Source organism: Mchenga conophoros, linkage group LG17, assembly GCF_057382185.1.
Source record: "Mchenga conophoros isolate Kocher_MC1m ecotype Shallow Benthic linkage group LG17, M_conophoros_male_GT1.1, whole genome shotgun sequence".
In the NCBI taxonomy this organism is placed as follows: domain Eukaryota; kingdom Metazoa; phylum Chordata; class Actinopteri; order Cichliformes; family Cichlidae; genus Mchenga; species Mchenga conophoros.
Window position 1 is genome coordinate 7,196,711 of NC_140542.1, and position 72,089 is coordinate 7,268,799.

Below are 72,089 nucleotides of genomic sequence, written 5' to 3' on the forward strand. Positions count from 1 at the left end.
TAGATTTAATTTAACTTAAAATGCTTTGGTCAAAAAATAGTCTGTCACCACAGCACAGAGAAATAAAGCTGGCCCCTGAAACTGTAGGGTTTTTGTAGCCTGTAACAGCTCTTATTTGATTTCTCTAAGTTTAGCCTCAGCCAGTGTAATTGCATTTCCTTTACTTCTTGGACAGTTTTATAACTGTCCAATAAATTGGGTCTTGAATTTATTAATGCATTATTGTAACATGCTACTGATCTACAAACACAACAGGTTGCCCATCATTTGAGATGATAATGATCCGCCACAGCAGCTCACCTCTCAGATGTTATGCTGCTAAGATAATTAGATTGTACTGGAGTTGTGCTTGGACTGCAGCAGTAGCATATAGAGGAATTCCTGTCAGATGACTTAAGTTTCCAACAAACACAATTTAAGGTAACTGGAAGCGTCTTTGAAATAAATCAGATGTTTACAGAGCAATTCACCTGCTAAATTGAGGGAATCTTGGGACAATAACAAAGGGTCATGTAAGTGTTAGCACACTGGGTTCGCTGTGAGCAGCACAGCGAAGGTTTTTGATTTAGTCTGGTGATGTTTTATACCACTATTTTCATTTGGACAGATAAATTAACAACATTGAAGTCTTGCACTTTTACTGGTTGTCTGAGGAATATGGGGTGTTATCTGTGCACCATCTACATCAATTTGTTTTAGAAACTTAGCGATTAGGCAAGATTTACGCCAACACTTGATGAGTACATGCAAATGTGTGTCTATACACTGTAAGAACTGGATATTTGACCTCTAAATTGCCAACTGAACTAACAAAGTGCACCCTGTAGTACAATAATGGTACTCCAAGTTCTGCAAAGCTCTGATTTGTCAGCCACACATACATGTTGTCAAAAATATGTGGAACAACTTGCAATGTTGACTATTGTTGTTCATGTTTGCACAATTCTCCATTGGCCTACGCATAGCACCATTGCTGTCGAGGGATGACTTCTTAGTTGAATTCCCATAAATCTTCTCCTTGTGTAGCCAAAAGGTTACTCCGACAGACACAAATTTAGGATCGTGAATCTGGCTTTAGCCAAACACATGTTTGTGTTCCACTCCACATATACAATAGTGTTTTTCCTGCTGCCAACAACCGCCCCTTACCTGACAGCCTGTAGGTTGTACAGTATGATAGCGATGACATGCAAATAAAAGTCAGTATGGAAAAGTAAATAATCAAAAATGATGTTACACTTAAGAGATCCTGTCATATTTTATATCATATTTTTATATTACCAGTGTGAAGAAAAATTGGTTTTAGAGTTTTAGAGATCTTGATTTTTTGTTTTTTGGTATATTGGTTTGTTTATTTTTGCAGTACCGTGTGGATCCAATGGAGCATACAGGCAGCAAAGCTCAGTGCCAATGCTATATCTACCTGTGGTAATACATATACACACACACGAGTTGCTAGGACAGTTGTGTGTGTAATCCACACGCATTTCATGACTCACACCAGCACGGTCCATGCATTATATGCTTTGTGGATTACTATTTTAGTGATCCAGTATCGAAGTTAAAACGGGGTGAAAATACAGACTCCTTCCTTTATTATTTAGATCTAAGGAAAGTCTGTATGTTCCATCTATCACGAGTGACTTTCTACATGGAGGATCTAAGAGGAGGGGACGAAGACAATAATATGGAGGACAGAAAGAGGTTTAAATGAGCCTGCTACGATTTTTCAGAAAGTGAAAATAAAAGTACTACACAAAGTGATATGGGAAGGAACTACACTGATGAGTGTTGGGTGATGTTTCCAGCAGATCTCACCTTTCCTGTGCGCCATGTCACATTCTACTCTGAAGATTGCCAGTTAATTACCATCCAAGAAAACCTCAATGAGAAAACAACAAAAACAGCCAGCCAGCATAACCTGTGATTCCAACTACTAATCAGTCTAGTTAGGCAGAGAACAAAGGTCTTTCCCAGAAAGACGCTTTAACAAAGTTTGAGTCTGTTCCTGATTAACCTTGAGATGGGAAACTGGTTTGCTCCACCCCCACCCCCACCCCCAGTTGAGTTAAGCACGTGCAATGGGCTCCAGCTCCAAAATTCACCAGTGTAACCAAAAAGTAAGGATCAGAACCTCAGTTTTAAGTCTGTCTGACGATTTGCAGCCTTTGTTTTGTTTTTTAATAAGTTTTAAACTATATTTTGTCTGATTTAACATTCTTAAAATTGTTTCAGCTGCACCACAATCACTCTTACTTGGTTACAACATTGATGAGAATCTTCTAAATCTTCACTCTTGTGTGTTTTATTTAAACAGTGATCACTACAGTAATACACAGTTGTGTTCAGAAGTTTACCTAACCTCAATATGGGCAAGAATATCATGATAATTTGGTGAGTTTAATTATTTCTTTGAACTCTTCTTTTCTCAGGGTGGAATGATTGTACAGAATACATCTTTAATGACAGAAATAGAATATATGGTATTTAATGTATATATAATATATACATTTTCAATTCTTAGAACACTGTATCAGCTGCCAAGCATGGAGGTGGTAGCATCATGCTCTGCAGCAGTTTTGCTACCAGTGGTACTGGTACTTTACAAAGTAGATCTAATAATAAAGAAGGAGGACTACCTCCAAATTCTTTGAGTTACCAGGTTGTGGAAGAGATAAAGCAGGCTGACATCAAGTTTCTGCAGTGATCTTTCCTGAACGCAACCCCATTGAAAACTTGTGGAGCCGATCCCTGCCAGGAAATCAACCAATTCTGATGAATTCTACAAGTGCTGAAAAGAAGCGTGGTCAAATATCCAGCCAGAATTATGCCAGGAGATTTTTTTTTATGGCTAACAAAACCATCTGGTTGATTTTTAATTTGCTAAGGAACATTCACAGAAAAGAACCCAAAAATGAGATTACCAGTCATCTGAATTGGCCCCAATATAATAACGCAGTCACTCAGATCACCTGCAGAACACCCACTGAGTTTATACTACATCAGATTAATGTCTCTCAAGATAGGCATTAAAAGCTGCACATACAGGGAGTGCAGAATTATTAGGCAAGTTGTATTTTTGAGGAATAATGTTATTATTGAACAACAACCATGTTCTCAATGAACCCAAAAAACTCATTAATATCAAAGCTGAATGTTTGTGGAAGTAGTTTTTAGTTTGTTTTTAGTTTTAGCTATTTTAGGGGGATATCTGTGTGTGCAGGTGACTATTACTGTGCATAATTATTAGGCAACTTAACAAAAAACAAATATATACCCATTTCAATTATTTATTTTTACCAGTGAAACCAATATAACATCTCCACATTCACAAATATACATTTCTGACATTCAAAAACAAAACAAAAACAAATCAGCGACCAATATAGCCACCTTTCTTTGCAAGGACACTCAAAAGCCTGCCATCCATGGATTCTGTCAGTGTTTTGATCTGTTCACCATCAACATTGCGTGCAGCAGCAACCACAGCCTCCCAGACACTGTTCAGAGAGGTGTACTGTTTTCCCTCCTTGTAAATCTCACATTTGATGATGGACCACAGGTTCTCAATGGGGTTCAGATCAGGTGAACAAGGTGGCCATGTCATTAGTTTTTCTTCTTTTATACCCTTTCTTGCCAGCCACGCTGTGGAGTACTTGGACGCGTGTGATGGAGCATTGTCCTGCATGAAAATCATGTTTTTCTTGAAGGATGCAGACTTCTTCCTGTGCCACTGCTTGAAGAAGGTGTCTTCCAGAAACTGGCAGTAGGACTGGGAGTTGAGCTTGACTCCATCCTCAACCCAAAAAGGCCCCACAAGCTCATCTTTGATGATACAAGCCCAAACCAGTACTCCACCTCCACCTTGCTGGCGTCTGAGTCGGACTGGAGCTCTCTGCCCTTTACCAATCCAGCCACGGGCCCATCCATCTGGCCCATCAAGACTCACTCTCATTTCATCAGTCCATAAAACCTTAGAAAAATCAGTCTTGAGATATTTCTTGGCCCAGTCTTGACGTTTCAGCTTGTGTGTCTTGTTCAGTGGTGGTCGTCTTTCAGCCTTTCTTACCTTGGCCATGTCTCTGAGTATTGCACACCTTGTGCTTTTGGGCACTCCAGTGATGTTGCAGCTCTGAAATATGGCCAAACTGGTGGCAAGTGGCATCTTGGCAGCTGCACGCTTGACTTTTCTCAGTTCATGGGCAGTTATTTTGTGCCTTGGTTTTTCCACACGCTTCTTGCGACCCTGTTGACTATTTTGAATGAAACGCTTGATTGGTCGATGATCACGCTTCAGAAGCTTTGCAATTTTGAGACTGCTGCATCCCTCTGCAAGATATCTCACTATTTTTGACTTTTCTGAGCCTGTCAAGTCCTTCTTTTGACCCATTTTGCCAAAGGAAAGGAAGTTGCCTAATAATTATGCACACCTGATATAGGGTGTTGATGTTATTAGACCACACCCCTTCTCATTACAGAGATGCACATCACCTAATATGCCTAATTGGTAGTAGGCTTTCGAGCCTATACAGCTTGGAGTAAGACAACATGCATGAAGAGGATGATGTGGACAAAATACTCATTTGCCTAATAATTCTGCACTCCCTGTACACAGAGATTAATGGTTGATCCAGAATTGAACCATTGTTGGTTTGTGTGCACGGAAAAACAAAAAGAGACTTTCTTGTTCTGCTTTTTTTCTCTTTTAAACAGAGTAATACAGAGTAATGTCCCGTAAGACCACAAAATCATAAAACTGAAATCCACTACATATCAGGCTCTTAGATCCATATCTTATCACCATCACAAGTTTGTTTGCTTTCTGTGTTTTTACCGAGACAGACTTTCCATTTTGTCCTTGATAACATTGCGTTTTTCATGACTAATAAATCTATACTCGTGATTATGTTAACGATAAGCAGTCCAAAATAAATCATTAATGTGGTCATAAAGTATTAAGCTAATACTTGCTGTGCTGCTCTGGAGATGACGCTACAAATATGGAATCTGCAACTTCTCAACACAAATGAGAAAGAAAAGGCGGGATACGTTCATGTATGGTTCCAAAACAGAGTGGATAATTTATCCACAGTGCAACTGGTCGCGTTGAATCAGATTTCCTTCTCTTTATTATTCATTGTGAATTGTTAGCTGTGCATAGAGAGCTCTCTTAGCGTCTTTCTTTTTCTATTCAGTTGACATTCCTGATGGGGGGAAAATCCAGAATTCATAATGAAGTTCAAAACATTACATATGCAAGGAGAAATTTTGGATCGCTCGCAGCTACAGCTTTGCAGTGTTCCCGTTGCATGGATCTGCACCAACCGCTCTAATGCCAAAAGAGCATGAAACAGAAATGACATATGCTGCAAAACTTGAAATGTATGTAGCTTCCTCAATATTATCCTTGACTGGCTCGCTTTGTTTCAAATGTGTGTCCAAACCATGTACACAGATAGATGACCCAGCAAAGGAATTCCTGCAGCAGCTCAATGAAATGGCTTATGCAGGGCAAATTTAATATGTGGTTTTGCCCAGACAATACAGGGGTTTGAGCAGCTCTGCCATGCCCTGGAGCTGGGTGATGAAGAAGAGCAACACAGAGGAGAATGGGGCCTTTGTGAGAAAGTTTGAAAGCCCCTTGCAGGATGCAGCAAAACCTGACCCAAGACGACAAGTCCCTGTAGGGGAAATAAAATGGGTAATCATTACATAAGTGCCACAAACTGTTAATATCTAGGGAACAAAAGAAGTGCAAACTAAAGTGTGACTGGTAGAATGTACATACGCTCGAGCTCTGAGTGACTCGGGTCACTTTCTCAGCAAGGTGATTCTTATCGGAACACATGTGTTTGGGATTTTACATATATATCATCATTATTATTTAATGTCCATGATATTATCTTTTACAGCTGAATAGAGAAATGAAGGTCATTTGTCATTTCTGCTGTAGCAGCACAATGAAGTCTGCTGCAGAGATTCCATCTGGGTGAAATAAAACAAAGAAATGTTTCATGATCTTCCATCTAATCAAACATCTGGGATGGAGAAGCAATTTTTTTAAGCACAAAGCATCCTCTTTGGAGCCCATAATTTCAAGTAACTTTGCAAAACACTGTTTTAGCAATGTTTCAGCATGCACGCTGCAGAATCATTTAGTCCTGGTGGTTAAGTTTCAAGTCCAGCTGGGGACTGCTCATTTCTCTCGGTCCCCAGTCCTAACTGACATGCTTGCTCTCCAATAAACATAAAAGGACACTGCTGGATCCCTAAAAATCTGTTTAATATTTCATTTATATTTCTCGTGTTTCTGTGGGGCTTTAACTCAATGTTTGTTACCCATAATGCATCACTAAACCATCTTAGGAAGTGACTGCTCAAACTGAATGCCTACACTGAATAACCAGACCATTTTCTGATCGCATTTTAGCACATTATACTCATTTGTAAACATTTAATAACATTCAAAGAAGGTGTAAGGCGCTTTCAAATGACATTAGCCACACTAACAGGAGTCATCTGACTGGAATACCTCTAATTTCTAGTATAGACTGTTTTCATGCAGAATCCTAACATGATAATTGGATTTTCTGTTCTGAGTTGCTTTCTCAAGTCCAGTCACATGGCCCCATTAGCCATTTAGCTTCTCCTTTGGTTCTTGAGTTGTAACATTGCAGGCCAGGAAGAAGCCAGCCAAATCACTATTAACTGCAGATCTTTGATGATTCTGTAACATGTTTAAATGAACTGGTTGATCTGATTTTCCAAAAGTTCCTGAACCAGAAACGGCTTGAGGGGGAATAAAGAATAGTGAGAAACCAGATGGTTTTGTTTAGAATTAGAGGAAAAACATAAAAATGAATGCCTGGATTATTAACAAGCAGATTAAGAGGTACAAAAGCTTCACTCGGCTGTTTTTTTCTCTTTTTGAAGCAACTTAAGGGTGAGCTCTAAGGGCTTGTTACACAGCTTATCACATCCGTTAAGTTAGTGGGTAGAATACAGTTTACACCAAGGCACACATCCTGTGCATAAACTCACAACTGCTCTTATTACCTGTTCTAGCCAACAGATGGCATGAAACTGTGCCCTCAACAGGACGATGGTATGTGCACAGAGTAACAGGCATAAAGTTGTTTTCTTCAGAGGCTGCCATTGCATATGGTCCCAACTGAATAAAAGGACTATGTAAAGTCATATTTAGAGCAAAAGCTGCCTCTCAAAGAGAATCATATAATGTGCTGAATCTTAGGTCCTTCTTCACTGTTTTTTAAATCATCCTTTCAATTTCAAAAGCGCACAGATTTTGGTTTCACATGACACAAAAACATCAAATCTCAGCATTATTCACTGTAAGGAAGAGGACTCCCTTACTGCATTTATTTATATTATCTGTATAGCACTTTAGAGCACACCTTTCACTTTGTTAAAAGCACCTTATCAAGCACTTTATTTAGCATTGCACTTTAAGCATTGATTTCCACACAAGTTTAAATATTTATTGACCATTTATTGGGAATTTTAAAATCAGTTGGTAGCCTTATTTCAGATCCTGCACAGCTGCTCCTCGTCAAGGAATGTGGTGGTTGTCTGTCAGGAGAGAAGAATGGTGATTGAGATTGTGATTAAGGTTTACCAGTAAGGAAAACTAATGCAAATGTGTGTGTGAAATCTAGGGATGAAAGTGGTGCAAATAAGTGTAAGATAATGATTACTCAGCTTTCTTGCCTGTGTCCTCTTCAAGGTGTTTGGGCAAATGTTTCACTGGGGGTCCAGACACCATTTAAAGGTTCCGGGAGAGACCATTGGTAAAGAGAGTGTGGTGAATCTTTTTGTGCTTGGGTTTCTGGGTTTTTATAATATTGGGTTTGGTGTAACATTAAAGTGTGAAATATTTATTAATATGTAAATGTGAAAATGTATTTATGTATTTATTTATTCTTATTGATATATTGTATACTGTGGTGGAAGGTTGGGATTTAAGAATTTACCTGAGAGTGGAATAATGGTTAAGTCTGTGACAGCTGAACATATTTAAGGCTGCCAGTTGTCATTAGAGGATGGATTTTTGTGCTGTGAAGAAGCTCGACAAATTAATTGTTGTAAGGCGAGCTGTATAGCAAATAATTACTTTGTTCCACTACAATTGCCTTGGTCCATCTCACTGTGTTTCCAGCCGCTAAGGGCCGCCCTGTTACATGCACAAATTGCACAAACACTCAAACACTACGTACATCATTTATCATTATGGTAATACCACCAATACTACACAAGTACTGATCAAAAGGTTTAAAATCTTGAATCTGGACTCTCAATGTGTCAAAAAGAAATGTAAAAAAAAAGCAGTTTTGACCCATGCACATCTCCTGAACGTTGTCGGAATTTTTCACATTTTCTGTTACATTCTGTCACTTTTTATATTGGCTCAAGAACAAAACTGTGTCCATTGATCTTTTTATGTAAACAACTGTAGCTGCCCAGCAACACTCAATCATCCCCAATGCTTCCAGATATTAACATTGCAAATTTATCATCATGCCCTAGCTCATTCGTTGAGATTTGCCACACTGGTATTCTATTTGTTCAGTGCATTAGAAAACTCCACACCAAAAATGCATTTTTCAGAACCATCAGGAGGATGAATCACGAGTCCTGCACGTACACTTGATCTCGACTACATAAAAGAACTATGCAAGGTTATCACTTAACACATGTTAACACCTTTTTACAAGGAAAATCTACTCTAACTGCTGCCTGCAGCTGTGTTCTACTCTCAAAGTGTGTGCAATTCGCCAACATTGAGTTGACCAAGTGACCAGAAAAATGATATTCAGTGTGAGCCTGCTGCCAGGTGTCATTACATTTCCCCCTATCCAGCAGAGAAAAGCAGCCACACACACAGACATCTGTTTCTAAGATACCCTCCCAAGCTCATAACAGTGTCCTTTTTGCCTTATTTTGTGATCATATTGAGAAGCTGTGGTGTGTGCGTGTAAAAATTGAGCCTCTATCAATCTTTGAGTGTACTCATGCAACAAAGCCTGACTGGACCGAGACATTTCCTCAGAAATTTGTTATTTTCCAAAAGCCAACCAACAAACACAAGTCTCACATTTGGCCTAATGCATTCAGAAGTATAAAAAAGGCTGTATTTGACTACATCAGGACACAACAACTCACAGTTGTTCATGCAGAGGGCTGATGGTACATTTTGACACGAATTCATATGCAAAGGGCGCATGGATTTTATTTTAAAATCCCATAACACTGAGCATTGTGAAACATATTCCAAACAGCCGCCTCCATCACTTTTCATGCCAACTCTGACATCCAAGCAACAATCCCCCCCCCCCCCCCCGCCACTTCCTGTGACAACAGTATCTGCTTATGATCTCGCTGGTGGACAAGCACACAGTCCTCAAGGCTGGCTCAGTGTGTGGCGGTGGGTGAAATCCCCCCTTTTGTGCAGCAGAGTGTTGGACCAGGCCGGGTGTCCTCTTAGTCAAATCAAAGGCGCTTCCTCCGGCACTGTGGCAGAGCCCACTGCCTCTGGAGCTACTCATTATTACATGCGAAGGGGGACTTGTGATCTTTTTAATTATTCTGCACTTCATTTCTATCCCACCATTCAAAACGCAACATGAGAATTGATTGCCTTAAAGATCCATCTTTATAATCTCCCTCAGGCCCATAAATTATCCAACTTTTGGGCAGGGTGGACGAGCCATGCAGGCACAAGCAGATCCCTTTCAGAGCTAGGCGGAGGCACATCGCTGCAGTGTGTTGGGGGGAGCCAAACTGAATGGGGCTGCTCTTTTGCTCGCTGAAAAACGACAGGGAGAAAAAAAAGTACACTTGTTATCTTGTGAACCCTCAAACATGTAAGATAGGAATCTCTTGAATGTCAGCGACAGAAATGGAATTAACAAGAGATCTTTTTATTGTCACAGAAGGTCATTAGGCTGCCAATCGGGGTAATTATGGAAATGATCTCCCCAGCTCTTTGGAATGTTTTCCTGCTTCCATAAGGACTTGAAAGTGTTCAATCAGCCTCTCTCGTGGGAAAGTTCAGCCATAACTGCAAGTGTACCAGCAAAATCAAATTAAGCAAAGAGATTTCATTAGTATTTATAGCCCCGAGGCATTTGTAAAAGTATGGAGCTGCAGAGTAATGTGGGACTGTGGCGAAGAGAATTATTGCTTAATGACAAAGGCCATACCTAGAAGACATACACATGGATAATGAATAGGAGGCATTGATTACATCTTTGAAGAGGATTCTGGAGGGATTGTAAAATATTGATGCTTACTTTGGACTCCCTGCATGGATGCAAGGGAGATAACCTTGTTGTTAACCCCGCTATGCTGTTTGCTTTATTATCTGCAGACGTTCTACCTAAAAGCAAATATTGTAATGCAACACTGTTGCAATAATTTTAGATGGTTTTATCTTGTGTTTTATATAAAGGTTTTGTGTATTTTTACTGCTGTAGTTCTGTTGCTGCATTTAGTGTGAAAGAGAACTGAAGCATAGCTTAAAGGCTGCAACATCTACTCAGGCACTCTTTAGGTGTTCATGACCAGTTTAAATGTATTTAAATGGATACTGGAAGGGGAGTAAAAATAGGTTTGCTGAAACGAAGTAAGTTTATGTTTTCTTTGTGTGTGAAATGCACTTCGCCATCTGGGGTAAAAATGAAATGAAGTCAGATAGCAATGTGCGATCAGGTGGAACACCTGATTTGAATCACTGGGTCTATTCAGTCCACTTAACCTCAGAGTAATTGACAATTTAAAGGTGCAGTCCTTAATTTCAACGGACAGAACCAGGACTTTGATTAGGATGTGTGATATGCACTTCCCCGCAGGAATAACAGGCAAGGACATTTTTTTAAATAACGCAAATAGGGGAAGCCATACATTAAATGTAAAATATTATGTTTGGAGATTAAAGGAATAATATTAGGCCTGCAAGAGAACAAGCACGTTATAGACAAGTGATACTAATGTGATCTTAGACCTTTTTATACATCATTTATACATCATTTTAAGCTTCTTTGTAAGTCATACGTTTTAAACACAAACACACATTTCGGTCAATCATACAATGAAAACACCATTCCTCTCCGACCGAAAGCTTTTGTCTCATTATCTCATTTTTTTTCTCCCACAATAATTGGGTTCGTGAAGAGGTAAAGTGTCTCTGTGAAGAACTTGACAGATTATGTGAAGGTGTATTATTACGTGTAGGGCAGGCGGGATGTAGGAGGTAATTTACTGTGATGTTACATTTATTTATATATATGCATCAATAAGCAGGAGGATATTGAGTTCAGGGGTCGAGCTGAATGAGAGTTCTCTTCCATGCTTATGGGGAAAAGGTGCTTTGGATGCAAACATTAATACTGGCGCGTGAAGATTTTCATTGTGAAATCAAAAAAATGTGAGATAAGGGTTTTTTTTTATTGTTCTGCATTTCAAGAATTTTTGCAATGGCAAATAACCTCAAATCAAGTGTACTCCTGAAAACAAAGGGCCAATACAATCAAAATCCAGTGAAACGTTTATTAAATGCACTGATTTCCTCACTTTTTATTCTGAAACTTACACACTGGTTAAAAACGTGGAGATGAACCTGTGAGCGCTATTATAGGTATTTCTGAGATGCTTTCTTTATCATTTGACATCTTTGGCTGTGACTATTAGCACATCGTTTACTGTTCTTTCAGTGATTCAGTTCAAAGACGAGGTGCGCGTGTTTTGGCACCGCGCTAAATGCCCGCAATTGGGCCAATTTGCACTGTTTACGGCTTGAATCGCAACACAGTGATATTCCGATTCAGTCCTTAATCTGAATGACAATGAACCTACAAATAGGGTGACACCGCGCGTATTTAACAAGCACACAATGGCATGGTAATCCGGCTGCATTTAACTGAAGGTGTCACTTTCCCACCAGCACCTGCGAGTTTCCACGCAACCAGCCTTCTCCTGGGGGCTTCTCACTCACGGGCAGCCGTAGGGGGGGACAGGGGCGAAGGCCGGCGTGTTTACGAGTTAAAATATTTGATATTAGATTGTAATACAAATTTATGTAAAAACAAATGAAAAAATGTGGTTTGTGTACATTAAAGGACGTGAAAATGATCAGTCAATATTAATTCAAAGCGACAATAAAGTAACGTGTCCTTCTTTGTAACCAGATACATCTCTTACGGGAATAAAATCTTTTGATTTTTTCCCCGAATTTTCATATATTACGTTCTCTTATTTTATTGTTGTTTCTCATGTTTGCTTGATTTATTTCAAATTATCTTTTATGTCACAACACGAAAATCTTCAGGCTAGAAAAAAAGGTCTTCGACTTATTCTAGTGACAGACAGCTGTTTAAGCTGTGCATGAGTTTATTTCTGCTCGCCGCTTGACCCAGATATCGCCAGTGTCCACTAAGAGTGCAATCCCCCCAATTTTTTTTCAAATAATGAAAGAAATTAGTTGATTTTTTTTTCTTTTCCTACCTGAAACACAAGCATGCTGATCTGGGGGGAAACTATTAAAGGGAAGATGGAAAACAGTGGCTGTAAGTAGGAGACCTAAACTTGAGACTGGGAAATCAATAGAAAGGCGTGGGGTGTGTCCCCTTAAACGTGATATTATCGCTCAATCGATCCCCATTAAAAATATAAAACCGCATTAGCATCCAAAAACGGCCCGTGAATGAGCTGTAAATGGTAAAGTGAGTAAAGGCACGACATTTCATGGATCACCTGCTGCAACTGCGCAGCCTGACCTGTTGAAATGTGTCTTTATACAGACGCGTCAAACAGATGGGACGTCCAACAAAACACAAACACACACACACACAGTGAGAGAGAGACAGCATACACGCTCGGATCTTTGGCTTCCATTCTAGGTCCTTTTTTCTTGCTTTTGACGTGACATGTGAGAGATTTGGCTGCGGCCGATCCAGCAGGAGGGAGGGTTAAAAAATGAGCTCCATCATATTGTTTGACAGAAACTCGCAGGTTGATAGAGTGGATTCTGAGAAGGGCTGAAAATGGTGATTTCCAAAAGAGAAGAGGAAGAAACGAACACAAAAAAGAGGAGGGGAGGTGAAAAGCTGTCATACCTGCCTTCTGGATTTTACGAGTAAAATGTGAAAAAAATCCAGTTCTGGGGAAGAAGAATGTGTAAAGTTTTGTTGTGATATTCTAATATTGAGCTATTTCGTTTTTTATTTAATGTGACAATCCAAAGATCTGACTGACTGCTGTGAAATAATTAACATAATGGTCGCAATAAGAATGTATCAGTTTATCGTCACATTGGGAGTTGCATGCTGCCCCTAGAGATGCACTCTGTCACCTGATCAGTGAGCTGCCTTTAAAGATCTGGTTTTGCGGAAAATCCGTGCAAGAATGTGAATTATTTAGCCCGCTTCAATGTAAAGTTTCATTTTTGAGCATTAATATTGTCATGTTTGCATCATGCACAACGTTTTATTCTTCCAAAGACTCCCTCAAGACATGCAAATGAATAATTATATAAAATAACATTTTACAGATGTCTTAAGCATATTTTGCAGGAAAATAAAGATCCTGGTTTCACCAGTGCGCACGCGAGGTTTTACGCCAAAGTTACTTTTGAGAGTTTTACAGGAAAAGCTGTTACAAAGCTGTTTGTACTCCGAATGTTTTTGTGTGCCAATTGGGATGTTATTAGGACAGCACTTCCAAAAAACCTCCAGTAGTTTTCTACTCTAAAAAGCCCTGACGCCTGTGTCAGGAAATTATCGACAATTAAAAATATAATACAGCCATACTTTAAAATATTTATATTAATACATTTATAGAAACATATGATTTGTATATATTTATACAACTTACAAATACTTTGTATATAAGAAAATTACAACTATTTTAAAATTATTCACCCCTTCATTATTATTATTATTATTATTATTATTATTATTATTATTATTATTAGTAGTAGTAGTAGTAGTAGTAGTAGTAGTAGTAGTAGTAGTATCACAAAATAAGCATGCTGTCCAATCTGGTAGACTAAATAAAAATAAATTATAAGTCACATATCTTCACCTTTTCTTTTCCCTCGCCACCAAATTTTGATAATAAGCGTCTCCTGTCACCTTTATTCATTCAGACAAACTCAGCTCTGTAGCAGTCTGAGGCGTTAGCCTCGCCAGAGTCTCTCTGAGCAACGCACTCCTCCAACCTCCCAGCTTCTGCAGGTGACCTCTGAACCCAGGGACAGACGCACGAGGACGGGGCAGAAAGCAGGAATCGCGGGAGCATAATGCCTTATTATGATGACAATTATTTGTTCGGTGACCTTGCTGGTACGGCGTGCACTCATCACATGTGCTGGCTCTTTCCTCTCCATCACCTGTGCTGCCTCAACCGCCGCCGCTTCTGCTTCTGCTGCTCCACCGCCATCTCCTCTTCCCACCTCCACCCAGCCACCCCGACACTCCTGCTTGCACTCGTTGGTTTCATGCAGGAACGAGATGGCTTATTACACTAAAAGGTTTTGTCGCGCTAAGCCGTGCATGCGTGCTTAAAACGTACTTTTCATTAACAAACTGCGGAGGTATAAAAGCGGATTTATGAGGCTTCAAAAGATCACAGGAAGGACGGGTTTGAAACCCCCTCTCGGTGCTTTTGCAGTCAGGTTATATCAGCAGTTACGCCGCCTTTCACACAACACTGCAACTCCGGGATTTTTTATTTTTTGTTTTTAATGAAGGCTTGCTGCACCTGCCTTTCCTAAAAGAGGGGGGTTAGGACAGCTGTTCTGCGATCATCTGATTCTTTAAAGTAAAACAAAAATATAAGAAAACTGTAAAAATAAATAAATAAATAAATAAAATCAAACATCTGCTATACCCACGTGTCTCTTATTTTGCTCCTGTAAAAGATTTCTTCTGTAAGAAGACAAAGAAAAGGAGGATTCTTGATTGGGCCCAACATGAGTTATTCTGCTGTTAAACGCCCGAATGTAATGAAAGAAAGAAAAGAACGAACTGTGATGGAAAAAGTTTTCCTTTTAAAAAGAAAAAATATATATTGAAAAAAATCTGTCAATTAAAACTCAACTATATATCTTTTTTTTTTTATGTTTTAATCTGACAAATCCACAAAGCAAATAAGCGATTCCTTAAATACACTCTCGCCGCGCGGAGGAACAGGATGAAAGTTGACCCCAAGCCTCTGGATTCATCTTCTAAGTAGCCCCGGTATTGACGGACATCCAGATCGCGCGGGTCATCGAGAGATTAACGCGGAGCCAGTCCGATCGGAATCCACGATTCCGTCCCTTTGACCCGAACACACACGCATTATTAATGATAGTGTTTTAATTTAATCCCACTTTTAGCTTCGCCAGCTCAGGTGCCGGTGAAGAGGCGCTGTGAAGGCACTTAAGGGATCAAATTTACCCCCAAATTATACAAATTAAGTACAATAATAATAATAACAATAATAATAATTCAGTGTTGTATCGTTAATTTTATTTGAATAAAGCCCTGACATTAAGTAACTGGCTCGTGCTGATTTTTAGGTATTTCCTCCTGAGAGGTTCCAGAAACCGTGTGTACGTTCAAGGCGCCTATGTCAAGCTCGAAAATGTCTAAATTGCTGTTTTTATTTTAACACACAAACGTTAAGATAAGCCGCTTTGACAAACGGCCTAAATACAGCAGCTCGTGCTTTCCTATCAGTCCTCCCAGATTTTCGCACGCGACGCAGGAAGCCTTGTGTAAAGGACCTGACGTGCCCCCTCTGTCAGAGCTCAGCCTGCACCGCTCACCTTCACGCTTTTGTGAATAAACGTTCTCTTTGCACTCACCCGCTGCCCGCATTTCCTACTTTTTTTTCAAATGCAAAAACTCGGGTGACACGGACACGGGGGAAAGGGGGGGGGGGGGGGTCGTTAGCACCTCTTCCAAACTCTGAAGGAAATTCTGCATTCGTCCCATTCATCGTCGCTGCTGCCGCTTCTTCAATATTCTTCCCACCTCGGCTAAATCCTGCGGGAATAAATAGACTGGAATTCATGCTTTGCATTCGCTGCTTGGATTTACGCGACCGGGCTTTAAAGCTGGGAGCACCGAGGCATGCAATTCCAGCACCGAATGAACAGAGCAAGCAAAAATATCAATAAAAAAAACATGTCTAACGTATCCTTTCAAGGAGAGTTACATGCACGGACTCTACGCTAAAATAAAGTGTGGGGATTAAAAATAAACTACGCATGCACAATTAAACAGTTTCTATAAATATATATATATATATAGAAGTCAATACATTCATGAACTTGAAGGAAGATTCCGTTAACTTAGCTGTTGTCGTTTTCATTCTGCAGCTGTCAGCAGAGTTCGCGTTAGCAAAGTTAAAGCTTTGGTTTGTTTTTTAACGCGGTCACATTATTGCGCGTCAGATCTTTCAATCACGCGAGCCAATTTTCTCCCCCTCCTCCTCTTCCTCCTCCCTCTGCCACCGTTAAATGGTCTATGACGGACGAACACAAAAATAAGCGGAAAGCAGCACTGCTGATGTCCCATTGTTGACAAATCCATGAAACAACTCCAGTTTGCATGGTTTAACAGAGAGGAGAGGAGAGGTGGGTGGAGGGAGGAGAGTGGAGAGAGGACAGGGGGGCGTCTGTCGTCACCAAACCACGTGTCCAGCGCTGATAGTATATCTTATAGTGGGGAGGGAAAGTAATCTATCAGACAGTCTTGTTAAAAGCCCCGGCCTTTTTCAGAGCAGCATGTGTCATCTCGGCTCGGTTCTCCAAATATCGCTCGTCCAGGAAATCTAAGCACCGAGAAGGGACGTCGGAGCGCAAAAGTCGCGCTGTCTGCAAAACAACTTCTAGGCGAGACGTGCTGCTCCCCGGGCCTGCTCACTGACCGAGTGGAGAAATATTTGTAGAAGTTTGAAGTTCCTTGTCGGCTGGACTGGCAGGCGTCCGGTTCGATCACATTTAGATTTTTGGGGAGGGGAAAGCATCCGATCTGTTGACAACCAGCAGCGCGAGCGCACTGATCGCGCGGCTGCTCTGTCTTTTTCGGCTGCAGTGAGACTTTTTTAATAATAAAAAAAATAAAACGGTGTCAGTAAGAAGTGAGATGACCCTGTCTGGAGGCAGCGAACGAGCCAGCGACATGTCCGGCCAAACTGTGCTCACAGCCGAGGACGTGGATATTGACGTAGTGGGCGAGGGAGATGAGGAGGGCATGGAGAGGGTGGACAGCGACTGCGACAGCCCAGGAGACGGCATCTTGCACGACCTCCGGGGGGAAACGGGAGACGAGGAGGTGGAAGACGAGATCGAGGTGGAGAAAGAGGAGATGACGTCCGGGGTAGGGAGTCCGTGCTGCGAGAGCGCCGGGGAGGCAGAATCGGGCACCGGAAAAGGAGAGGGTCACGACCAGAGCGCAGCGCCAGGTGCGATCCAGAAGCCCAAGAGTAGCCTGGTAAAGCCGCCTTACTCCTACATCGCACTTATCACCATGGCTATCCTGCAAAGCCCGCAGAAAAAGCTCACCCTCAGCGGGATCTGCGAATTCATCAGCAACCGCTTCCCTTATTACCGTGAGAAGTTCCCGGCGTGGCAAAACTCCATCCGTCACAACTTGTCTCTCAATGACTGCTTCATAAAAATCCCTCGGGAACCTGGTAACCCCGGCAAGGGCAACTACTGGACCATGGACCCCGCTTCAGAGGACATGTTCGACAACGGCAGCTTCCTCAGGAGGAGGAAAAGGTTCAAGAGAGTTCAGCCAGATGTGCTCAGGGACCAGACTGCTCTCATGATGCAAAGTTTCGGGGCGTACAGTCTTGGAGGGCCCTACGGGAGACACTACGGTATCCACCCGGCGGCGTATTCCCATCCGGCTGCTTTGCAGTACCCGTACATCCCCCCTGTAGGTCCCATGCTGCCCCCGGGCGTCCCTCTCCTGCCCTCGGCGGAGCTAAACAGAAAAGCGTTCAACTCTCAGCTCAGCCCGAGCCTTCAGCTTCAACTCAGTAGTCTCAGCACGGCGTCTATGATCAAATCAGAGCCTTCAAACAGACCTTCATTCAGTATAGAAAATATAATCGGGGTGTCCAGTGCCTCCTCTTCCTCGCCGGGCGCAGCTCAGGCTTTCCTGCGGCCTCCTGTGACCGTCCAGTCGGCCCTGCTGAGCGCGCAGTCCCTCTCTCTGACACGGACCTCAGCCGCTATCGCGCCCATCCTCAGTGTACCTTCAAATATTATTTCTGGACACGTTTTACCCTCAGCGGCGGCGGCGGCAGTGTCCAAATGGCCTTCACAATGACTTCAAACCGAAGAGAAAGCAAACTCTTATTTTTATATAGAGACATTATTACTGGGAAGTGTGAAAAGCACAAATTTATAGGCAGCACTGGACTGTAAAGCCATGTAAAGACTGTTGAAAAACAGAGAACAAAAAACGAAAAAGAAGATTTTTTTCTGTACAGGTAATATTTGTAAATATTTGTATAAAAAAAGACAAATGATTTTGCCAGTTTGACTTTTACCTGTTCCTTTCTCCCCTTTGTTCCTGTTTGAGATCTGTGGTAATTATTTTACGTTTTTTTTCTCCTTTCCTTTTGTAACAGAAGCTCAACTGGACATAGTTACTTTGGCTTCTTTTTCATACAAGACACAAAACCTCTGGAAAAAAAGAGACTGTTTATAATAATAATTTTTAAAAAATACAAATATATGTAATTCTATGTAGCTATATTGTGTTGTAAACTGAATTTATTTGTAAATAAATCTAAGAAAGAATTAAAAATCAATTTTCATTATTAACATTCTTAACATTTTTGACACGTGATTTGAGAAAAAAATCGCATTATTTCAAGGGAACATTTTTCACGGTAAAAAAAAAAAAATCGTAAATTTAATTTGAATAACTTCACAGTTCGTGTAAAGCATACATTATTAATATTGCTACACAAAAAAATCGAAGCTGTCTTATTTTGTTGTCTGTTTTCAGGCTTAAAAATATCGAATATATAAAATATTATTATTAATAATAATAATATATAACATATATGTTTTTAACATTACTTTCAATGTTTCATTTTATCAGCATAATTCAAAGTATTTCATTATTTAGAAATTGAAATAGAAAAAAATTAGTTATACTTTACAGTTTACTTTACACTTCCTAAGGATTAGAATTTAACAAAATATATTTTTTTACTGCTGTTGCGATTGACGTGGTAGCGTTTAAAAACATATTTAAAGTTACAATTTAACAATAGTATGCAAATAAAAATAACTAAAAATACTGACAAAGGTGTATGAATAATATGTAATCGTAAATTTTAAAATAAAAAAATAAAAAACTTGTAAAAGCTTTGAGATTAGCTTGCTATAGAGTAAATTCAATCCTGAAAATTTGCGCGTATGCCTACCTTATATTTATGCTTTTTGCAGGAAGGCATACATCTAATTTGTATCATATTTCAGATGATGGGATGTGGCATAAAGAGGTGAATATTGAGCACAAATCAGTGTAGCCCTTTATTAAAGTATTTACCCTGGAATTTCCCGACAATGCTCCCTGACAGGGGGTTACAGTTTAGACCACAGGTTCACCATCACATCACACGCTGTACGCTTTTGCGCGATATTCTGTGGCTTGGCTCCTATAAAGGTAACAATTTCGCAGTTGTGTCTGGCTAATCACTTTTACACAAACAGCAAGTGGTGTGCGTGTGTGCATATGAAAGCGAGAGTGTGAATGTGTAAATGTGTGTGTGTGTGAGAGAGAGAGAGAAAGAGGGTGAGCGCGAGGGGTTTTAGGGGCTATATTTATCTGATCCCCATGGGAAAGAGAAAAAGGCCTCTCTCTCCGCTCCAATTCACTTTCAGACACCGAAGAAGGTGCTGATGATGCAAAAGTCTTCTCCAATGTCACCGTGACATTTCTACTTACTAAATTCATTATTATTCAGACTATTGATATCATTCAAATTACCTACAGCAGTGACTGTGATGTTATTATTTTAAAGACCAGTCCTTGATTATTTATCTACTGAAACATAAAAATAATATATAAATTAAAATGTGAGACATTGTCTGCATTGCACTGCCCGTAATAGATTTCTGATCATTTCTGCCATTTTTTTCCCTTGCCATTCGATCATGCGATTATAAAATGACAAGGCATTAAATATAGCAGGCTCTACAATGAAGTGGTGGCTAAAGAGTACAGTTAGAGAAAGGTGAGTGAAATTTTGGGGGATGCAGAAATATTCAGAAAAAGCATCAAATTTTAAATACCAAAAAGACTCAAACTTGCACTTGTTGAACCTGTTTATTTAAACCTCTAATTTATTTCTTGTGTGACGTGTGTACATGGCTACGAGCGGGGATTCAGACTCCACAAAGCAACATTAACCCAGCCTCGCGCGTCTGTCTTATAGGATGCGAGCATCTATAATTACACTTGCAGTGTTGCAGTGTGAAGCCCGGGTGTGAGATCTTGTGCAGGCTGACAACACCTTGAGGCCGTGACATCCATGCCGCTAGGGGGCGTCAACATACACCTGCGGCTCTTAATTAGGGTGATCATAAATAAAATAAATATTTGTGAAAACCTGAAATAATACATCAACATTTTCCACCTAATTTTCTTTCTTCTTTGCACACACACACTTCCTGCTGGACAAATTTATCCGAGTAATCTAACTGCAAATTTGATTTTAGATCATAAGTGATGTTTTACCATTTACCATTATTTTTGTAGTTTGTAGTAACATTGTAGCAGAGTATCTGCAAGTGGTTTTTTTTCCCTTTAAGCTAAAATTGGTAACGTTAATTGTGTTAATATTTAAGATACAACACAGAGAGGAAACACCGAAAGCAAAGCTTTTGTTAACGACAGAGCACTAAATTCCTGAACCGAAGCTGCAGTGCTGCAAATACAGGCATGAACAAGATTTCTAGCAGCACGGGCCTACTTAAAGGGTAAGCCAGTGCAATAATAACAATAACAGAGTTAATGGCTATTATTAATATTATTATTACTATTATTAAAATTATGCTACGTTAGCTTAAAGTTATTTCTTACTTGTTGTTTCATCAAAACCAAGCGCAGTTTCGTGTAATTATGGTGCAAACTATGGCGCACAATTTGCTAAACGAACGAAGACGCTCATTTATAGACGCTCGCGCGCCCGCCCGCACGGGCGCACACGATAATGAGCCATGCAGCTGCACGTGCTTGTGCACAGGTGGAGAAAAGCCTGGGTTGTAGTTCCCACAGCTCCACCAGACAGGCTATATTAGTATCCAAGCACAATCTGTAAATACAGCTCGCTCTCCCGCCCCTCTCTCTCTCTCTGTGATTCCTGACTTGTTTTACCTCCATATAACCTCCTGAGCGGAAAGAGTTTATGTAGAGGTTGTTTTTTTTTTGTATTTTTGTTTTGTTTTTTAGTGCTGATTGTGCTTGTGGCTATGATAGGTAACAAATCCTTTTTTTTAGTATATTATCAATGCATAAATGTGTCCAGTCAGCATTCGTGATATAAAAAGAGGTCACAGCTCTTTTTGAACCTAAAGTTAGATTATCGGGAAAAACAAAAAACAAAACATAACATTTTTTTTTTTTTTTTTACTTGGATCTCTTTTGTGTTAGACATACGTTTGTGCTGTCCTGTGTGAAGAAAAAAAACGTAAAAGGTGGGGGGGGGGGGGGGGGGAATCTGAAGACCTATACACAGAAAACTGAAAGAGAGAAATTATCACTGCCTGTTGAAGTTGCTACAACTCTTAAGTTCAAAGTGCGTGAGGTAGATTAAGAAGGAATATTTTATAGAGAAATTGAATTAATATCCAACATAATGCACTTTATTTTTCACAGTACAATCTTTAAAACCAAAAACTTACAATTACTGATGTTACACTATGCTGCTTATGCGTGATCAATATTAGCTGCTAGAGCAGTGTATAGTCATCTGTAACTCTGTATGAGTTTTAGCTTTCAGGTTTGGGACTCAAGCCCATGCACAAACTGTGGGATGCTAAAGTAAAACAAAAACATCCTGTAGCAGGTTGGGAAATGACATCACTGCAAACAATGATGCATGAAAAATAGTTCAATTTGTCCATTCACTGAAACCCAAGTAAACAGTTGCACAGGAATATATAATAGTGATTTGTCCACTTGCACTGAGGCTTGTTAGAGCTCATGAGCCCATTTAAATCCTCCTTTCTGTCCCACCGAAAGGCAAAAATGGCTGTTGAACTTCATTTGCATTTAGTTTTTATCTGTCTTGTCCAAGTACACAAATTTAGTGTTTAAGAGTGTAATGATGCTGCAATCTCAGAAGCCAAAATTCCACATTTTGCAGGACCCTATGAGGGTGGATGTGTCTTTATCATACCAGAGAAGTCTCTGATCCATGCAGAACATTAAACATCTGGGTGATGATATTGTTCAAAGTAAGCTGTTAAAGTGCAAACCATGACCTTTGTTTCAGAGAGTGACTGCCAAGTATAACTGAAAGACTGAACCAGACTGATACAACACCCCTCTGGACGTAGGCTTTCAAAGCCTAGCACAGAATTGAAATGCTATTAAGTGCACACAAATAGTGCAGGATTTTTCCAAATGGCAATTAATTATGCACTCAAGAATGAATCTGAAAAGGTGCAGGACTTCTTTATCATCACAATTCCCAAATAAGACATAATAGGAGAAATCTCTATGAAGTTCTGGATTTGTTGATCCGGCTTGACTTGCTGTAGCAAACATGACTGTTGACATGATAGACTTTAGTGACATTGGGAAGCAAGGCCTAGGCCTTTAATAATAACTAGGTCATCCTGCACCACAAGCTATAGCCTTCTCCTGGGCGGAGATTACAGACAGTAAATGTAGGTACAGCAGTTGCTGAATATTTAAAAAGGCATAGAGATGAAGCAATAAATGACAAAGTAAAGCTGGCGTGGCTGGGCATTAATAACTAATGGGTACCAGTGAGTTATAGGCTGCTGCTGTTGTAATGAAAGTGTCATTGCAAATCAGCAGTTGTCCGAGGTTATTATTATTTATGCATAATTGATGCCAGAACCACAAGGAACATGTCTCATCCAACAAACCCTAACACCTTGAGAACAAAGATGATGGTGTCAACAAAAGAAAAGGTCACAAAGAGAAAGACGCCCTCTGGCTTGGATTTAGCCTACAGTGTGCAGGGAAGACAAGGTAAGGATGTGATACCCATATCTACATCTGTGTACAGAAGATTAACACAAACTAATACACTAGTTAGACTGTCGCCCCTCTGCTGCTGATTATATAGTGGATTTTTCTCTGTCACTTTGATATAAATTTTGTGAAATCAGCTGCTCCTGAGCTATTTGCAAAGACTTAGAATTAAGCATTTGTTATGACAGCAACAATTTCCAGTTTGGCATGGATGCTTGCTTCTTTAATGTCCAAACTTATTGATTCCATGTGCATCCATTTTATCTGCCAATTTGTTTGTTCTGCTTCCACGTACCTCCAAATTTGCAGAAAACAACTAAATATATTATAAACTGTATAGTATTATTATGTTTTTACTTTCTTGGATATAATTTGAGATTTCAAAAATGTTTCATAGTCATATTTATATTGATAAGAAATGTTAAAATGTTTTTCATTATAAATGTAATCATGTTATGTGGATATTGTAGACTATTGGAATTGACAAATTCATATTCCTGATTATGATTGTTATGAATCAGCTGTATTGGATAATGGACACATCTAAAACCTGCAGGACACCAGCACTGGAGGCCTGGAGTTGCCTAATGCCTATGCAGTCAGCCTCGCCCCCCCAACCCATGTTATTAAGCAATCTTAGGAGTGTTCATTTATTACCAGGCGGCCTCTAACCTCCAAATTCAGCATCAGCTGCAAAAAAAAAAAAAAAAGCGAAAATACGGAAGAAATAAATCTTTAATAATGCATAATACCCATCATAAATCTTTTTTCAGAGATGCCTTCACTGTGCCTGGGAAATTTAGAATACATTATTCGACTTGTAACTTCTAACAAGTGAGCACAAACTGTGAGAGTAATATACCAAAAAAACTTCCTGTCACGTGTTAAAAAAAGGTCTTGGATGATCTGAAACTGGATTATTAAAACGCGTTTGATTACTGCAACAACTGAACGAATGATCGACAAAAGTGAAGATGTCAATTATTTCCATAGTATTCATGAACGCATCATAACTGTCGGTCGCAACGTCAGAAATCCAGCGACCAATGAGTAGTTGAAACGAAGACTTGGTGAGTGACGTATACAGGAAGCGAAACAGATTTCAAAAGTGTTTCAATGTACCGATTTTTATTGTTTATTTCTTCCACAAATCCTCATTTTACCGAGTAAAGCTATGCAGACGTGGAGTCTCGTATCAATTTGCGTGTTGCTTTCCATTATTGCGAGATGGGGAGTTTCGCTAAATTCATATTCAGGTAGGAAAATTGTGGAGGTCGGCGTTTAAACACTACTTTCCCTTGGTACAGTGCTGTTTATACTAGTCAAAACAATGCTTTCAAATTGTTTTAACCGTATCAGAGTGACTCTTTTGGTAGTTAGCGTCCACTCAGTGATTTAAAAACGTGTTAGCGCGGGTGTGTTGTGTGGTGGCCATTCGTTCATGATGCAAGCTTCATAGTATTCACACTAACGGCTCAATGATTTTCCACCAGGGGCGGGGAAACCTCTCATGTTCGGCGATTATGAAGCTCAGAGGCACTGGCAAGAAGTGACCTACAACCTCCCCATTCAGGAATGGTCAGTCTAGCACCTCCCGGTGTTTATTCACAGGACCTGTTTGTAGTAACTGGGTCTTATTACAGGTCATGGATTTGAGAAATGTACTGTGACACTCAAGACGCACATTACTGACATGTGCTGTTCCTGCTCTTGTGTCCAGCTTACAAGTTTGAGATGGATTGATGTGCGAAACATTAAATACGGATAACATCAACAACAGTTTTTCCTATATACAGTACACGCTACATTGCTTATGTAGTATGAAACAGTTTTGTTGATGAAACTATGTGATCTTTCTGCTCCCCCAGGTACTTCAATACTACAAACAATGACTTGAACTACTGGGGTCTTGACTATCCTCCCCTCACTGCTTACCACAGCTGGATCTGTGCTTATCTGTAAGCCATTTGGATTATTTAAAAAGGATCTTTCACATAATATTTGAATGTTAATTTAGGAGAGAGACAGAACAAGAGTGAGCATACCATGGGAGAAATGTTAAGGTATAGTGATGTAATAACACAGCTGCCCACTTTTAGGAACCAATAAAGTTAAGTATTTGTACATTTTCTGTAAGGAAAAAGAAAAAAAAATCAAAATACATGCTTTGTTGTTTCTGCAGAGCCAAAACAATAAACCCTGAATGGGTGGAACTCCACAAGTCCAGAGGTTATGAAAGTACACAGCACAAGCTATTCATGAGAACTACAGGTACTGTAACTATGAGAGGTGAAAGAAAAAGAAAAGCATTCATAATCCATGTCTACTTCATATTTACAGCAATGTTTGTGGTTATACCTGCTTAGATATTATGCCCAAATCACTGTAATCATTCACATCATTGTATACCCATGGACCTTTTCTGTTACTTTGTATAACGTAAATTTGAGATCATGCAGTCTGTATTTTTTTCTTTTTGTTTCAGTGTTAGTTGCAGATTTGTTGATATACATCCCTGCGGTGGTTTTATACTGTTTATACCTGACTGATGGATCCTCTAAGAAAAAGGTCAGAGACGAGCTGAGCATGAAATGATTAGTTTTCAGTTAAAGACCCAGACCAGCCCATTTTCTCTCAGTCTGGGAACCCACCCTTATTAAAACAGATTACAGCACTAGACCTCCAAATTGGGAAATTATGGCGTCATTATTGTAAGTTAATCTGGTTATATGATGTTATTACAGTTCAGCTGGTCTTCATACATTTACAGTGCAGTCAATTTGAAGGGATCATTTCTAATGTTTTGACGGTGTCTTATGTTATCAAACAGTGAAAGAGGAATTGTAGTTAAACAAGCTTCTCACAGGATTTGATTTTAAAAGGTTGTGTTTTTACTGCTGCGTTGAATTAAAATGTCTGTCCTTTTCCCTTTTTAGGTTTCCGTTATGTTCTGCTTTCTACTGTACCCAGGATTAATTCTCATTGACTACGGACATTTCCAGTATCCTTTATGCACACGTGCATTCCTATTATAAATTGTATTCTTGTATATTATATGTACCATTAAGGTTGTCCTGAATGTAATTAAATTGAATGTAATATGAAATAATGACCTATAAAGGTATCACACTTGAAAGCTCCAATCATAATAAAGTGTAGTGAGTTATATTTAAATGCACTGCTCTAAAACAGATCAAATCTCAATGGGAAAAAATCATGCTGGATATCTATAACTGATATGGACTGGGTCATGTGTTAGGAGTGAAATTTGTGCTCCTTGCACAAAGGAGCAGACACTGGCCCTGCTGGTCGGTTAAGGACCTACGGTGCTGTCCAGCTCTCCTAGAGTAACTGCCTGTCTCCTGGAATCTCCTCCATGCTCTTGAGACTGTGCTGGGAGGCAGCAAACCTTATGTCATTGATGTGCTGTCCTGCAGGACTTGGACTACTTGTGCAACCTCTGTAGGGTCCAGGTATCACCTCGGGCTGCGAGTAGTGATACTGTCCCTAGGCACATACAAAACTAGGGGAAAAAATAATCTCAGTGACCTGTAAAACCTTTCCTGTTTTTGGGGTTGTCTCATTGTTGAGACAATATCCCAGACGTTTAACTGATTTGATGCTGTACTCTGATTAAAAAGTGTTTCTTTCTTTTTTTTTAACACTGTATATATTTGCAGCATCTTTTGAGTTTAGTTCACTGAGAAACAGAGATTTAAGCATTTAAAATATTTTAACAACATAAAAATATACATTTATTTTACTGACTTACGTAACATAACTTTAAAAAAAAAAGACAAAAAAAACACAGCTTGTCCCATGGGGCAGATTTAGCACCACAGCATATCTATGGAAACGCTGAACAGCTGATCCTAGGATGGATGTGGAATTTCTGCATTCTTTATTATTCAGATTTCCTACATACAGTAGGTTCAATAGGATTAAAAACATTTGTTGTTCTGGCTTAAAACAATAGATTTACAAAAACAGTTTGAAGAGATGAAGAGCGCACCAGCTAACCAGGCTGTTATTATTGTTATTCAGCCACTGCCAAATACAACAATGAAAAGCTGACGATGTGCACACTATGCAGCAGAACTGACCTCAGGATCAGCAGCTATTTTCTGGATCGCTTGTTATACATCTGCAACATTAAGTTGTTTAGCTCCAGAAAATTGCCCTTCCAGACCAAAATTAACCTTAACGGTATCAGGTACAACGGAGTGAGCCTGGGTTTTGCCCTGTGGGGGATTCTGGCTTTGGGTCTGGGCTGGGATGTGTTGGGCTCCATGGCTTTCTCTCTGGCTCTCAACTACAAACAGATGGAGCTGTACCATGCTTTGCCTTTCTTCTGTTACCTTCTGGGAAAGTGCATCAAAACGGGCCTGATGGGCCGAGGGTGAGTCTTATTATTTCCTTCCATAATGAAGATGATTGTTTTTTGCACTGACGCATAGTCCAGATGTTCATCTCCAACCTCACCCACAATTTTAGCACTGATTAGATAATAGTATGATTCTTAGTATGATTCAAGGGTCCAGTTGGGGTCCATTTTTCTTGGCCTTCAGACAATAATTCTGATTGCTACAGTGCCAGACAGGACAGGCAAAAAAAAAAAAGATAATAGTATGATTCAAATACTGTAAGCTAAAATGATGAGAATGGTTACTTAACAAATCCCAGTGTTGTGCATTAAAGCAATTTCCAATATTTTTAGGTGTTTTCTATGTGTAATACATTTCCTTATGTTGGTAAACAGCCTGTTATCAACAGGATTTTCTGAAAGGGTTACATATAAAATAAAGAAATGTCCTGTTTTGTACGGGTATACTTGTGACATTTAATTTTTGTACCTGCATTCTAATCAGTCCAGTCTTTTTGGGCCACTTAAAATGTCTCGGTAGAGCTGTGATGTTATTTTTGTTGCAGTATCTGCTGCCCTCTTGGCCAGATCTCTCTTAAAAATATTTAAGGGTGAAACTGGTTTTAGGTTCTATCTTGTAACAAGACTGTTCTTTCTGGCTCAAAATGGCTTGATATCATTAATAAGTGATATGTTTGACAGATCATAGCCCAACAAGTTATTTACAGCAGTTATGGGGAATTGTTTTATGTCAAATATCGTAAATTACTTTTTGGAAGACAATCAATTTTAAGCACAACACTGGTAAGCATTTTAGCGTGCTGGTGGTAACATAAAGTTCACAGTGCTACTATGTGGAAGAAAAGCAACAGCATTTAAAAACAAACAAACAAAAAATCCCAATATTGTTTACTGGGATTGTATTTACGGTGCTTAACAATTTTTTTAGATGTAAGGTTTATGTCATAGCTGCCCAAAATTAACAGTATTGGTAATTACCAAAACATTTTTTTCTCTAGAACATGTGCAAGCCCTTTGGTAAATGGCCTATATTTATATAGCGCTTTACTAGTCCCTAAGGACCCCAAAGCGCTTTACACATCCAGTCATCCACCCATTCACACACACATTAGCCACCCTGGGGCGCACTGACAGAGGCGAGGCTGCCAGACACTGGCGCCGCCGGGCCCTCTGACCACCACCAGTAGGCAACGGGTGAAGTGTCTTGCCCAAGGACACAACGACCGAGACTGTCGGTCTCGGTCGTTGTGACCGCAGAAAAAGCACATTATTGTTTTTTGATTAATATGCCAAATTACACTTACTCATTGACATTACTCACGAGAAAGATAAGTTTCAGTTTTTGAATGTTACACTTGATTAATTTCTAAATTCTTAGAGAAGTTCAAAGTGCCGGCTCAAATTTGGGTATAAAAACCTGTATGTAGTTTGTTGTTTTCCTAATAAGTAACAATATATTTCTTTTAGTTTTAAACAGGTGATTTAATAAATTTGTTGAGCACTGTACTTTTGTTCATTAAACTTAAAAAGCAATCAAATAAGGTAACACAGAAGACTCTTTGGCTTTCCAGTTTACAGGTGGATCGCGTTTATATATATATATGTGTGCATACTTGCCTTTCCCCCACACGCTGCGATCAGTGATGCCCTTCACTAGAGCCGAACACAAAATGTCTCAGGAGGACTTATAGTGATGACTGTGAAATCCTGAATGTTCAACTCTACATTTGTTGCTTGTACTCTGTGATCACTGTGCACATATGTTTCAACAGAATGCCCACACTAGATATGTAATGTCAGTGTATAAGATAGCAGTGTCCTCAGGAGTGTCACAGAATGACTGAGGTAATCAGATTGGATGCTGTTACTAGTGTGTCCAGTGTCTGTTTATCTAGTAACAATGTACCAAGGGCATTTAGTAGCAAATGGAGAGCTGGATTAGAAGGCCCGGGGGGAAGATATGTCCAGATGACACTCTGGCCATGCCCAAACTCCTCAGCTATGCCTGTGTGTGCAACTTAACCAGCAGCTTCACAGTTACAGCTGACAAGATATCCTGACCTACACTGAACACTTTCAGCTGATGCATGGCTTTCACTGCATTCCTTAACACAAGGGTCAAAGCCCAAATTTAGGACTTGCACACAGTATGTGTGAACTGTTTTCACAGACAATTTTAAAGTAAATACTAAAGCATCTGGGGGAAAGTGATTATAGGAAGTGGGGAAAGTATTAGTAATTGCTTGTTTTCATTAGTTCATTATTTATGACATATGATTATTTACTCTCCTGGTTGTCTTTTCATGTAGGCTTTTCTTGCTGGTGAGGGTTGGTGTAACAGTGTTGGCGACTTTTGCCCTCTGCTGGTTGCCCTTCCTGGCTGAACCCAGCCAGGCCATGCAGGTGGTCAGGAGGATTTTTCCCGTGGCTCGGGGTCTGTTTGAGGTAACGTGTAGTTCCTTAAATCAAAGGTTTACCAAAAAACCACATCTGACAAACATAATATTAAAAAGAAAACATGTATGCTTTTGTCATAACAACATCTGCATTCTATTTACACTATACCTGCTTCTCTTAAGCAGTGTTACTAGAAATGATAGCATACATTTTCATTGCTATGCAGATGATACCTGACTTTATCTATCCAAGCCAGAACTCACACATTAATTCGTTAAACTGCAGGAACATCTTAAATCCATAAAGATTTCTCTTTATAAATTCAGATAAAACTGAGGTTATTTTACTAAAAATCTTAGAGACTTGGTTTCTAACTAGTGTGGACGGTATTACCTTGGTCTGAATCTTGGAGCTGTTTTTCAGCAGGATATGTCCTTCAATGTGCATACTAAAAAATATTTAGGACTGCTTTCTTGCATTTTTCCAAAAATATCTCTAAAATTCGAAACATCCTGTCACAGAGTGATGCTGAAAACCTACTTTATGCATTTATTAATGGTTGGTTCTAAAAAAAAAAAATTATCCAAAATAGTATTATTGTAGGGAGGTTACTGTTGTTGTGATTTTGCACTATATAAATAATATAGAGCTGAAACGAATACTAGCCGTGTTAATCTTGAATTGAGTTTTTTAACTGAAAATGGGAAGACAGCAATTATTTTAATCAAGTATAATACAATTCCAAGTACAACCAGTGACATGTAATAAAAAGGGATGTATATGGACTTTAAAAATTTCCATTGTGGGTTAAGCCAGCGTGGGTGCAGTTATGTTTCTGTTTGATCAAAGCAAATTACTGTGATCAATATCAGCAACTTCACATCTTATGATCACTGGTAAACGACTTCTCTTTGGGCTGAGAATTACTGTGAAATGCTGTTTCCTATTAAAGGATTTACTGTTCTACTGTTTCGAGCATTAAGCTGTTACCAATGTTAGAAACAACACACACGGCACTACTCCGCTATTGCACTGGTTCCGTACTCACAGCATGGCGAAATACCCTTCCATCCACTAGCGCTTAGCTGCTTGGAAACAGATACCCTGCAGGATCAAAGAAAACAGTGGAATAAATCTGTGAAAGGTCAGGAGATCAGTTTCACTCTATCTCCGGGAGGTGTTGGGGTTTGGGGTGTACAGTAGGAGGATAGAGATAAATCTCACTAATTTATGACCAGGTTGTTTTCGCCACCTCGTAGCACAGCCATGTTCTAGCCATACGAACCAAGGAGTCTGGTGGACGCAACACTTGAAGGCATATCAGAGCACGTCGGACAGCTGCTTTCACCTACTGACTACATCTTCGGAAAACAGACACATAAGCGTATGTTTGACTGTTTTGCAAGAACAAACGTACATGTTTGATATACCGTGGTCACCCACTTATAGCCTGGTCACTGGAATATGATATTAATTAAAAAAGTAAAGTGATGATGGCGAACAAGAATACTCCGCAGTCAGAGTGATGAAAGCGGCTGAGTTGAAGTAACTGCGTGCGTGTGACTGACAGCTCGGAGGCCAAGCTTTGCGGCTCTCGTTTCTGAAACCCTGTAACCCCCTCTTGTCCCGGTTCCCGAGGTGGAACCCACCATAAGGTGTCACGGATGTGAGAAGTAATTGAAAATTCTGCCGGGGGAGCGGCTGGCATCGAGCACCGCGGCAGTATTTGTTCAACGAAATGGTTCAAACATAATACACAGGGTGTGAGAGACACTATGCTCGCCTGTGACGACAGCACGAAGGGGGCTGCTGGGGGCAAGTTGTCCTGAACTAATTGGGAAATTGTGCACGTAAGCAGACGCCTCGGACAAGGGGACGGGGCGAGAAGGGGCGGTGGGGAAGAAGAGGGCTGGTGACTGGTGGTCCCGGTGGCTTCTGTGAGGGAGCAGTTGTAAGTTTACCCACTGAGCTGCATTCTGGCGTCTCACATTGCTGCCTGCACACAAAAATGGCACCAAATGCTTCTCCCTGTGAAATTCCATGCTAGTTTATAGGTGAAGGGGGCTGCACCGCTCTCGCTCAGCCCACCCTGACATCCATGTGTTGCCTGCTGCACTGCTGTAACAGTTATTTGGAGCAATGAGCCAGAAAGGAAGGACAGAGGGATTGGGCTGAGAAAACACAGCACTGGACGGCCCTGTGCTGCTGACTACTTTGCCATTAAGATCGGCACAGCTGTGCAGCCAGCAGCTGTAGAACAAAAGAGAGGGAAGAGGCCAGAAATAGATTTTCTAGATAGAATCACACAGTGAAAACATCCACAGCCTCTGTGATGTGTGATATCATGGCGCACACTGGTGGCTTTGGCCTCGATATCCCTGCACAACTGCTTAAGCACTTAAATCAGCTGAAGCACACACAATGAGCTCCTCATCTGATATCAGCTTTAAACCGCAAGTACTTTTCAGCTGGTATTAAAGAGGAAGCTTCACGCATACCGTGTACTGTATCGTATATATAATTTCAGTCATCTTAGAAATGAGGCACATTATTAACAAAAGTGACACTAATATGAGAAATTGCACGACTTTTGATTAATAATGATAATAGTAAATAATGTAAATGTTTACATGCTTATTTTTTCCATAACTTCCTCTGGATTCAGCCTCCCAAAAATGAGAATTTGCTACTTCTTTTTTGTTTCAGATATATATATATTTTAAATTTTTATAGCCGTATTTTGGATTATAGTTTAAAAACATCCATTCATGCTCGAAATTATGTCTTCACTTTTCCAATGCCTGACATTTATCAGCAAAGCAACAAATCAAAAAGATAACAGCTATTGTCAGAAAATAGAATTCAAAGAAAGTTATTGGCTTAATATATCGACTTCATCAAACTTGATCCCAAAACCCCAAGGTTACAAATAAGCCCCATGCTTTTCCTGACAGGAGAGAAAATGTATGATGGAGGGTTATGAATAAACGTCATCCCACAGAGGAATTTTGTTACACTTTCTGAGAAGGAATAATTTCTTAGAACAATTAATTCTTTGTGTTTCCTGCCATTTTCTATTTGACCAAGGTGTGTGTTTGTGTGTGTGTGTGTGTGTGTGTGTGTGTGTGTGTATACAGGATAAAGTGGCTAACACATGGTGCAGCCTGAACACCCTGATAAAGATCAGATCCATTTTGTCAGGTGACTCTCAGCTCTACCTCAGGTGATCCCTCTATCTGTTTAACAAGTTTCACTTTATTGTACCCCCCCCCCCCCCACACACACACACACACACACACACACACAGTTCCTCTCTCTCTCTCTCTCTCTCTCTCTCCCTCTGTTTGATTTTTTTCCTCACTCCTTTCATTTCCTGAAAAAACCAAGCTTAAAGACAGTGATCCAGTAGTTGGAAGTAAGGTCATCACTTACATCTCATGAGGAGCTTTTGAACATAAAGTCATTGATCTCTTTGAAAATGTGGTGACAACATTTTAAAACACCCGAGAAATATTGAAAAGACTCAATCGATGTGACGGCGAGGTTTTATTTTTTGTTTGTTTTAGCATAATTATGGATCTTGTGTGCAAATGTAATTCTAATGTAGGTATGAAAGAGAAGCTGATTCTCCGCATACATTAGAAGTTATCTTGACCAAAAGTTGGGGTCCTGTGCAGCCACGCTTAGAAAAACTTTTTGCAACAGTTGCGTCATGGTGGAGCCTGCTTAAATAACCCAGCACGCTAAATTTAGGAGTCCTGCGTTCGCAGCACGGACACGTTTCTGCCAGACTGCTAAGTCTGGGGATCAAGTTAGACTTCTTTTACTGTCGTGCATTTGAAACAAATGAAAAACACTGCTGTCTTTATGGCGCACAGGGTGGATTGCTAAATGCTCTGCTGTGGGTGTACATAAAATGAATCAGCTGTGTAAAGTCATACAGCTCCATCCAGACAGCAAATGCCCTACACATAGCACACGAGTAGCACACTTGCTTTCATACACAATAAATATCCACTTACAGGTCTGCCATTACTCTTGTGTATATTGTACATGTACACTTCTTTCTGTCTTCTATGATTTGTAGTTTAGTTAGTTGACACCTCAAACTAACTCGCAGCCTGACCTTTCAGCACATTTATACACACTGACTCCAACACGTTTTTTTTCTCACGCTTCTACCCCCAGAAGGTGACAATTGAGGGTTACTGCCTGGTAACCCTCAGCAGGGGCCATTATTTTGGTCCATTACGGCACTGCACACAACTTGGTTACAGATCAGAGGGCTGTCTAAAAAGAACTGTGGCATGAACTGAGAGTTAAATGCTGATATTCATACAGTGCCAATTAATGAAAACAAATCGTGCTGTTTTTATGTATTTTGTTGCCTTGGTAAAATAATGTATTAGGAAAGTCTTCATGAAAAACATTTCCATGCATCCACGTCCACTCAGTTCATAAGACTTGCATACAAACCTTGAAATGTCATGCAAATGCAATTGAGAATAACATTGCCTACATAGCACAGGTGATACTGTTTTGTTTTTTCCTTCAGTAACTTCATCTTCCATCTTCATTTGTTTTTCAGTCTTGCCTGCACTCTCCTGGCGGTTCTACCTTCCTGTATCAGGCTATTAACAAAACCAACCTTCTGGCACTTTAAACTGGCTTTGGTGAGTGTTTTTGGCATTCAGCATTTTTAAGCCAGTGAGGTTTATCATACATAAGTATCATATTTAATTTAACAAACCCAGTTTCTTTTTTGAGAAGACGATCTCGAATATGTTTCTCTTCCTTCCCTTTGTAATAAAAAGTGTAATATTAAATATAGCAGTTTTACTGATAGCCCCAATGTCACTTTAAGGTCAATTCATCCCTGGCGTTCTTCCTCTTCTCCTTTCAAGTCCATGAGAAGTCCATCCTTTTGGCTGCCTTGTAAGTACAAAGAAGATAATTGTAACTTCTTGAGGTTTGTCTCATTGAGTGACAAATGTAAATGGTACTTTCTCTGTCTTGTAGCGATATCTGAAATATTCATGAGTATAGATTTAATTTCTACTCACAAAGGAGCCATTCGCCTTGTCAAATCTCAGATTATGTCGTACAGAATTCTAATGGTTTCAAATCATGTTCGCTTTGTAAAAATGACGTCATCCTCCTGCTGTACCCCCAGATTTCTTTTTAAGTACCGAGAAGTTATTCACCTCTGTCAACACAGATAGGAACCCTGCTTCCACTGCCATGATTTGTGCTGTGTCAGAGCTGGGTCATATTTAACAGGGTGAAAGCAGCACTAAAAGAAGTGAGGTGTGTGCGTGCGTGCGTGCTTCATTATCATTTACCTCCATATGTAGAAAGCTGTAGGTGGGGTGAAAAGCCTGGGATAGATTTGACAGCGAGGGATTTGGTTCCTAGATCTGGGCTCATCTATTAATCTAGATTAGGGTAGATTGTTGCTTTATTAACTATTGAGTTATATCTCCCACCTGTCCTCCTGAATCAATCAGTAATACATGTCCAGGGATTAGGAAAGAATGGTAGGCGGCAGCTCGGGGTGTTGTTTGCGCAGGATCAATTATTGGGCTGTAACAGGATCACCGAAGAGCACTGACTGTAATTATGGGATCGGGGACTGATGGAAAGTGCCCCCCTTTGAGCAGAGTGTACAACTTGCACTGAAGCGAGCTAGCAAGTTCAATTAGCAACAGGCTTAAACGCATATGAACACAGATGCATGTGCATGTGACGCATGCGGTCATAAATGTATCATTGCAACTTCTTGGCAAAACATTGGCAGTTCTTCAAATGAAAATAGAAAACTTAGCTAAAGTGTAAAAGATGTATTCTCGAATAAAATAATGTGGTACAGCAAAGACTGACTGACTTGTAAATACTTGTAAGTGGATGTTTGATCAGCTCAGTAGCTTTAATATTCTTTTCACTCTAGTCTTGTCTAATCGCAAAAGTCACGGCAGTCTATTTAATATTGAGTTCATCTGAATTTCTTTTTCTAGGCCTGCCTGTCTCCTGCTGAATGACCTCCCCTTGATGGCCCTTTGGTTCCTACAGGCCTCGACATTCAGGTAAGAAGGAAAGTCTTTTGAAATCACTGACAACACACAAAGGTTGGAAGATTAACATATAAAAACGGGCGATCTGTTGTTAGATTTGTTTCTAAATCTTATTTACTGCAACTTGGATAATGGAATAATAGAGTTATGCAATTATAGTTATTTTTATGATGGGAAAAAGTTCAGCAATTATAATTGCTTTAAAATGTCCCGTTTGATTTGCTTGCGTATAAATCTGGTGTCCGGCTGTTGGGTGCTGTTTCTTGTCATTTCTTTTACTTTGTTTTCTATCTCTTATTTAATGAGAAACATACAAAAATTAACCTGAAAAGTTAAATGGTGTGCTGTGTGGGTTGGAGCTAAGCACCATGAATGGAAAACACAAGTAGTGCTGCAAATGCTCCATCTAACTTTCACCAGCTGTTGTTAAATTCTTCCGGCAGCACTAATTGTTGTGCGTGTGGTTTAGTATAAGGATATCTGGGGATTACACTGCATAGTCTGCATGCCTGCTGTCTAAGTGTGTGTTGTGTAGGGACAGGAGGTCATTCTGTAGCTGCTCCCCTGTACAGTCTGCCTTGGACTTTCACATTATCTGCATCCTCTCCAGACTAATTTAAAAAAGAAAAAAAATACATCTTTTGTTAGCAGAACTGGCTGAATGGATGGTCAAGCATGACCACTTTACGGCCACTGAATGCAGCCAGTCAGTGTAAATGGAGGAAGTGTTAAACATTTATCTACTGAATAGAAGTTTTTTTGTTTGAGTCCAAATCTGAATAAGTAGTTTTTTGTCTGGGGAAAGGTTTTTATAAGCTGGGGCGTTGTGTGATTCACTGTGAGTCAACTGTTGTTCTTGCCCATGCTCCTCTACTAAACTAAGATAAGCTCTTCGTGAATTACAGAGCCATCTCTCCCTGGGAGATGCATGCACATACAGGCCTGCAGGATAAAAACTGTTTGACTTACTGCTGCACTTAACAAACTTTGCACTCAACTTAATGATGTTGATGGGTATGAAACTCTGTCGTGCTGTAGGATCAAACTTGATTTATTTTCTAACAATCATTTAAAAATCTGATATTGTCCCTTTTCTTTTCAGTTCAGTTTAATTTAATTTAATTTAATTGCATTTTATTTCTATAGCACCAAATTTACGAGAACAGTTGCTTTGAATTGTAAGGTCACCATAATACAGAGAAAACCCCAAGACTCAGATGAACGCTACGAGCAAGCGCTTGGTGACTGTGGGAAGGAAAAGCTCCCTTTTAACAGGAAGAAACCTCCAGCAGAACCAGGCTCAGGGAGGGCCAAGCATCTGCCACGACTGGTTCGGGGTGAGAGGAGGAAGACGTCCTGTCTTCCTCCTCTGATACACACATTTATACACTGTGTGTATAAATGTCCAGCTGTACCTTGCATGTAAAGGCAATAGCTATAATATCTTCATGATATAAGAATCACGTGTGATTCTTGCTTTTGGGGCTATATTACATTGAACTAACCAAAGACATCAGCGTGAGTTCATGCCCATCCTCAGAACTTTTCTGTCTTTATACAGGTGCAAATATTTTTGTTTGTAGAGATACAAAGATGCCAAGAATGAAAAAGAATGTGAGACTTGGGGGTGCTTTTAATAATAATAATGGATTGGATTTATATAGCGCTTTTCAAGGCACCCAAAGCGCTTTACAATGCCACTATTCATTCACTCTCACATTCACACACTGGTGGAGGCAAGCTACGGTTGTAGCCACAGCTGCCCTGGGGCAGACTGACAGAAGCGAGGCTGCCATATTGTGCCATCGGCCCCTCTGGCCAACACCAGTAGGCGGTAGGGTAAAGTGTAAACGACCAGGACAGAGAGCCCGGGGATCAAACCGGCGACCTTCCGGTTACAGATGCGCTTCCCAACCCCCTGAGCCACGGTCGCCCCGTGGTGCTCTTCACTTTGTATTCGTGTATTGGAACAGGACCATCCAGAGCAGGGGTGGCCAACCAGTCAGAGACCAAGAGCCACTTTTTTTTTACTGTGTTACCGCAAAGAGCCACATCATACGCATGGGCACACATGAACATCACCCATCCTTTCCTCTCTCTCTCACACACACACACACACACACACACACACACACACACACACACACACACACACACACAAAATACACACACCTCTGCTCAGCCAGATTTATTGTAAATGTCACACACACCCATGTTAATGACAGAAATGGACTCCTACAGTACTAAAACCACAGGCCAGTCATTTTCAACAATGAACATTGTGTGCACTGTCTCACACACACAAACTCTCAGTTCAACCAAGTCCACAAACAAAAATATAATAATCTACAATAGCATTTACTTTTATAATGCATGTTGTTTAGTGGGACTTCTGGCATTCCTTGCCTTGAACAATCCTCTTTAAATCTGGCTTGTATTCCGTTGTTGTCACTCGAAGCAATTCTTTCACATGTGTGTCAGTCAGAACAGATCGATGCTTTGATTTCACATGTTTTAGGGTAGAAAACACAGACTCGCAGACGTATGTTGACCCAAACATTGACAGTATCTTAAGCGCAGCCCGTTTGACATTGGGGTATTTTTCCATTGGCACACTTTTCCAGAACTCAATGGTCCCTTCCCTTAAAGCAGGTTTCAATTGGTCCTCTTCACAAAGATCGATCATCTCCAACTCAGCCGCAGCTTCATCTGTGACTAGCGGGACTTTCAAACAGCCGGTCTCTGCATTAAATGGGTCGACGAGGAACGTAATCTGTGGCCTTTTCAATTGTAGATCATGGAACCGGGTCACGAAGCTTTCGTGCAAGTTTTCAATCAGCGTTGCATATCTGGCTCTTTGCTTACTCAGGGCAGCACTGGCGACTTGCCCGCTGGCTTTTAGCAGAGTGGGAAAATGCGTTAAATCTCCCTTTTGAATATGTGTCTTGAACAGCTTCAGTTTGTTTACAAACGCAAACACACTTTGCACTAGGTCAGGGAGCATTTTTAACTTACCCTGCAGGGTCAGGTTCAGTCTGTCCAAGTGACACAGCATGTCGACCAAAAAGGCCAGATCCATAATCCACTTGAGGTCCGAGAGCTCGGGATAGTCCTTGTCCTTCTTTTCCATAAACAGTTTCACGGCATCCAAAAGCTCAAAGAAGCGAGAGAGTACCTGGCCTTTTGACAGCCACCTCACAGTGCAGTGCAGCGGCAGGTCACCTGGAAGCCCTTGGTCCAGCTCAGCGATGAGATTCTTGAATTGCCTGTGGTTAAGCGCATGTGTGCGGATATAGTTGACGATTTCCATCACAGGCTTCACGACGTTATCTAAATTCAATGATTTAGACACGAGTTGCTCCATGTGGATGATGCAGTGGAAATTCCAAAAGTCAGGAATAGTTTGGTCAGCTTTGCACAGCCCCACAAGCCCGTTCACAGATCCCATCATGGCTGGTGCTCCATCCGTGGCTATTGCAGTTAATTTTGTTATGGGCAGATTTGCTTTTTCAAATGCAGCCATCATGGTTTCTTTCACATCTATGCCACGGGTTCTGTCTTTTAATGGCACAATATCCAGGAGTTCTTCTTTGATCACACAATCGTTTGAAACAGACCGTGCAAATATTGCCAACTGAGGCTTGTCTTGTATATCACAACTCTCATCCAATGCGACACTAAAATACTCACATGCTTGAAGGTCAGAGTGCAACTGTGATTCAATAGCCGTGTTAATGTCCGATATTCTGTGTTCAACAGTGTGGCGGGACAGTTGGACGTCTGATACCATGCGTTTTAATTTGTCGTTTTCAGGAGACAAGATTTCAACAACATCACTGAGGCATTTTTTAACGAACTCCCCTTCATTGTATGGCTTTTTAGCCCGTGCAATGTTCCAAGCCAGCTGATAGGATGCGAGCGTTATGGTCTCTGACCGCTTCGTAAATTTTTGGAAAAACTGTATCTGCTTTTCTGCCTGACTTTTCAAAGTGGCCAACTCGTGCTTGCGAAGTTCAGTCCCTTTTGGAAATTCCTGGTCAATGTTAGCATGGAGTGAGCTGAAGTGGCGCTGAAGATTTGAAGCTTTGAAATGCGCTAATGACGTCTGACATATAAGGCAGAATGGCTTACCATTGCGTTCAACAAAAAAATATAAACTCTCCCACTCTGTTAAAAACGTCCTGTGTTCATCTTCATATTTTCTTTTTGCTGTGCATTTTTTTCCTGCCATTTTAAGGGCGAACTTGCTCCTACTGGGAAACTTTGCGGTATTTTCATCTCACACACATGCGCATTTGATGAAAATACCGTATTGAACTCAAGCGAAGCGAACGCGCACATTTTAAAACAACAACATAAAAAAAATCAAAACACAAACTTTGATATGAACGTAAGAGCCGCATGAAACCAGGCAAAGAGCCGCATGCGGCTCGAGAGCCGCGGGTTGGCCACCCCTGATCCAGAGACTTGATGCTCATTTTGGTCTGAACTACACACCTGTGAATTTTCATAGCTATATTTTGCTATTGCTATGTGTGCAGTAGGTCCTGCTACAGTAGTTGAAACTGATTCTGCCATGACAACAGACAGACAGGCTTAAAATGTAATAAAATCTGCTATGCTTGTCCTTTTCCTGTCTCTGTGTGCAGCATGCTTCCTTTGTTCCTGAAGGACGGCCTGCTGGTGCCCTACATTGTGACCTCTTTGGGCTTCCTCTTCTTCAGCATTTATTTACTGTCTGCACTGGATCACTGTTCAGAGGATAAACTGAGACTGGGAGCTTACAACAAGCTGTTTTATTGGGTACTGAAGATGGACCTGGCCTTTATAGTGAGATGGAAGGTCAGTATTGAAGTGCTGTTATAATAATTTACATTATAGTTCCAAATATTCACTGATTTGTTTGTTTGCACATCAAAAGAAACCATGCATATATGAAATCTTGTAACTGTTTCACATTTACTCAAGAACTGTACTTGAGTACACTTAGGGGTTCTTCCAGTGTAAGGCCTTATTTAGATGGCCCCTGTAGGGAATCTTTGTAAAGCCTGTGAAGCAGTCTACAATGTAACCGACATCGTTGCCAGCATTTATGTTTGTGCAATGTGACGTGTTAATTAGCATGTGAGCGTGTCCAGTCCATTTGTTTCAATAGAAAGAAATGAACTGCTGGATCCTGAGTCCTGACTTTTTGTTATGGCCATTTTTTTTCATAGGTAGACATATTTTTCTTTCAGGTTTTTCCATTTCTTTCTACATTCCCTCACATCTATGGCGACAGTCCTTATTCCTTATATTGAGACGATGATTGTTATGCTTTCGCTAATTTTTTAAAAAACTGCGTATGCGAAAATGCACTGGAGGAATTGATCGTACTGAACAGGTCAATCAAAATAGTTGCCTGCTCCATCGACGTGACGTGTAGTTACATTTCCATATCAGGTGCATGTCAGGTTACACTGAGGGTTTCAGAGCGGTTTGCAGTGACGTAGCTACAGTGCAGATTTCTCACTGAAGATCCCAATAAGATTCTTCAACCTTCTAGTTCACTACATATTTCACACTCACACATTTCAGTTATAGTTACAAATCGCTTGAATGCACGTATTTCATTAAAATATGATTCACTGTTACCAGTTGCACTAAATAGTAGTGTGAAGAATTAAAATCTAGACATTAAATCAAAGTTAGTAAATGTCAGTTTGTTAAGTCAAAGAGCATTGATTTTGGCTGTGTGTGGTGCTGTCCCACAGATGGGGTTAACGTTTATAATTATGGCTGCTGTTTTAGTTTGTTGCTACTAAAGGTTATTAAAGGTCATTCAGATTAAATTAGACTTTGACCTAAATACAGATTTCGCACAAGAAAAAGCAGGTAAAACTCCAGCACAACCCAATATGAACAATTTTTCATTAGCTGGATTTAACGCTTTATCTTTTAAGTGTGGTTTCGTTCATGTTGTGTGCTTGCTTATAATAAAGGCTCGGCTTTGCAGTTGGCAAACAAAGACAAAGACATGTTTTCTCTGTTACATAGTGGGTGGAGGATGTACAGATGATACATTTGTAGTAAGAAGAGTGCTGATATCAGGGTCCCAGTGGCACTAGACCTAAATTGCAACTGTGTGAGAAGACATGCCCGACTGTATAAATAAATATCATGTGCTGGTGTAAGCTGTGTAAGCTGTCCAGGGATGAACGCTGCTGCCAACCAAAGAATTATTTATCGCTTATTTAAGTTTCCATAGCGTCTGAAGTGGCTTCTCTGCCGACCCCTTAGCGACAGGGGCACTGGTGGGGTGTCAGACATTAGGAGAAGGTGTATTTTTATAGCACGTGTCATTAACACAGGTTTGCCTAGATATATTTATTTACACAAGCAGCATAAATAGCGAGCCCCAATGATGGGGATAAGGTTTCATGGGTTTTGGGCGGCTGGGCGGTTGGCAGGCCCGAGGTGCTTCCTGCACCTCACAGACTGATCTTTGGGTCATAAACCGCAAGCAGATAGATGAATGATGTGACGCTCACCATCACATCTGTTTGCAAATCTGTCACGAGATAAAAAGCAGTGACCATACCTTGAAGAAAAAAAATCTAATTTGCTGTAATATGATATTGCAGACCTCGTTTCTTTATAGCACCTCTCAAGTGACTAATTTGATGTCTGTCACTTAGTTATAAATATTCAATGTCATATGAGCTCTATTTTAAATTAAATTACTAGTTTGATGTTATGTGCATAGTTAGTGTTAAGGGTAAAGTCAACAGTTTGTTTATAGCCCGGGGTAATCAGTTTTTACAAGTTTCTAAATGAAAAAATTCCTTTAATAACTATTACATTTATTTTAAGAGTTCTCGACATGAAAGATTTTGACTAAAGGCTGTTATTTTGATGAATACAGCTGTAAAAGATATTTGTGTCACAGCAATATATTTTTAAGCCAAGCTCCACAAATGTTTTCCAAACATTTTGATCAGTTCTTAAATTTTTGCTTATCTGCCACAGAGATCCCATCTTTGACCAAAGGCACAAAGTTACACTTGTTTCCTCACATAAGTGTCTTTTGTCCCGTTTCCCGGCCCCCCAACTGGTCCCAACACGTGGCTGCCCCTGCTTGGTTCTGCTGGAGGTTTCTTCCTGTTAAAAGGGAGTTTTTCCTTCCCACTGCCTCCAAATGCTTGCTCACAGAGACTCATCTTTTACTCTAATATTGTAGGGTCTTTACCGTACAATATAAAGGACCTTGAAAGAGGTTTTCAGTGTAAATGAAGGCACTGGCTAAGTAACTAACTTAGTAGGTGAACTTGTTTTGTTAGACTAGCATGAGATGCTTTCTTTTATGTTGTAAAGCAGCACGTAATCCACAGTTTTTTCTGAGCCTCTGTGCTGTTTATTATGATATCAGCATTTTGCATGGTCTTGTAACTCCCAGTCTCATTTCAATGAGCCAACAATCACACTGCCTTTATCTCTTACAGTTCTACATCAGCATTGCAGCCATGGTTGGCCTGAGCATCGCAGCCGCAGTTCTGATCGCTCCGCCCCATCTGCCCGACTTGTTCCCAGTCTTAATATCTACTACAGCTTTCCTGCATTTTTTGGGAACTTTTATACATTTCAACGTGGTTCAGTTCAGTGAGCCTCCCAGCAGAAAGAGCCAGAAGAAGAGCAACTAAGTCACACCACAGGTGAAGGTGTTGATCTGATTTTACACCAGTGAAGTCAACCTTACCCACTGAGGTATATCTGCTTTTAAAGTGCATGAGGCCTTTTACCCATGCCTTTGTGTACAAAATACAAAATAACACAAGTGCTCATTAAAGAGTTGGATAAATGGCATTTCAGAAGAATTGTGACATGAAATGAAAGGAAATTGTGGTATTTTTCAATGTGGACCAATGAATTTAGTGCAATTCAAAGACAAATCTTCCATGTTGTCAAGGTCACGAAATGTATTTTGGCTAAAAATGATATAGGTTCATGTGAAATTAACCTACCTTGTTGAATTATTTGCTCAGACTACTCATAAATTACCAAAAAAATACGCAATTCCTGGCTAACCTGGCATTGTATGGCCTATACTGACTTATAGGCCTGTATGCCTTGGCCACAGGAGGTAGACACAATAACATAAACACCTGCTGTAATGTTTCCTTTTCATGGGGACCAGAAGTGTTGGTCTAATTTTATGGCAACTATTGACACCAAAGTTTGTGGTCATGTGTAATCATATTATGAACAGTTTCTGTTATTTTATCCACATTATGTCCTTGAGGTGGTGGTAAAGATGCACCTGATGTGCTGCACTCAGGCCTGCCAATGCTGATATCCACCCATTCATGTGAACTTTTTATTGAAGTTCATCGAACTGTTTTTTCACTGTACATTTTTGCCTAATATTAAAGCTGTTTTGTACAAATGTAGTTTTTGCGAAAATAAATCAAATTTACCAGCATCCTAAAAATGAACATCCGCTTTATTGCCACATTGTTCAATGACTTGATTCAAAGCAGCTTCGTATAAACTGTCTACATTAAGCATGTTGCGTGCTAAATCACCCCTAAAGGTCTGGCAGAGAGAGAACCAATTATTGGACAGAAATTATATCTTTCCGAGCCTTTACTCAACATCATTAAATATTCATTACGAGCCCTTGATACTACAAGTGTCCTGCACAAAAGACCCGTACATTTAAAACAAAACCAGTGACGGGAGAGGCCTTAAAATAAGGATGATGGAAGGTGACATATCTGAACATAATGCTATAAAGTTGAAATACCACAGAAAAAGGTACAAGCAATTTCTATATCCAATCTCTCTGCTAGTTAATGACGGGCATAAAAAAATCCATTACAACTATAAATGTTATCAGGTCAGCCAGGGTTGCCTGTGCATCTGAGGCTCCGGGCTGGCGGCCAATAAAGGGCTGCAGGGACAAATAGGAGCCCAAGATCTGAGTTAATAGTTACTACAATGGGGCGTGAACACAAGGGGCCAATTAGTGGTGGTGTGAAAGGTGTTGGCTTGCTCTTTTTTATAACATTTGCTTATTTTTTTTTAATTATTTAAAAAAAAAAATCATTCTTCTTTCCTCCAAAGCCCAAAGAATAAGAAACAAAGAAACAAATATTCAAACAATCACAATAACAACAAGACAAAGAAAACCAAATAAAAGCTTGGCACAAAAAAAAATATTCTGGTATTGATGGAGTCTGGCAAAGTAGATATGAAGAATATTGGATAAATAAGTTAATATTATAACAGATAAACAGAATTGTAAGTAAGATAAAACCGTAAAATACATTTCAAGAAAACGGCTCTTTCAGAACCGTTTCATTTTCATTTATTAAGATGAATTGAGTTTAATCAAAAAGAGCGACTTCATTTTGTTGTGATAACTGATACTTCATTTACCAAGCAAAAAGCTAAACCTAAAATTCTTGCTTCTTTGTAGAAAAAAAGACAACACTAAAACCATCTGCTGAATATTGTCCACCTCATGCTTAAAGAGCTCTAGCCCGGAAAGTCTCCACAAATTGTCTTTGGGTGTCCTGTGGTTATCCAGATATTTTAATTACTGAAAGTTGTGAAGCGTTGCCTTCTTGGGTTGCACTTTCTTTTACAGATCATCCCGTAGATGTTCACTTGGACTGTGATATAGGAGAAGCAGAGGCCAAAGCAGCACTCTGAGCTTCTTTGATACGTTCCTCAGACGATTCCTTTACAGATTTTGCAGTGTAACGAGCTGAGAGGGGCCACTGTCATACATGCCAGGACCTAAAATGTCCCAGCTCGATATTGCAGTCTTACCCAGGTAGATGACACACACAGAGCTGTCCACATGCTGTAAAATGAAATACATCTTCTCACATTGTTTCATGGTCCAGTCCAGCAGTACTGACCGCTGCATGCCGAGAATACCACACAGTACTTTCTGTTTTGGAGATCCAGCCATCTATCATTCGCAGATTTGCTCTTGTAAACACACTGCACTATGGGTGATCGTATTCCCAGTAACAAGCGGTAATAATGAAATATAACTCTCACTGCATCAACCGGCTGTCTTGTGCGACTCTTGCAACTCTTTGAGACAGATTTAGTTTGCGCTTGTAAAGTCACGCACAAATATCGCATTCGACAATTTCAGACTGTGAGACGGGATTTAAGTTCATGTTCTCCCAGCGTTTCAAAAAGTTCAAATACACAGTAGTAAGTATTTTCAAGCCACAGTAAAAAATAAGGCTCTATCATCATGTTATTGAATACGCATCCAGAATACTCTTTACCCTTTTACTGTGGCTTTGACTTTTAGTGTGGCAAGCAATAGATGTCAAGCTTTGTGTTGTGAAATTTAAAAAAATATCTCCCTTTAGATCTAACATCAATTTTTTAACCTTGTCAAAAGACGAGCTCACAGTTTCAAGTGCCCCACCTTCAGTGAGAAAGGTATGAGATTGTTTGTAATGTGTCAGGACTGGGGGGTTCAAAGCACCACAGATCCTTCTACCAATCTCCAAAGGGGCTTGTACGAAAACATTAGTTTTGTTTATGGGCGTGCTGGCTTTGTCCTTCACGTGGCCTCTATGGGTGATAAAGTGAGAGTTACACGATCCACCTTAGGCAGAAATAGGAAATGTTGCTGCGAGCACCAGCTGTTGCTTAGGTCGGCTCGGGCAGCGAGAGGCCTCGGCCTTCCCAGGCACTGCCAAATAAAGAGACTACTGTGCTGTGTAAGACAGTTTGCCCTCCTCCACCCTCCACCCTCACCACATTTACTTTTCAAAGGTGTTAAAGTGCGCAGGTGTGGAGGATTGCATACATAGTTTTACCCATAAAGGGGATGAGGGTTGCCATCTGAAGAACATTATTTGCACAGCGTTGCAGCATTGTGGTTAATGTAGGATCAACATTTGTCAGCTGCCAGACAGAGGCTCCGGAGGAGAGACGGGGTAGGGGTTTGGGGGGGTGGTGGTGGTCTAACATGTCAAAGGATTCGCTCCTACCGTTCCAGACACTCTCCCACAAATGAATGACGGCTTCCAAGACATCTCAGCCACACAACTGACAGCGCAGATTCCACATTCATCTCCTGCCTTATCTCCGTGGGATCATACGCACAAGAGGTGAAGAGCAATTCCATTAGCTGTCAACAGCCGAGATGCCTCGCTAACAAAAACCTGGGGAGTATGGGAGAGGAAAACATGATTGTAACCCCTCTGGCACTCAGTGATATTGCACACAATGTAACAGTCGCTGTCAAAACTGAATGTTCACAAAGAAGAGAGTTTACCAGGTGGTGTGTTTTGCATTCCCAATGCTATCGGTTAACAAACCAAGATGTACACATGGCCGTGGTTCTGTCAGTTTTTACATTACATCCAAAATTAGAGTTGAAGGGGGATTAGTGTATGCTGGGACATAGCTGATTTCCTAAAAATGTAGGAGCAATCTCTCATCTTGTCATAAAACTGAAAGGAGAAGTGATTAAATCTGAAATCAAACATTTACAGACGGGTAAAAGTTTACAATTAGATGCCAATTTTTCAGTAATCTGAGCTGTAACTGAGGCTATACCACTGGTGTGAAGATCTGAAGGAGCAAACACAAAAATAACCTCAAGAAAACCATAACTGGAAGTCACTAATTGATGGTAACTCACCATCCCCTGAGCATTATACTCATCTATGATGATGAAAAGGACCGCTTGCTCGGCCTTTATACATTTCACAGAAGCATGGAAGTGTATTTTTGCTTTTTGCTTCCTGAGATAAAATGGCAATGGCACTTACTAAATCAGGAATCGCATCGGATAAAATTGCATACTCTGCAATCCAAGGTGTCGATCGAAGACCACCGGCTTCGGTTGGGCCAAAACAGTCTAATATACAACTCTCCCTCTTTGATTGCAAGCATGTGTTCAATCAGAAAGCATAAAACTCCTGGTGGGTAGGTGGCATCTGTCCATGAGCTGACTGATGTGCCACAGCTTGGGAGCCGCTGGGCCAGCGGCCCGCGACCTGCGACACAGCCCCCATCGCTTTTATGACATCTTAAGGAATCTTCTTTTTAATACAGCCCATTACTGCCGACATACAAATCTTTCCCCTCCCCCTACCCCCCACCCGGTGTGGCCCCATCTACGGTCTGATCAATTTTTACACTGCTGAGCTGCACCCTTTCCCCCTCATTTTGTCATCTCAAAATTCATATTATATAGGACTTCCTTATGGGGAAAAGTGCAATAAAAATACGTCACCACACCGAAGATGTGCACAAGTCAGTACCTGACTGTTACTGAAAATCTTGGGAGAAAATAAAATTTGTTTCTGCAGTAAGCAGAACTGTTTAAATGTTATTTATTTTTATGTGGCTAAGAAAATATATTGTGAAGTGCAGCATTGATTTAGAACATAACCGTGTCTCGATACGGGTTGGAGGGGCTGAATTTATGAATCCTTTGCACAACTCCTTTAATTGAATTTTCCAAATCTCTCACCACACACAAATAATCAATACCTACTGCAGAGGGAAACTTGCCTCAGAATTATTAGGGCCTTTCTTTTTCAATTTTGTAGTCATCAGCACATACAGGCGCTGCGGGTATTTGTAATGCCGCGACTGGGCCCAGAGGATTTATGCCCGCCTCAAGCCTGATTGCTTACCGAATGTGACTTCTTTAGAATGCTTACTGAAACTTTTGTTAACCTTAAAGGACAGTCGTAAGCGCTTCTTAGTGCTGTACTTTTTGTGTGAGGAACAAAGTAGTTTATCACTGCAGTCAGGCAGGAAATGACAAAAGGGCCAAAAGAAAGAAACAAGTAGCCAAAGGAAGGGAAGAAACAAAGGTTTAAATATAGGTGGTGGAGGTGCTACGGGCTTGAGCTGGGAACAAGGTAAGTGTGCATGGGTGCAGAGTCTAACCATGAAGAAAGGGCTGGTTTTAATGTGTTTGCTATGCCATGCAATACTCTGACATGCAGACATTATACAAAGCTACTAACAGGCAGTTGTAAAAGTAGGAATTTGTAACTTTTAAGAAATAGATAAGAAAAGTCCATGCATATCTTTACTACCTTTACTAAGTCAGACCTCACTGTGTTCCTGACCTTACCAAGATAGCTGCAGGCTTTCTGACTTTCCTTTGCTTGTGTTTTGCGTACCATTATCCCATAACTCTTATAGCTACAGTGCCTATACTTTAGCAAAATTAGCAAAGTTTAGCTTAAAACAGTCAATTTTTTCCAACAACAAGTGTTGCAACAAATGCAGCAAGACGACATCTTTTCTCTCTAATAATATAGTAGCTTTCTCCAGTTTTCTGAAATTGTGAAACACTGAAACAACAAACTCTTAACTGGCAAAGGAAAAAAAGTGCGCTTTCAAAAAGGCAAAGACAAGAACCAAAGTAAAACCTCCACCAAGGCAGCTCACTCTCTGGACTGTATTAACTGAATAGTATATAGTCATTTTGTTTCCTTTGTCCCTGTTTACTTTTATTACACAAACATTCTGTAAAAGCAGATAATGAATAATAAGTAATGATTTGTAAATAATTCACCATGAGTATCTTAAGCTTTTATATATAACATTATACTGACTAGGCAGCTCGTTCTCTTTCTCTTGACGGCACTTTCTTTAAAGATAAAATGCAGTTTTGGGTCGACTTGAAAGAAAATCAGATATGAAATGTAAATGTCAGAGGTCAAATGTGATCACGTGTGGCGAAAGTTTTAAAGACAAATAAGATTTTATTAAAGTTTGACCTGATTTCACCTCAAAGAAGAGGTCAGAGGTCCAAAGTAAAGTGATATTTAGACTCCCCATGTATCATTCCCTATATGCCTATATGTTTTCAATACAAACAACAGCAGTTAAAATAGAGTTTTGAATTGCTCTTATAATTCAATAGATTAATCTATTGAATTATAAGGCTTTTTGCCCATTTTTGAATAATAAATCATTGAGCTTACCTTGAAGACTTCAATGAATTTAAGCCAAAATTAATGGATTGCTAACATGACCCCAATCTACACCCCTGCAAAGTTTAATCAGATTTCATGCAAAACTTTTTGAGCTTTCATCTTTACAGACAGAAAAAATCTCCAATCTCTGTTGTCTAATAACTTGAGTGAAGCACGTACAATGAATGAACTAATGATCGTTCACTTAAGTCAAATTATTTTCCAGTGATGATAGTGCAGTCCAATTTAAAATCTGTATCTGGATACAATAGGTACTGAGTCTGTTAGTGGAAAACAGTCTATTTCAACTGTCCCTGAACCAGTATTTACTCCACATGCCGACTACGCGCTAATAAATACTTACATAATAATGCACAACAGGGCAAATAAAAATGTATAGGCTAGATAACCCTACATAATAATCCTACATCTGCTAAGCACTCAGCCTTTTACAGTGTGTGTGGGACACTTTGCACCTTTGTATTCAGCACAGGAGCCAATAGGATGTAAATGTCATATCAGTGTATCTGAACAAACATTTTACACCAGAGCTGAATCATGCTCGAAATACCGTCAGCATCATCTGTCTGGATTTCATGCTCCCAGCAGATGTAGACGAAGCTTTTTAGTATCTTTGAATAACAGTTTGTTTGCTTAAAAATGTGTGTCTCAGTGCACATAGAGGGCCAATTCTCTCCCACAGCTATCTGCCTTGACATTGTGAAGTCTGTTGTTGTAAGGAGGTTTATGCAAAGCTGATAAATTTCACGGCACCACCATGTGACAAAAAATGTGACATTCCTGAGGTGTGGATCCACAATGTATCATGTATGTTCAGCTTGCTCACCGGAACTAATTAAAATAATTTCTAACAACCTTATCGGAAAACAAGCTCGCTTCCTGACAATGCCTGCTATTCATTTTCCACAAATGCTCATTGTGCGATTGAATCACAAGAATTGCTCTCATGCAGGCACAATATGTGCCTAAAATAATCAAATTAATTCTTTCCCTCGGAAAGCTGCTTATTGACTCGTTTGTGTAACCATAACAAAATGTTGTTTTTCTCCAAAGGTCACAGAGCACACAATTGTCTAAGCATCTTAAACAAGGATCAATTGATGCTGTTAATGTTGAACAGCAAAGAAGATCCAGGGGGAGAAAATCAAATAGTGAAGTACCTAGTATGGGCATGACCTCGGGAATCAAACAGCCTTGTGACTATGTTTGCTTTCCTTATCATTGCAAAGTCAACCAAACAATTGGAGCAAAAATGTTTTCTTTGAGTCATTTAAAGACCAAAAGATACAATCAAAACAATCTGAATGGAGTCATTTGGCCAAAGCGGTCACTAGAAAATATAACAGTAAAGTACTTCAGTTATAATTTGATCAGTTGTTCTGACAAAGTATGTAACCTGCACAGAGCTTTTTGGGTCAGGAAGAACCAAGAAAGTAATAAATATACAAGTTGTCAAACAGTTCAAACTAAATGTTGCCTTTAAGAAAATAAGTGTTGCTTTCTATATTTATCTTTGAACATGTGACAGATTTAATCTCCAGTAAATCTTGTGATATTATTTAACCTTTGGCCTTGATTACCACGTGGCCATAAAGCCTTTTTTGATAATTAGCGTTACAAAACTCCAGTGATATACAGTAATTGATGGCTTAAAAGCCTAATTGCACACGAATGCTAAGCAGTAAAAAGCTTTTTGATCTAATACAGAGTGTTCCATTTAATTATTATTGCACTACGTAAATGGGAATAAAATGTCATGAGTATGACTTCAAACACGGGACGTAAAATCTTTACTCTTATTTTATGCAGCTTCTGGCTCAAATATATTATAGATATAAACCAAGTATTTCAAGCTATTTCACATTAAGTTGGGTCAGTGACTTTCTGAAAACAAAACTCTTTGTGTCCTTACTCGACTTTCTATATTTCTCTTGAGTAAAGCCTTCAAATGAGCATTGTTCATTGCTGCCCTCTGCTGACTAATTAAAACACAGAAAACAAACAAACAACACAAACACAGATAGCAGATAAAGGAGGAAAAGCCCCCACTGGAAGTGAATGAGCAAAGAAATACCGCGCGGCCCACGCAAGCGGCGATTCTGAAAGGAAAAGCTATGTCAGGAGTGAAATTCAGTATGTAATAAAAAGCATCATCTCTCAATCTGAAGATATGATGGAAGCTGAGCCATTTCCGCCTGTTCTAAAGATTTAGGACCAAAGAAAAAGTCTCTCTCTCACGAATATTTCCTCCAGCTCTTTGCTGCTTCTGATGAATGCGTCCACTGATTTTTCTGGTTTAGACTGCATGGAGTGCTGCAAAAGAGAGAGAGACAACAAAGTCTTTATATCAATCCTCCTACTGTGTATACATCTATCATACAGTATACTGACTAGGCTAGGATTATTCAGCACTATGGTACACTGCAACAGAACAATAGATAGCACTTATAGAAAACTTGCGAAAATTATATTTTTTTCAATTTGTTGATTGTCTGTGAGCTAAAAAATTGTCTGTAACTGTAAACAGTTGATCATCTTAAAATCCTGCTGTAAATCAGCCGTTGATTTAATCTTTATTTGGCTATTTAAATTCACTTTATTGTGATTTACTGTACTGTTTTATTGGCTTAGAAGTGTAACTGGCTTTATCTGGCAATGTGGGTTTGATTTCCCCAAATGATATTACATTTGCTTGGAAATTTATAATAAGTTAAGTAACCGGTGAACCCCCCCAACCCCATGTGACATAATCAAGTGAGTGTTATGAATGTACTGTAAACTGAGCTAAAATTAAAAACTAATGCTTGTCTTGATGGATGGGCCCAATACCAAATGTCTGCCTTGGCAAAGGAAATGGCCCTTGTGTTAAGTGACTCTTATACAACTATTTTTAGTGCTATGTAAATCACCGATAATTTGGCCAGTGATGGATCTCCGTCATTCTGTGCCTCCTGTCATTAAATTCTGATATGTCATTATGACCATCAGGCAACTGTGACAACTGAAATATAGCAACTCATAAAACCGAGTTCTCTGTAGCTTTGTACAGACTTTAGTACTTAATGTGAAAGCAGTGAAAAAAAATCATAATTTGCAGCCTACAATTTTTATTGACTGATTAATAAAAAAAAATCTTAAAAAATATGGCAAAAGCTGTGAATTAGGTAGTCACTTTTCCAACTTTTTCAAACATAAACGAACTCTACGCTTGCTGTACAAGTAACCCCCACATACTTAATAACACAATCTCGATTGCACTGACATGCGCAATATAGTCCAGTAAATGCTGCCCACATAGAGATTACTAAATGATTGTTTATGCAGAACAAAGTCACAAATATACAGATACAGTGGGGCAAAAAAGTATTTAGTCAGCCACCGATTGTCATCATTTTAGGTGGGGGAACTTGCACAGAGGTCAGTAATTTGCACCAGAGGTACACTTCAACTGTGAGAGACAGAATGTGAAAAAAAAAATCCATGAATCCACATGGTAGGATTTGTAAAGAATTTATTCGTAAATCAGGGTGGAAAATAAGTATTTGGTCAATAACAAAAATACAACTCAATACTTTGTAACATAACCTTTGTTGGCAATAACAGAGGTCAAACGTTTACTATAGGTCTTTACCAGGTTTGCACACACAGTAGCTGGTATTTTGGCCCATTCCTCCATGCAGATCTTCTCGAGAGCAGTGATGTTTTGGGGCTGTCGCCGAGCAACACGGACTTTCAACTCCCGCCACAGATTTTCTATGGGGTTGAGGTCTGGAGACTGGCTAGGCCACTCCAGGACTTTCAAATGCTTCTTACGGAGCCACTCCTTTGTTGCCCGGGCGGTGTGTTTTGGATCATTGTCATGTTGGAAGACCCAGCCTCGTTTCATCTTCAAAGTTCTCACTGATGGAAGGAGGTTTTGGCTCAAAATCTCACGACACATGGCCCCATTCATTCTGTCCTTAACACGGATCAGTCGTCCTGTCCCCTTGGCAGAAAAACAGCCCCATAGCATGATGTTTCCACCCCCATGCTTCACAGTAGGTATGGTGTTCTTGGGATGCAACTCAGTATTCTTCTTCCTCCAAACACGACGAGTTGAGTTTATACCAAAAAGTTCTACTTTGGTTTCATCTGACCACATGACATTCTCCCAATCCTCTGCTGTATCATCCATGTGCTCTCTGGCAAACTTCAGACGGGCCTGGACATGCACTGGCTTCAGCAGCGGAACACGTCTGGCACTGCGGGATTTGATTCCCTGCCGTTGTAGTGTGTTACTGATGGTGACCTTTGTTACTTTGGTCCCAGCTCTCTGCAGGTCATTCACCAGGTCCCCCCGTGTGGTTCTGGGATCTTTGCTCACCGTTCTCATGATCATTTTGACCCCACGGGATGAGATCTTGCGTGGAGCCCCAGATCGAGGGAGATTATCAGTGGTCTTGTATGTCTTCCATTTTCTGATGATTGCTCCCACAGTTGATTTTTTCACACCAAGCTGCTTGCCTATTGTAGATTCACTCTTCCCAGTCTGGTGCAGGTCTACAATACTTTTCCTGGTGTCCTTCGAAAGCTCTTTGGTCTTGGCCATGGCGGAGTTTGGAGTCTGACTGTTTGAGGCTGTGGACAGGTGTCTTTTATACAGATGATGAGTTCAAACAGGTGCCATTCATACAGGTAACGAGTGGGGGACAGAAAAGCTTCTTACAGAAGACATTACAGGTCTGTGAGAGCCAGAGATTTCCCTTGTTTGAGGTGACCAAATACTTATTTTCCACCCTGATTTACGAATAAATTCTTTACAAATCTTACCATGTGGATTCATGGATTTTTTTTCACATTCTGTCTCTCACAGTTGAAGTGTACCTCTGGTGCAAATTACTGACCTCTGTCATCATTTTAAGTGGGGGAACTTGCACAATCGGTGGCTGACTAAATACCTTTTTGCCCCACTGTGTATCTTGTACGTGCAGGCAGTGATTCCAATCATTCTACACCCAGATTATACACTCCTCAGTCCAAAACAGACCTTCTAAGATGGCTCTGTCTATGTGTTAAAAAAGGAGACCTATATTGGTGCTATCTTTGATACAATCGGAGGAACCCCTACATTTGTCTGGACAGAATTAACAAAATGTGGGCTAATGGGCTGATGAGAATTTTGCGCGCATACTTCATGCTTAAAGTGTCTCTGCAGAGACACCTGTGAGTATTGTTGGTGTCTCTGCAGAGCAATGCGTGGACCATTGTCAACACATCGGCTTAAGAACTTGCAGTCCCAGTCAAGGATGGCAGGTTTTGTACAATGAAAGAAGCTGAAATCTATTTCTCTCTTTCTCAGGAAAGAATTGTTCATTATAATTTGGTCCATAAGTTTAAAAAAAAAAACTGTATTAATCAATATGTGATTGAAGTGTAGACTTTCAGCTTTAATTTAGGGGGTTTAACAAAACTTTTGCAGAAACTGTTTACAGACATTTTTATACATAGTTCACAATTGTTAGAAGCTCAATCATGACTGGACAAAGTAACATAATTTAAAAAATAAAGATTGTTTTGACTGCCTGACATCTGGAACCCATGAACCCAAATGCTGTTTCCTGCTTTGATATTCTCTCCTTGCCTTTACTGGAGCAAACGTCAGTTACTTCTTGTTTGTGGGTCTCTCTGAATTCAGTCTTGTATTTAATAACTGAAAAGCACACTCTGTTGGGTTGAGATCAGGTGACAGTCTTGGCCGCTTTTGGAATAACCCATTTCTTTGTCTTGAGAGCTCTTGTGTTGCTCATGCTTTGGGTCATTATCCATTTTCACTGTGACGCGCTGTCTGATCAGTTTCGCAGCATTTAGCAGAATCTGAACAGAGCGTACAGTCCTGTATACTTCATCCTGTTATCAGCAGTCACACCAGAGGTAAACATACTGTTGGGTCTAAACTCAGACCCCGCTGTCTCTAAGACTTATTCCCATGAAAGAAAAGCAAGGCAACAACGTTCGATCGCTTGCGCAAGGGAAGCCCTCATCTGTGTCCAGCACGACAAAGAACCCCAAATGGTGGCCTCCTCTCGCTGCCTTTTTATTGACAAACTTCAAACAATAGTTTACAAAACACCTCCCCTTTGGTTACAAAGACAAGGACTGTATGTAAGTGTGTGTGTGTGTGTGTGTGTGTGTGTGTGTGTGTGTGTGTGTGTGTGTGTGCTGATCAAAGGGTCATAAACCCAGGAAGCTTACATCAGAAGAAACAGATCTTTCAGATAGGATGTATCTACAATAAAACCTCCCCCAGCACAGAGTGGCTGGAGAGGTGGTCAGGATCAAAGGAATGGCTTTGATCCTACTGCTTAAACTAAGACTATACAAATTTAAGAAACACAATGGCAACATTCAACAATTAGACTTAACACATACTGATGATGTTCTGTCATTCAATGATGTGGTATGCATCAGATCATGAACTCTCTTTTCTACTCTTTGTATCTCCATTCACAAAGGTGTCTTTTGCCTCCTTGATAGTATTTATGAGTTGGTTAAATGTTGTGAAGTTGATTTTCTTAACCATGGAAATAATTCTGTCATCATCCACTTAAGTTGTCTACTGTGCTCTTTCAGGCTTTATGGTGTTGTGTCATAGTTTGTCATAACATTCATTCCTTTCAAGAATGCAGCAGATTGTGGATTTGGCCACTCCTGAAGTTTTTCCTTTTTCTCTAATAGGTTTATTTTGTTTTTGCAGTTTAATGATGGGCTTCCTCGTTGGCATCTCTTTGAGCATCATATTTAAATTGAATGTGAAAAGCTATCTGTATTTGAAATCAGCTTGATTATAGCGTTCCATGTTTCCCCTGCCTCCTAGCATCTTGCACCCTGCTGTTATGTGCTGGATTGTCTCAGGGGCATCTTTACACAGTCTGCACCTGCACCCTGTCTCTATGGATCTTGCATTTAAAGCTTGTTTCTATCCTGTCTTTCAGTCCAGCCACTAGTAGGATGGCAGGATTTGTGCATGTCAACAACCTCCTCTATCTGCCAGAGGTACATACCGTGCAGGGGCCTGTCCTTCCATTTTGGCTCCTCTTTCTTGGGTTTTTGCTGCCTGAAGTATTCACCCAGCCAATAGAGCAACTTTTCAATTGTACATTCTAAATTGTCAGGTTATGAAAATGAATGCAGAGACACCCACTGAAAAGCAGCAAATGAAGAACCCTCTCTGGTAATGTCTAAACTTCAGGCACTCACTGAGAGGAAAGGATTTTCATTTAAGTACTGAAAGAATACTTATATTTAAAATTATGATTGTTTGTCAACTTATTTGACCTCTGAGAATGGGGGACTGTAGCTGTGAATACATTATCAGCAGACCTTTAAGAACTTCTATATATGTGAAAAGGTCTTGTGAAAAATGTGAATGTAAATTACAAGTATATTTAAAACCTCTAAACTATCTTTGTTTTTGTTTTTTAAACTTGTTGCAACTTAAGTTAACTATAATGCAGCAAAAAACTATTGGTGTAGTTCATGTAGGGCTGCATTGCCCACACTTACTTAAACAGGTGATATTACTTTAATGAGTGTTCACAGCCTGAATTGTTGTTATGTACATATTCTTTGATGTTAACATAGATGATATGGAAAAAATCATAAATGAACGACCTAAAGTAATAAAGAGCTACCAAATTTTCACGGAAGAATACTTTATCCTTTTTTTTTGTCTTTTTAAGTTTAAAGCCTTCAGGAACAGCTTACTATGCGATCGCATTTGTAGTTTTTATGTTTTGCTATATACGAACTTCCTAAAATACATTTTCCTAAAAACAAAGACTCAAACAACGTTTTAAATGCGATGTTTTTTTTATCATACATATTGTTTTTAATCACCTCGGCAGGGCAAGCACCGCTTCACGTCCGTTTTAAAAGCAACCGGAACGTTGAACTTGTGTTTCTTCCGTGTCCGTTTTCATGCGTACCGTTGGATTTTTTTTGTTTACATAGCAACAGCCTAGATGTACCAGTATGATGTGTGACGATAAGTGTCATTGTTTCATTCTAATCTTATTCAATACACTGCATTTAGCTGGTTAAACATGACGGTCACAGCTTGATAATGAGGTAAAAGCTGCCATATCCGGCTACCGTTTTTTTCTAAGCTGGCGAGACTTAGCTAAGGGTAAGCAGGTCGATCTGTTCTTCGGAAGATGTCTTTTCAGGAGTCACCCCGTCCTTCTGAAGAGGATGAGGCTTTCTACATGCAGTGCAGAGCCGCGTACCTGGCTGTGTTCAGATCTAGTTTGACAAATATCACTTCGAAACAGCACTTATGCCGTGGTAAGCGAAGACAACTCACTGATTGTTAGCTAGCAACAAATAAACCTTTGTAAGCAGTTCATTGTGATTGTGATGTGTAGTAAGTAACAAGTTTTTATCGCTGAGTTTCACTATAATGGGCCACTTTTCTCTGTGTTCTATACTTATACTATGAAAAGAAATGATTGAAAGTAGAAAATGGGAATTTCCCCCAAACTCTGAGACCAGGGTGACCAGATCCCAACAACCTAAATGTGGGGCAAACATTAACAATGACGGGAGGTTTTTCATCGCTAATTTAAAGATAAAAATCCAGGATTGGTGTTTGCCATGTAAAGGCCAATTGTGTTTGCAGTTCTCTTAAGTAAAAGTTAAAATTTGCTCTTATAGCCTCATTCAACAGTCTTTATACACACTCTAATATTTTATTAGGGAAGCATCTATAAGCCTCCTTAAACTGGCACACTTATTTCTTCTGTCGCGGGGGGTGGGGGGGCTGAAGCCTATCCGAGCTGTCTTAGGGCAAGAGGCAGGGTACTGCATGTCTGTGGACTGTGGGAGGAAGTCTTAGTAACCGGAGAGATCCCATGTAAACAACAGGAGATCATGCAAATGCCACACAGAAAGACTCTGGCCTAATGGTGGAATTGAATTCAGGTGCTATCCACTGTGCCACCGTGCTGCCCAGTTTTTAGCAATAATTACCAATTATGACACACATATTCTCTGTGACTTCACACCATATTTCTCCATCTGTTCAAACTGAAAATTCAACCAAAGCTGTGATTTTTTTTTTAAATGTTTTTATTTTTGGTGAATTGAAACTTGTAACTCTTTGATGAGTATGGCATTATACTGGCTAACCTTCTGACTATAAAAAAAAAACAAAAAACCCTCCATTCATGTGCATTTGGTAAAATCCAGTATGGAGAAAAGTGCATGTCCTGTAGAACCAGTTAAAATATGGGACAGGGGGTCAGGGAACAGAAATGCTGTGGCATTTCCACTTAAATCAAATCAAATCAAATCAAATCACTTTTATTGTCACATCACATGTGCAGGCACACTGGCACAGCACATGCGAGTGAAATTCTTGTGTGCGAGCCCCACAAGCAACAGAGATGTGCAAACACAACAACACAAACGAGCAAAATACAAGAATGGCCAACCTGAAACTAATAAATATATGTACAATATATAATAGTGTATGCATTTCTGGATGTGTATACTAAATATTTTCCTACGTGTGTGTGTGTGTGTGTGTGTGTGTGTATACACATTTTTACAAATTAAATAGTAAAAAAATAAAATAATAATAATAATAATAATAAAATATATAAAATATACAGAGTTGAATATGTGCAAAACAAGTGGCATTTATATACAGTGTGGAGTGCATAATGTTAAAGTTCCAGTAGTGAAGCTGAGGTGTCTATGACGTGTTCAGCAGTCTGATGGCCTGATGGAAAAAGCTGTCTCTCAGTCTGCTGGTACGGGACCGGATGCTGCAGAAGGACACTTAAAGAAGGACATCTGCTCATCCTATTTGGAAGGATGGCCAAATTTGAAAATAAACTTCACCTTAAGTGTTGAATTTAATTATAATTTCTATTGAAGTTGAGTCGGCATCAAATTTTTTGAGGTAAAAGGTTGCATATCTCACTGTAAAATACTGTCGGTTCTATTCATCTGAATGATTTCCTTGTCCTGATTACCATCAGGACAATGTGGATACAGGGGGTTTCATTTATTTATTTATTTATTTGTGTAAACATTTGTTTCCTATTCCTCCATTCAGTTCTTCAACAAGCTGGTAGAAATCCATCCAGTGCCACTCTTAATAAATACTGGACTGCTACAACATCTAAGCTGAACTTTGATGACTTTTGTGAGATTCTCAAGCATGAGGAGAAAACTGAGGAGAGTGAGCTGATGAGAGTTTTTAAAAAGATGGATGTGAACGGTGACGGCTACATCACACACAGTGAACTGGAGAAGGCCTTAATCACTGTGAGTAGCCTAACACTTTGGATTAGATTTTCATCAAGTGGTTATACTTTAGTTATAAAGTGAATATGGTATGGTATATGGTTATATAAGTTTGTTATAGATGTCATTTTTGAGTTAACTGGCCACTTCATTAGGTACAACTCCCAAAAGGTTGATTCTGTTCATCTGGAATTAGCGTTTTCAGTGGGAGAAATGTTTCGTCACTCATCCAAGTGACTTCTAGAGACTGAACAGAATCAACCTTTTGGGATTTACTTACCTGGATGGTTGAGGATGCATCAAGACATTAGGTACAACTGTTCAGCTACTCGTTACCTCAAATATCTTACTAGCAAATCACATGGCAAACGAACTGAAGCATATTTTCTTGCTCTTCTAGAGAGGAGAGAAAATGACAAAAGAGGAGGTGAATGCTATCTTCTCACTGGCTGACATCAACAAGGATGGCAAACTGCACTACGCAGAAGTAAGTGTAGACATATGAAATGACTTTTGCTGATTTTTATGTAATTATACTTTATAAACAGCTTATCTTAAAAGCCCTTGTCCCTGTTTCCTGTATCACAGATTGTACACACATACTGTACAGTGCAGTCGTGCAGCCTTAAAGAAACATTGAAGTTATCAGGTTTATACTGAATTTTCAGTCTTCCGTCATTATTCTTATTGCTTGCTTATACTGGACTTTTGTTATGGATACACTATATCTTAATATGCCATTTACTCAGAACATTAATGAGTAACACGAAATTCTAATTCTTCCTCATATTTGTTCCACATTCATGTTTATTTAATACGTCTTCTACTCATTCTTAACATTGCCTAACACCAGACTGTAAACATTCATCCCGCTGCTTGTTGCTTCAAAGTATCGCTCATGCATCATCCTCTTACTCTTGCTTTCCTGCTGCTGTCAGTTCTGCAGATTGTTTGCGTCTACAGTAGAGCAGTGTCAAACAGCTGCTTTGGAGAGACTTGAGGCTGATGCCAAGCTGAAGAGACTGAACTTTGGCAGTCAATCATACAGCCCGCCAAAGAGCTCCGTGTCATCAGCATCATCAGCAACTCAGCGGGCGGACACGACGCCAAAGAAAGGTGCAGGATTCGACCTTCTAGCGAGAGCTAAAAGAAAAAAGGGATATCAAAATTTTGGTTAAAAAAACAACATCAACTATACAACAGTTTTGTGCAAAATTTTCATATATTTGGATGCACACCCATACACACAGATTTCCCATTTGCTCGGTTACTGATCGATTTTTCACTCACTCCATGACAAATCACCTCATTAAGACAGTCCATACATCATAATAGCCACACAATTAAGGTGGCCTGTTTGGAGGGAGGAGACTGTAAAGTGTTTTGATTTGAGTAATCATTTCTGCCATTAAGAGATTGACATTGGCTCTGTCAACTCTGAGGAAAACTCCAGGCGTTCAATCACTTTTGAAATCCCACGTGATTATTTTTCTTTTCTTTTCTTTTTTTCGAAGTTGGTAATTTCCAACTTGCTAAACTACTATTTCTTACAAACATGAGAAATGTGTGCTTCTCCAGCCACTTTTTTTTTTTTATTAAGTGGATGTTAAACGCTCACTTTTTCACTTTAGAAGCACTGTGTCGAAAAGAACCGAGGTCCAGGATGAGCGAGCCAAGGACAGGCTCACAGTGGGAAGATAGATGGGGTTGATTTAAGTGGTCAGTCCATGTTCATGTTATTGATTTGGAGGATTCCACCACTTCTCACTGGGGAGATGATGAGGGATTAGAGAGGAGGCCCAGTCCACCACTGCTGCAAAAACAAATGAGCTTCCAGATAGTAGTCGGGATTATCACATTATTGCGCCTCTCCCATGTATTGATTTATACGCGTTACATTTTAACAAGGCTCTGACACAAGATGCTACGTGATCGCACATGTTGAATGGGTTATTCTTCCAGCTCGAAAACAATTTGGACTGCTCATTTGGTCTTAGATTTGTCAGTAGAAACCAGAACTGCCCCAAGATATACATTTTAATCATATCAGACATGGGTAATTTTGACATATTTTTTTTCTCTTTACCAAGAACTGCTGAGAGATGATTATCTGTTCATTCTGCTGAAGAAAAAACTACCCCAACATTCAATGTGCGCTCACATGGAAGCTTTTGTTGGGGGGGTTACGTTTTAATGCATCTGTAGACCGCCTAGAATAGTCCCAGCAAAATAGATCTGTGATAAACCCAATGACAGTGGGTCTGTTTATTTCTTTGCTACGGTAATTTGCTCATAAGTCCGTCTCATTCCTTCGCATCTCCATTTCCCAGACTTCAAAACAATCAGACCACTCATTAGCAAATTGACATTTTCGAGCTTCAATTAGTCTTCGAGGAAAAAAAAAAAGTTGCGAGAGAAATAGATTTGAAAAGGAGCCGTTACACCACTTGTGCTTTCAAATGGGTCTGTAATTAATTCAACTGAGCTTGAACTCAAGACCACACTTTGCCAGAAGCCAAATGCAAGGTAGCCATGTTCGCTTGAACTTGGAAATAGATTTTGGATAAGAATTAGGGAAGGCACAGGCTGGCCTAATTTATTTGTCAGTAAAAGATGGTGTGTGTGTGTGTGTGTGTGTGTGTGTGTGTGTGTGTGTGTGTGTGTGTGTGTGTCCATGAGAATTTTTACGTGTCTGGCCTGTGTGTGTGTTGCAGACAACCGCTCATCCTCCCGGCCTTCTTCAGCTCGCAGCAGACGTTCGTCTCTGTCAAGCTCAATCACGATGACATCCAGCAGCACTAAAGCCAACAAATTCCCAGAGCCTTCAGGTTTACAGGTAACCCCCTTCAGTCGTTTTGACTTCATAGCTACATCTAATGAATAACTTCATTATTGGTTAACCTGTCAGTTTTTCCCAGAGCCTCTCAGTCTATTACACTGGCTTGTACACTTGGAACCAGAGAAGAGTGTACATTTGTGTTTAATTTAACGAAATGAAATAATTAAGTGATAATGAAAGTCATCATCAATCAGTTTGTGCTTTAAATAAGAGTCCATCCATTGATATCACTGTTTTAAAACCACATTTTACCAGCATTTGATTAGAGAAAACTTAATTTAATGAGAAAATGAACAATATCTGTAGATGATTTGGAGTTTATGCATTGCTGTTAAGTTTGAATCACAGACCAAACTGGAAATATTAAGTACGTGGGGCCCTTGTGCGAGGGACCCCATTATAAGAAGCTCTACAGCGTTGCCTGGTGTCATGCAGTATTTTTGATGGGCAAATTTAGCCCAGGGCAGACAGATATACACTGTATTGATCTCACACTCTTTGTTTTCACTCTTTCTGGCTTAACCTCAGCTGGTTTGCTTTACAGCAAAAGGGGCGGTGGGGGTGGGGAGTAAATATATAAATAAAACTAACAACCCCCTGCTCCATCTCTCAGGTGCGAGCGCGGTGTTGAGATTGGAAAGGGCCAGACAACCTCGAGGTAAAAGAATGGTTGTCCAGAGATTACCTCTGAGGGGAAGTTCTGCTCGCCATATTGGCTTTTATATTGCCACAGGCTGATGACTGGGAGGTGGTGGGTGGAGGGTAGGATGTGTTTTTGTAACTGTGTGAATGTGTGTGTGGATGTGTGTGTGGGATGCAAATATGTCTTCATGAATAGAAACCCAGCCAGTAAGGATTATTCTTACTTATTCTGAGTGTTTGTGTTTATGTACAGGTTACAAGTGTAACAAAATGAGAAGGCTGCGGTTTAAATGCTCGTGTGTGTATGTGTGTGTGGTTGTGTTTGTGGCTGGTTCGGTGTCCTGTGACCCTGTGTGAAACAGTAAATCAGACCTGTGGCCGGAGCAGGTGACAGCGCCTGTATTAGTCTGCAGGCTGACCCTCTCTCTATGGGGGCATTAATTCTGATGTCTTTAAGCAGTGGATGGGAGCCTGTGGCATTTCCCCTCATTTAATATTGTCTGGACAAACCTCTGAAGTGTTATGGTTTGATCTTTTATGCCTCTCAGCCCAAGATAAATACTTTGAGAAAATAGCTTTTCTCTAAAGGAGTGACATGCTCCGTCTTTATGGTACTTTCTTTGTTTAACTTGGTGATTTATTTGTCCACTAAAAGGATATATAGCCTATTCCAGACGCGGTTGGCCCTCAATGCCCTCTTACCGTGTGTCCACACCAACTGTGTTTTCATTTAATGTGTCTCCAATGAGTGGAATGAAAACTTCCTCGCGCTGATGTTCCTGTTCAATTTCAAATTATGACCTCATTTCGGTTGTGCTGCCAGAAATAAGAACAACAGGATTTCAAAAGGAGAGAAATATTAGGATTCATAAATTTTGCCAAAGTAGCCTCTTGATAGTTTTGAATGACCGCTGGCCCAAGATTGAAAAGTCTGTATTTATCAAAGTTAAATGGACTCCAATTTGCCATATCAAGTCCTAGAGGAAGATTTAGTTGAGGCTGCGGCAGAAAGGCAGTGGGACTCTGCTGCCCTCCTCTGGATCAGCGCGTGTATAACGTGTGTTTTCATGCTGCCGAGCTGACATTAGCTGGGTAATAATGGATATGCCCCCATGAAGATAGGAGTCGTAATTATCTCAATGGCACTTTCTGTTAATCAAGCGAGCTGCTTAACTGTTATGACTGACTGCTTTATTCACTTTGTCCCTATCACGAGATCAGTCCTCCTGTTAAACAGGAGCTGCACATTAGTTTTGGTTTCTGCTGAATTAATGTGTTTTGTTGTCAACCAGGAAAACTGTGTCCAGATTGTGTTGAGATCTAAGATGGGGTCACACGTAGTAAAACTTAATAGCATACAAGTAACTAAGGAAAACTGTACACATAGTATTTATGCAACTGTAACAACTGTTATTCCTCACTGTTTCCTCAATATTATATTAATGTCTGAGTCAGAACAGGAATATTTTCCATTTTTCTAGGGTTGGAATCACAGTTTTATGAAAGGCTGCTTCTTTTTGGAAGACGACGGGAGTATCAGCGCTCTGCAGTACCAGCTCCACATCCCCCACACGACAACCGTCTACCTAACCATCCAACCACTCGGCCTCAGCCACAGACCTGGTTGGTACTTAAACTGCAGATACAGAGGAAATGTATCTTTTTAGAGAAAATATTGTCTCATTTTGAATTTGATCTCAAAAAACTGGAGCAGGCATCTGTTTACCGCTGTGTAGCATCACCTCTTCTTTTAACAACAGTCTGTAAACATGCGGGAACTGAGCAGAGCAGCTGCTGGACTTTTAGGAGAGGATGTCGTTCCATCTTCTCTGATTTAGGATTATAGCTGTGCAACAGTCCTGAGTCTTTTTGTAGAAATATTTTTTTCTTTCATGATGCCCCAAATGTTTTCACTTGGTGAAAAGTCTGGACTGCAGACAGGCCAGTTCCGCACCCGGGTTCTTCTACTGTGAAGCCGTGCTGTTGTAATAGAAGCAGTTTGTGGATTACCATTTTGTTGCTGGAATATGCGATGCTTTCTCTGAAAAAGATGTCAGGATGGGCGCATGTGTTGCTCTAAAATCTGCTTTTCAGCATCGATGGTGTCAGTTTAGCCTGTGTTTGTAGATGGCATAGTGAACTATGTTCGCAGTGATTTCTGAAAGGGTTCCTGATTTCCACACCAGTGCCACTTGAGGGCCTGAAGTTCACAGACATCGAATGCTGATCTTAATCTCTAATTCTCTTAACCTTTTGATGATATTATGAAAGACAGATTATGAGATATTCAAAACCATTTCAACTTTATGTTGAGGAACATTATCCTGAAATTCATCCACTATTTGTAGACGTGAACTTCTGCCCAGCTTTTCTTCTGAGAAACTCTAAGATGCTCTTTTATACCCAGTCATATTACTGGCCTGTTGTCAGTTAACATAATTAGTTGTTCCTCCAACTTAGGACCGGTTACTTCTCTAGCCTTTTGTTCCTCTGTCACAACGTTTTTGAGACATGCTGCTGCTGTCAAATTCAAAATGAGCTGATATTTTTCTTAAAATGGTCCATTTTGTCACTTTAAACATTTCTACAGTGAATGAAATATAGGTTTATGGGATTTACTAATCATTGAATTCTGTTTTTATTTAGAATTTGCATAGTGTCCCGTCTCTTTTCTTTTGAGTTGGGGTTGTGTATATTACTATAAGAAAGGGACAGGGCCATATTTAATCTCTCACTGGAATACCCCGATGGTACTTTGGAGTAATGCAGGGGATAACGACATAATGTCATGTTTTGTAGTTCATCTGAGGTTGTATTTACCTCATTTTTTAGACCTGCTGGTGAGGTTATTTTTATTATCCCGATATATAAAAACTGAAAGAGGTTGTACTTTATTTTTCAGACGACTTTAACTGGGTGAAGAAACATTTCAAAGGGGGTGTACATTATTGAACAGTGTTTGAGAACCACTGTTTGAGCTGAGTGGTTTTAGATGTTCCCTGTGATGCTGTAACATAAAGTATTGTAGAATAGAAATCACAAAGAAGATTTACTTTCCTTTTGCTGTTTAAAAATCTGTTACATCGTGTAGCATCAGGTCAGACTGAATTTCAGCTCAGTGGAAGATCATTTATTAGGAAGGCGCACATCAGTTTATTTGTTTTGGCTCAATCAGTAGACTGACTGGATTAATGTGGGCTGCAAAAAGTCTTCGGGGAATGTAAAATCTCATCGGTCCATTTCATTTTGTACAATCAGAAAAAAACGTTGAAAATCTTGGGTAAGTTGATCTTCTTTGAACCCTCCCTTATTGCTTGTAGGGTAAAAATCTGTGCTGAATTAAATAGTCTGTAGAGCTAAAATGTTAAAGTCCTGTGTAAAATCTTTATGCATTCATGTGGTTTTGCTCTAATTTTCAGACAAGTCCTCAGCATGGATGACAGTGGACACAGCACTTTTTGTCATGTCAGCTGGTGAAACTAAAGAAGACACAAATTTAGTGTGTTTCACTGAGTCAAAAGACAAAGAAGTAAGTTTGGCTGTCTTAACAGGTCCGTATTATTAAAGTCCCATTGGGACTTGATTGATATAAAAGCCAGACCCAGATCCACTGATATCATAAAAGCTGGAATCATTTGGGAAGCTGAAATGTGATGATATTGTATGCCAGGATATTTTTGGTGTTGTCTGTTTACTGTGCAACCTCTTTTTTTCTATCTCTGTAGAAGTATATTTGGAAAGGGGAACTGAATGCTGGGACATACCACCTGCTTCCCTTCACCAGTGGCTGCAGGTTAAAGAAAAGGAGCAGAAAGAGCCCTTCTGGTAAACCCGTGGAGTTGTTCTACAGGACTGACACAGAAGAACTAGACCTGACCAGGGAGTTCAGGTGAGGCTGTCTCAGTTTTACAGTGTTTGACTGGTGAGAATTTCAGTGTTTACTAATCTATAAAATGTTTATAAAGCTCAGTGGATCCACACTGGGATAAAAGTGTGCCGTGCTTTGCTACCTCTGTTCTTCTCACAGGACCTGAAGGAGTGAGGACATCTGAAAAAGTTGAAGTTGGCTGCCTGCAGGTCTGCTGATATTTCTGTGTTGCTCTGTTTCTGCCACAGGGAGGTGCTGTCTGACATTTTTGAGATTATAGACCTTGATGGCAATGGTTTGCTCAGCCTGGAGGAGTACAATTTCTTTGAGCTCAGGACCAGCGGAGAGAAGTGTGACAAGGATGCCTGGGCCGTCTGCAAAGGTAAAAATTATGAAATTAATATGAAATTAATTGGAGGAGAAGGCGCTATTACAGTATTATATTGATATTACGGTGATATTAAAGCTGTCTTCTACCTCCTTGTGGTAACAGAAAACTTTGATATGAGAAAGAACCAGCTGACACGACAGGGATTCATGGAGCTGAACCTGATGGAGGCCACTGAGAAAGATGGAGACCCTGCAGACATGTGGGTCACGCTGGAAGCTATGGGTTACAACCGTATGCTGGAGCTGGTAGAGGTAGGTTTGCATATATGGTTTTAGTCAGAATACATAAACATACATCCTTGGCATACATGCAATAGCCTGATATCAGGCACACATCATGACTACTTACTACATAAACCCTCCCTCCCGCTCCACCAGGCCTGTCCATTCCAGATAGACGTATACTGTGAAAGCACTCAGCCATCCATCCAGCCCCTCAGCATGGATTCAGGGCCCAAGCTTCTGAACCAGGCGCTCCAGAAGTCCATCACAGCTAGAACAGGGGCCAAAGCACTGAGGGGACACGACAATGTGTTCATCTACACCTACAAAGGGGAGCACAGGATTTCCTCCCTCATTACCAACAAGGTAGAGTACAAAATTTGTGTAGGAGGAATTATAAGAATGTCACAGATAATCCCTTAAATAAAAATGGTGTTCGTTTAGAGCATCAATGTGATTGATACTTGTATTTGCCAAACATCTGCAGTGGATAGCACTACCCAAACCTTACTGTCTTAATACAGTCAACTGCTATAGAGACGCACTATTCATTTGTAATTGTTATGCAGCAGCAGTGTCCTTTCTCATCGCAACGAGAGCGACTCTAAAAGAATGATCCAGTGAAGCAAAGCAGCTACTTTATAAGAGTGCACCTGATTATCATGAGAATGTTTAGCTTTATTCTGTGTAATAATCAGTTGCACACTGACTGCTTTGATTGCAGACAAACCAGAGCGTGACTGTGCATGTGAACAACGAGCAGAGCAGGAACTGCTGCAGTAGCAGAGGCATGACAGTGTTTGCTGTAGAAGTGCCAGCCAGGACTAAAATGGTAAGTAGGCATGGTAACAATGCTGCTTTGCTAATATTATAATGAATTTATAATCATTATTATTTTATTAGAAGAAAAAAGACACTTTAACATTTAAGTTATTCACTCCATGTAAAAAGCATGATGCAGGATATTGATGATTTCCTGTAGGTGTGCCAACATGTTCTACCCATCAATGAAAAACAGGACTGGATCTACAGCTGTGTGGAGACCATACTACCCGGAATGTAAAGTCCAGCCTGAATGGACAGCTCTTTATATTCTGGCTAAAATGTATTCGTCAAGGTTTTAAATGTGGGCACTAAAGAGCGATTTGTTCTATATCTGGCATTATATCATGAATGTGAATTATCATAAGTTGTTCTAGCTCTGCTTTAATGATTATGTGTATTTTTTTACTGTGAGAAATGGCTGAGTGCCTAATCATTTCAGCTGCCTGACTTGTTGCCTGGCCTGTAATATTGAATTTGTAGGTAGTCGATGAGTTTTGTGTAACATCTGGTTATAATGGAGACGGTTAACAATTTTCCTGCTGTTTTAAGTTGTTTTCTTTTTCCTTCTGTTGTTTTATTATTATTGTTATTATCTTTATTATTTCTCTGTGTTGAATTTGTCTTTGTTACTTTGTTATTACTGTGATACATGGAATCAAGGATTGAAGATTAAGGGTTTAATTTCTAACATTTAGAAAATCATGTCATTATTATCATGTCACAATAGAGTGTTATGTCATTATTAGGGACACAACACTTTCTTATGTTCATTTTTTTTTTTATCACTCTTGTCATGTAACGGTGGATTTTACTTATGTTAATATTGCTGAATGTCATTACCATCTTGTTTCGACAGAACAGATAAGAAAATTAAAGGAAAAGAACAAAAGTCCTTCTGTTCACATAAATGTGTTTGAAAATTAGTAATACTAATTATTTGAAAAAAATCTCTTACAGCAATATTGAAAATTCCTGTCAAGGATTCATTAAATTTGACATTAGAGAATTATCAGCAAGTTTTCCATAAACACAGGAATGTCATTCTGGCTCCAACATTGTCTCCTGGAATTAGAGACACTTGTAAGTACATGTTTAGCTGATTGTGGCCATCACTGAAGTCATTAATTTTGTTACATAGTCTTGCAGTTCAAGAATATTTATAAAGAATCAGAATGATTTTAGGCACAGATAACAGTTGTGAAAAGCAGATTTTCAATTCCAATTGTGAAGAAGACAAAAACTGATCCTAGTTCACACTGAACTGCAGCAGTTTAAATGCTGTGGATGTTTGTTGAATGTAACCAAGAATTGTGCCTTAACTTTTATTCAAGCTTTGCAGACTATACAACCGTGCAGTTATTCATCCATACTCTTTACAGGGTATGGAGGGGTTGGGGATTTGGGGGTTGGCAATGAAATGCATTCCTTTGCATTGCACTCGGGTCTAAGCTTTATTTGCCCTTGGCCTTTCTAGTCGAGTACAGTGTTGACCTTCTATTTATATCTCTCAGGCCATTATTTGACCTTTGACTTTCTCTACTGAAACAGTAGAGCCAGCTCACTAAATGTCACATGACATGTGAGATGCATTTAATGTTTCAGGCCCCTGTCTGCTCTTCTTTTCCCAACATAGGGGTTTGGTGTCATTCAGCTGCTTGCAGTTGGACAGTGGCTTTGCCAAACGACTTCTCCGTTATGTGTGTTTTACAAGAGATTTAGTTTCTTTTTTTGCGTGTTGCTAGTTACAATAATGGAAATCCTTCACTTGCATGCAATCTGTGTGATTTGTGGGTTGCAAACTCTTTAGCAATTGTTTTTGTAACAGTCTGATTAACATCATTAATTCTTTTTCCTCACATACTTTTGTTCATCCCTTGATACACTTCTGGAAACATTTCTTATGAAGAACAGATCCCTGTTCTTTAAAACCAGGAACCCACTCACACATTGATATTTACTGCTAATCCCAGAAGTTCATATTTCTTGTAATACTGGTTTGTTTTTCTCAATGAAATTAATTGGGTTCAAATTTGTGTTCTAATGTTATAGTCGGAAACTTTTTTTCCCTGCAACTGTTAATATGCATTTTATAAATGTATATCGTAGTGTACAAAAGTGTTACCGCTCTTTTTTTTATATATAGCATTAGTCAATGCTGTTCATGTCCGTTAACACGGACGTGAACAGTTTACGTATAAGAAGGTACCTAACTCAAGAGATGACCCATTGTTGTGTTTGCACATAACAGACAACACAGCAAAAAACTAGCAGCTTGTTGGAAAAATCCAATTTGTTCCATTTTTGTTTTGTTGAGTCTATGAAAAATCCCAATAATAAAACAGTTTGACAGGCTTTAAATAGTATGTATGCACCAACAATATAATTCTGAAATAGCTAATTGTTGAAAACTTGGAATATCTCAGCATGGTGTGCAATGTCCTTAAAGGAAATTGGGCAAGTGGAGGACAAAAGAAGATATGTCAGTCCTGAAAAAACAGACTACAGCAGATGAACAGTATCTGAAAGTCATATTTTTAAGAAACGGGGGGAAAAAAATCCAGACACAGCACCAGAGAAATGATTAACCTTCAATTGATCCATCTACTGTTCACTGAAGCCTCATCATGGGGCAGGGATAGCTCAGTAGGTAGAGTGGTTGCCCCATGATCGGAAGGTCGGGGGTTCGATTCCCCTTAACAGCTACCCTGAGGTACCCCTGAGCAAGGTACCGTCCCTACACACTGCTCCCCGGGCGCCCAATGGCTGCCCACTGCTTCACTGAGTGAATGGGTTAAATGCAGAGAGCAATTTCCCCACGGGGCTCAATAAAGTACAATAATAATCAGAATTGGTCTCAGTAACCAATGGAAATGGGGAGAAAAGGCTGAGGTATGCCAAATTACACAAGAAAAGGA

General features: G+C 39.9%; 3 protein-coding genes across 4 annotated transcripts; all 3 read left to right on the forward strand.

Annotated features, from left to right (window-relative positions):
• The first annotated feature begins 16,745 nt into the window (after nucleotides 1-16,745).
• Nucleotides 16,746-18,812, forward strand: foxd3 (forkhead box D3). Its single transcript, XM_085252656.1, has one exon. It carries the CDS (start codon nucleotides 17,151-17,153, stop codon nucleotides 18,342-18,344), a length of 1,194 nt encoding a protein of 397 aa, XP_085108782.1. The 5' UTR covers nucleotides 16,746-17,150; the 3' UTR covers nucleotides 18,345-18,812.
• A 5,470-nt stretch (nucleotides 18,813-24,282) lies between these two features.
• On the forward strand, nucleotides 24,283-44,580 carry alg6 (ALG6 alpha-1,3-glucosyltransferase). 2 transcript variants are annotated; one of them, XM_085252443.1, is made up of 14 exons: nucleotides 24,283-24,331; nucleotides 24,755-24,839; nucleotides 25,130-25,219; nucleotides 25,444-25,532; nucleotides 25,747-25,829; nucleotides 26,198-26,262; nucleotides 27,475-27,660; nucleotides 29,955-30,090; nucleotides 33,180-33,265; nucleotides 34,631-34,715; nucleotides 34,907-34,977; nucleotides 36,057-36,125; nucleotides 40,763-40,955; nucleotides 43,595-44,580. In XM_085252443.1, the coding sequence occupies exons 2-14, from the start codon at nucleotides 24,772-24,774 to the stop codon at nucleotides 43,790-43,792; spliced, it is 1,419 nt and encodes a 472-aa protein (XP_085108569.1). In that variant the 5' UTR covers nucleotides 24,283-24,331; nucleotides 24,755-24,771; the 3' UTR covers nucleotides 43,793-44,580. The 2 variants fall into 2 exon arrangements, with proteins under 2 accessions (XP_085108569.1, XP_085108568.1); XM_085252442.1 differs by lacking the exon at nucleotides 24,283-24,331 and adding an exon at nucleotides 24,344-24,517.
• A 13,399-nt stretch (nucleotides 44,581-57,979) lies between these two features.
• Nucleotides 57,980-70,066, forward strand: efcab7 (EF-hand calcium binding domain 7). The gene is made up of 13 exons (XM_085252391.1): nucleotides 57,980-58,420; nucleotides 60,198-60,409; nucleotides 60,789-60,875; nucleotides 61,327-61,504; nucleotides 63,103-63,224; nucleotides 65,351-65,492; nucleotides 67,289-67,398; nucleotides 67,595-67,758; nucleotides 67,986-68,119; nucleotides 68,231-68,379; nucleotides 68,506-68,715; nucleotides 69,074-69,181; nucleotides 69,332-70,066. The coding sequence occupies exons 1-13, from the start codon at nucleotides 58,291-58,293 to the stop codon at nucleotides 69,410-69,412; spliced, it is 1,827 nt and encodes a 608-aa protein (XP_085108517.1). The 5' UTR covers nucleotides 57,980-58,290; the 3' UTR covers nucleotides 69,413-70,066.
• The last annotated feature ends 2,023 nt before the right edge of the window (nucleotides 70,067-72,089 follow it).

What these genes read in the sequence shown, in the direction of transcription:
- foxd3 (XM_085252656.1), top strand. Translation starts at nt 17,151, where the DNA reads ATGACCCTGTCTGGAGGCAGCGAACGAGCCAGCGACATGTCCGGCCAA.
- efcab7 (XM_085252391.1), top strand. Translation starts at nt 58,291, where the DNA reads ATGTCTTTTCAGGAGTCACCCCGTCCTTCTGAAGAGGATGAGGCTTTC. An exon ending in TGGAGAAGGCCTTAATCACT is followed by an intron (nt 60,410 to 60,788) that starts GTGAGTAGCCTA and finishes TTGCTCTTCTAG; the next exon opens with AGAGGAGAGAAAATGACAAA. An exon ending in CCTCCCTCATTACCAACAAG is followed by an intron (nt 68,716 to 69,073) that starts GTAGAGTACAAA and finishes CTTTGATTGCAG; the next exon opens with ACAAACCAGAGCGTGACTGT.
- alg6 (XM_085252442.1), top strand. Translation starts at nt 24,436, where the DNA reads ATGCAGACGTGGAGTCTCGTATCAATTTGCGTGTTGCTTTCCATTATT. An exon ending in AACCTCCCCATTCAGGAATG is followed by an intron (nt 24,840 to 25,129) that starts GTCAGTCTAGCA and finishes CTGCTCCCCCAG; the next exon opens with GTACTTCAATACTACAAACA. An exon ending in TCCATCCTTTTGGCTGCCTT is followed by an intron (nt 34,978 to 36,056) that starts GTAAGTACAAAG and finishes TTCTTTTTCTAG; the next exon opens with GCCTGCCTGTCTCCTGCTGA.